General features: G+C 36.3%; 1 protein-coding gene across 1 annotated transcript; it reads right to left on the bottom strand.

Annotated features, from left to right (window-relative positions):
* Positions 1-39,674: 39,674 nt before the first annotated feature.
* Positions 39,675-54,727, bottom strand: LOC129282023 (uncharacterized). Its single transcript, XM_064112797.1, has 5 exons — positions 54,688-54,727; positions 53,171-53,265; positions 48,025-48,132; positions 43,609-43,643; positions 39,675-42,261 (listed from the first exon to the last, which is right to left on the bottom strand). The coding sequence occupies exons 1-5, from the start codon at positions 54,725-54,727 to the stop codon at positions 42,057-42,059; spliced, it is 483 nt and encodes a 160-aa protein (XP_063968867.1). The 3' UTR covers positions 39,675-42,056.
* Positions 54,728-72,089: the final 17,362 nt, after the last annotated feature.

The raw sequence follows: 72,089 nt of genomic DNA, 5'->3' as shown, positions 1-72,089 counted from the left end.
AGTTGCGCATGACTTTACAAACAACTTGAACATGTTCTTAGGTGCTAAGTCAACTACACAGGGATATAACACATAGCACAAGAACGGGTCACCAGTTGTGCGTAAAGTCATTTGTATCTTATACAGTTTTATAAAACACCCACCAGTAGTAGTCCATGGGTAAACCAAGGAATATGGCCAAAACTCCGGAGCAGTCACCAACCAGGGCTACATCCTAGAATGATAATACGAGCAATAAAAGACACTTAACAAACTTTCAAAGTACTTTTGACATGAAACAAAAATGCTTGACTCAGTTTTGACTGTCTTTTAAATTAAAAAAAATTCAAATTACCGTGTTTATTCTATTTTACACCAAAGCAAGCAAAATACCATTGTCCCGCATTGGGTTAAATCAGAATAGAATAATTAACACTGATAACCCTTGTGTGAAACCACTCATCTCGAAGCGGCTGCGTAATGCTCTCTGGATGAGCCACTTTCATGCTGTTTACACCTTTTCCTGACTCAAATCTTTCAAACACACAGGATCTAGGCTACAACCCACACATCCATCCCCCAAACTCCTACAAAAACCTTCTTTTCCTTCAAAATGTTGAAGTTTAGGAACAGAATGGATTAAATTAATATTGAAAGGGAAAAGGGATCTGTCAACAAGTATAATTTCAGAAGCATGTGCTCCTTTCACATTGGTTTATCCACTCTCTCTGTCCACACCCACGTCGAAGGGCATCTATTCATGTATCATGGGTGAATGTTAAACTACGTTGAAATAGAGAATGCTCAAAGTTATTTCCAAAGAAATCCTTTTTGTTACAGATATCATTTTAGAAAGTCATTTCATCTATTAACATAAGACTAGAAAGGAATAACCACTTTCAAACAGCCTTCTGAAAAAATGAAGAGCTAAACCAGATGGCATGGGCCCTAGCATTCTTATTTATTGTAAACACTTTGAAATTTGATAATTCACATTTGCAGACTTTTTTTTAATGGGGCTGTTTGGTCAGGTAGCTTAAATATATAAAAGAAGATTTGGGGTTCAATTCCAAGCTGAGTAATAATATTTTTTGACAAAATTACTGCTTGTAAAATAAAGTAATAATGACATAGTGTATCAATGAGACTTCTGTACAAACGGCTAAACATAAATCTTATAATAAGTATTCAAAATTTGAAGAATTTTGCAATTAATAATTGAGATTAAAATATTTCTTCAAGTGAATAATTCCTTGAAACTCCTTGATCAATGTCCTCTAAAGGACTGTCCAGTTTCTCAATGGGATCTTTACTTGGAAGTCAAGGGCATAATCTTCAAATTTTTGGCATCCATTTCAAAACAAATTCATAGGTAATCCCATCATAAGTTCATTAAAGACTCCCAACTATGCCAGGAATCTATATTTGGGATGGCAAGAGCCTCTTGCCGTGGGTCGGCGGCATTAAGTTAACAGGAAAAAATAACTTCCTGGCTAGAGCGAGTGTAAATATAGTTCAAATTCTGCAGAAGACCGGAGCTTGGATGGGGCTGGTTGGCTCGTCGTAAACATCAGCTGATTAGGAAAATGATGCAGATGAAAATCCAATTAAACTGTGGGTTTATCTGTTTATCTAATTGCCTGATCTATTGTGGATGTTTGTCTGTATTTCTGTCTAGAATGAATAGACAGAAATAAACAAAACAAGACAACATTTTCTAAATATGTATTGTAACATGGAACCTTTATGGGATGAAATTAGATGACAACTACTTTGTAATTTGGTGACTTGGTATTGACAAAATAATGATAGGATTAACTCAACCATGACTTCCTATTATCATAAGTACCAAAGTAGTAGTAGCAGTAGTAGTAGTAATAGTAATAGTAGTAATAGTAGTAGTAGTAGTAGTAGTAGTAGTAGTAGTAGTAGTAGTAGTAGCAGTAGTAGTAGTAGTAGTAGTAGTAGTAGTAATAGTAGTAGTAGTAGTAGTAGTAGTAGTAGTAGTATCATTGTTTTTATCATTACAATTATAATTATTACTATTTGAAATGAACTTCTCCTCATTTTCAAAGCTTATGGTTGCCCTATTAACCTCATCATACAAGAAAAGCATGGACTTGGTCATGACTCATGTATTTTTCTCAGCTGAGATCGGAAGAGCTCTCCTCCCCTAAGCAAGCAAAATCCCACACCTTAAAAGAATGTACTAATTATACCCCATTGTCAGGATAAAATGACTTAATTCCGTTAATAGTGGTAATAATAGAAAGTTATCGGTGCACATTACCTGTCAAAAATGACGCCTTAGCTGAAAAAAATAAGAGTTCTAACTCCTAAAAAACTTGTATGTTTCATAAAATTGTATCTCTAATATCCTTGTAACATACATTTAATTTGATTATCATTTCATAGAAAATCATATAAAAACTTGTTGTTTTGGAAAGGTATTAACAAAATTTCTAACAGTTTCAGACTTGTAAAAAAAAAACTGTTTGTACATTTTACATTATTTTGCAGATTACATTAGATACAGCTTTTACAAAATAACGACTTGTTATTCTGGAAAATGTAAAATTATTTATTTTGTTTGATTAAAGGAGTGCAAAACCTGGAGGAAAAGAAGTTTGGGTGCATTAACTTGTCATCAATAATCAAGTTACAAACCACTGTGAAAGGCTACCTTGGAATGGGGCATTGTGACTGGAGGATGGCAAATTTGTCAAGGAATCCAAGTATTTGTAATTGATAAAATATTTCATGCCACCATACCCTGGGCCCCATCTCAGGAAACTTAAAAACAAACTTATGATGACTACAATCGGGTACCAAATTCATTGGATTTATCTGCCAAATTTGTAATAGAAATTAATATTTGCTATTCTCGACAAGTTTTAAGACATTGGTCCCATGCCAGCTTTGAAGAAGATGGAACTTACCAGTGTTCTCAACTAATGAGTGAGTTTCACAGGTAACTGTTATAAGCCACTGAAATCCTCTCATCTGATTGGATGAGAACAAATGGTAGTAAAAAATCACCGATAAGAACTATTATGGAGAGTTCTTTTCAACCAAGGTCAAGAAGAAAAACGAAGTTCACGTTTGTCAGTTTTGGAGCGCCCCACCAAGGACGGTAAATTGGCGACAGATGCTCCAAAATTTGTGAGAAGGAAGAGGATATTATGAATCAGGGCATCATCCCGAGGCCAGCCATCACCCTGGGGGATCGTTGGTGGGGATGATATGTCAGGGAAGAAGGGCTTGTCTGAGGAGATGGGTGTTCTATCGGGAGATGTAGGTGAATGTCAGGGGTTCTGGCAAAGGTGTATGTCCCATGCATATTATATTTGTAAAAGAGTCAAACAGCCCCAAAGGGGGTTGAAGAAAGAGGACCAGGGGGGTGTTTCACAAAGATTTAAGTATGACTTCGGGTCCCACTTAAATGTCTAGCTGCGTGCGGTATAAAAGGCATGACCACATTGGTCAGATCATGCCAAGAGGATGCGCACTACTGTGTGTTAATCAATAAGATTGCGCGTTGCATATCATCTACTCGTCGGCATTTAAGTGCGACTCAAAGTCATGCTCAAATCTTTGTGAAACACCCCCAGGAAACTTTGGTTGTTGTATACTGTAACAAGCGCATCTTAAAAGTCATTAATCCTAGGACACTGACAGCAAACATTCAAGCCTACATTTCAACAAAGTTGCTAAAGACATAGGATACAATGGATCTAAAGCTGCTAATCAATAAAAAATGTTTTCTTAACTACTGTCATTATTCAATGTTGCATTATAAAGCTATTTTTTTAAGAATCCCCCTTCCCCTCCCTGGTGCCAAGTAGATCTTACTGGTTTTGAATAAACAAAATATTTCTTAAAGTTTAACAATTTTTAAAAGGCTACAATAGGAATTGTAGTAGAAGAAATACAATTTGAGGTTTGGATTTGATCACTTAATTCCCAACAATAAAGAGTATAATTAATTCATAGTTGCTGAGTTTAAACTACAATTTCTAAGCAAGCTTTTGCTTAAGTTTTTGTAAAGAAACAAATAATCTAAATTTAAAAAATGTCATATTGGTCTTAAATATGGATCATATGCATTACAGTTTATAGACTAATTTATATCACATGCACCTCAAACAGGAAATATATACAAGACTGACTACTTTTCATTCATTCAAAGTGTGTATTTTTACACTTGGTGATCCCCTTGAAATTACACACAGGTGGCCCGTGTAAATTCAATCCATATTTTCAATTATATCTCCAAGATCAGAAATAAAACAGTGTTGCAAAATAACCATTTTAATATTGAACCCTGGGATGTATGCTTCTTCTGACGTCTGAACTTGGTTGATGTACTCTAAAATAATCAATGGGTTTCAAATTTTGATCCAAACAATGAAAAAGCATATATCTCATTTGTTTGAAAAACTTCAAAAAAAAAAAAATATTCCCTTATCAATTTTTTCAGCATGCTTTGTAAAATGTGTAAAAAAAATCATAAAATTTACTAAAGAAAGCTGGGCTCTGTTTCCTAAAATTGTTATCTAAATCAGGTTAAGAGCTATAAGCTACTGAAATCCTCCAATGTCATTTACCAATGCCAACAAACTATCTTTCCCAAAATATGAAAATATGCTCACATAACTTGCAAAAGAGCACCTATTGATTGCTTGGGCTATCAATACAAAATATATTAGATAGTTCCAAATGGACAAAAGTAGGAAATATAACCCAAGTACAGTTAACAAGTATATTTTCACTAAATAAGAACACTTCTTATTAAAATAATAAATTTTATGAAACCGGGACCCTGTAGTCAAGGAGCAACTCCTTGCTGCAGTCAATCAAAAGTCAACAGGTTAAAATAATTCATTAAATCCTGTGGTTGACCTGTCAATCGCTGGCGGCAGTAAAACTGACCAATCAAGAATCATGGTCAGTCATTTTGTCATACTGCCCTCTCTTGGGGTGAGATAAATATCTCTGAAACAAAAGTTTTGACGGTAGGTTGACATAAAATTATGGAAGAGGGATGGCCTGCCAAATCTTGTCGATTTCATTGATATGAGGAGGTACATTGAGTGCCCAGTCGTGTCAAACAGTATCCTCATTTGAATGATTCTCTAGCAAATTTTGAAGGAAAAAATCATGATACCAAATAATGTTTTTAAGCCAATACTGCTGACAAATTTTGGTGAAAAACAATAAAAAAATAGGATTGAAAGACATAGAAATATATACAAAATCTTACCTCTATAACTCCTTTTATCAATGATTTCTGTATTCCTTTGCTATTTTGTGTGCTCACCTCTTCATTAATATGCCTTGAGAATCTCTAATGAGATGGATAAGGCAGCCTAATAAATTGCAATTATCATTATTATCATATATAAATTCAAAAACCGGATTTCACTGAAGTCAATTTGTTTGAAAATATTAGCGATTCTATCACAGGCAAAGTGAGTACTCTTTCCATCATATTCGTGTGGGGAAACAGCCAAGATCTTACAAGGGGCTTAATTAGCCCCCCACCCCTAGCCTTTTGGGGTTTCAAAATATCCCGATCTTTTAAGGGTTCAGAAACAAGTGTGTCAAAAACTGTAATAATTATGTGGTGAGTGGGACATGACAAGTTCCAGTCCACAAAAAGAGAAAAATATAAAACACTGACTATCTGTGAAATGATCAATTTGGGACAAACATAAAAAGATAAAAAGAACAAGTGAGATCAGAATTTTAAAACAGATTTGTAATACATGCCTCAGGGTTTTACATAAAAGGCTTAAAGCAGCCTATGATTCTTATTAAGGCTTATCCCATTTTCATCATGGCCACTGGCACTTTCTAGGATATTCTTCCATCAAATCATAAAAGAGTGAAACTAATGGATAGATTTATTCTTAAGCTTCTGTCAGAGGCAATCAAATACAATTTACAGGCACATTTCCTTGGCGTTACCTTATTCAATGAAAATCTTTCAATGAAAAGTTAAATATGGAGCATATTCAAGTAATATACAAAATATGATGTAACCGACTTGATGATCATAGATTTCAAATTGGTTTCAATGAATTTTCTAAACTTGTTTAGTGACTAAATAAATAAAAATACCCCCCAAAAAAAAAAATATGAATAAAAAATGATAAGACATTATAAACTAAAAATACCAAAAGAATTCAAATTGAGCAATTGTGTTATAAATACAAACTAATAAATAATAAGAAATAATCCATTTTACCATTCAATCCTATTTTTTACAACATGAGGTTTTAACGATTCTTGATATAAGACATGAACTCTCTATGTCAAGATATAGGGTTAAATCTTGCCAAAAAATATTACTTTCAATATGTACACTGGTATACCTAGCTAAAACGTCAAAGCATGATGGCCCCATAAGGCGTTTGGGGGAAGGGCTCCGATCAGGTCACGTATTCAAGTCCCAGTAGTGAAAAGGGCTGGGTGAGACTGTTCACATGGAAAGCTAATTCAGTGAGATTGTTTGACAAAACATGTATATTTCTGATTTATGATAGTAATCTCGCCTTACGAGTGTGAACAAGCCATGTCAACTTTACAGTGGAATTCTCATCATATTTAAAAAAAAAACTACAATGAGGAGAGACCTGCACCTCAGTTTTGACGAGATCTTTGAAAACAGTAAGTAAAAAAAGATGAATTTTATCCTGATATCAATTTGGTTTTAATAAAAGCAGTAAAATCAAAGAAATATTGAAGAATTGGGGCGTATAAAAGAAAACAACATTTTTGGCAGCAACCCCCCACCCACCGTGTTGCGTAATTCAAATATAAAAAAAATGTTTATTTTTCACCAGTGCAACAATATAATAATCATCAAGCACACTATTTCATACATGCTTCTGAAAAAGAAATATCAAGTCATCATAAATCTTTTTAAACAATTATCAAATTAATGTAACATAATAATGGGGGAAAAGTTTAGAGTGTTGATTAAAAAACACTCAGGACAATTGTTTGATAGATTTTTAACACACCTACTCGAAAAAGTTCCTTTCATTTATCTGCTTTTATTAAAACCAACTTGACCCTAAATCAGAAACCTTCTTTTAATAAAGAAGAATCATTGAGTACAAATACTGATAAAAAGAACTTTAACAAAAGAGATGAGAAGTCAGATAAGTATACCATAATTCAAATTGCGTGAGAATGACACGTGTGAACAGACATAGAATCTAAGATCGGTATCTAACTACCAAAGGTACATGTAATCAAACCCTGATGCTCATGCTTTTGTTGCGGTTCTTGAAGGTTTCTGCGGAGGAGGAAACGTTGGCAACAGTTTCCAGCGTAGGAAGAGGAATCGCGATAAACCATAGCAACCAGGTGTGTGGTGATACTGTTTCTCATCAGATTTCTGCATTGTTCATTGCCATTCTTCTACTCTTATCTTGGCTCAAAATCTGTCCTTTTCTTTCACGTCGTCGGTGGAAGCACTGGGGGGTTGTAGAACGGCTATGACATAAGCAGCTCAAATAAAGTATGAAAAAGACAATAGCTTCAGTTTGTAATTTGTCCTTTTCAAGGAATGGCTTAATCCTAACGGTTATTAAATAAACTTTATTTTAATTATATCATTCTTTGATTTTTCACTCTGATGTTCACTAATCTCTGAAACGTTTACCATTCACTAAGTTTAAAGAATACTAACATTGTTCAGACAATCTGAAACACATCTGACATAGCAGCAGCCAATGTTGAGTATGCATGTAGGTAAGATTCTAAAGTCCTCAACTATTAAAATCTAGCCAGGCATCTAACCCATCAAGCAACATTCTCAGTGAGTAGTCTTGTAATACAGGCCCACTTGAATGATAGCACGCCAATTCACTACTCAATACTTCATACTGCAGTAATTATACTACTGTGTAGCAAAGCAAGTATTCAAGCTTGAATTATATGAATAAAGTAATATAGGCTAACGTATTCCCTGTGTTTTCATAGTTTATTCAAAATGTTTATTCCAAGACTATCCAGTTATGATACAGTCAATAAGAAACTGACAACACTGTATTGGTCAGTTAGCTCCCATTTAAAATATCTATATTCAACCAAAGTATCTTCCTATCTACCTTAGATGATGCTACTGTTTGTTTGTTTTTATTTTTAGAATATTCATTGATACTTGAATCCTCAAGGGACAGTAAATATCAGGCTCTCATGTTCATGGTGTCACAACTATCCACCATTGTAAATCCGTACCCAAAAACTCTGCCTTCAGAATTTGAAATACTTGACGTACATCCCATACAGGAATGTTTGATATGCAGGATCTGTGAGTCGGGTAATGCTGTTTGGAAGCTTCCATTGCCATTTGGAATCTACTCTGACCAAAACAGATTAAAGAGAGTGGGTTTTTACACACTGAAAATACATCAGAGACCTTTGAAAGAATCCGGGTTAAGGATAGAGAGAATGCAGAATGGCAGTATGTCCAATTTATAAAAGTCATTTGCTGTCACAATATGGTATTTGAGTGCAAGATTATATCTTTTCAGCAGGGGGGGGGGGAGGGGGCATGTTATGCTAAATTTGCCCCCTTTTTCTCTGTTTCTTCCTTCATCTTCTTTGTAAGTGCTATTATTTCATTGTCTTACTTTTTGTTCCTAAACTCCCCCTGTCCTGTTTATATATCTATCAATACAGGCATAAAAGTAGTCGTGAATAAACAAAACAATATCTTCAAGAAACTTTGTGAATGAAATGTACCTTCCGGAAGGAACATTCTATTGTAGCCAATGCATATCTATATTCACATCAATGCTGCTCCTCATGATCATGACATCACCATTATCACTGTTACCATCACAACAATAAACACTGTCATTTTCCTCCTCACTGCATTCCTCTATATTGTAATCTTATTCTTTAATATCCCCATTCTCTCTTGTTCTTCTCTAAATGTTTCTCCTTTTTATCCATTTGCCGGTGTCTGCACCACAATCTTTCATCATTAATTCCTCATTAATAAGCCTTATCTGTGACCACATTATCTTCCTCTCTTATAATATCTTTCATATCTTAATATCATAGGTAGTTAGGGGCTTGTTTTTTATGACTAGTTCAATATATGTCTCGGGCAAAATATTCTCCAACCATATATTTCCTTTTTCAGTTGACACAAAGTGGACAAAGAGGGGGCTATTCCATTCAGGAAATAAAACAGATCAAGATAATGATCTCATTCCCCACTTACAACACCAGATTAGTTCCTTCATATCTAGTTTTGACTTATTCTCCATTATTACACATGAACATACTTAACACTACACCTGACACTGAAGTCTCAATGAGCATCATATCTAATGGTGCTAAAACAGCAAATTGCTTCACCGTGTACCCCATTATATTAAGAAGGCTCCTTTTTTAAATGCACTTTTTTAATAACCTTATGTGTAATTTCCATATCAATTTCAATCTACATGTATGCTGATTGTATCATATTTGATTAATTCTTGATTCTATACTTCTTGCAATATAAGCACAACTTTATTTTATATCATTTTTATGAGCTGCTGAATTAAAAAAGATCAATTAATGACTTAATTATTGCCCATGTTTTATGACTTTGTTTAACACAGTAGCTGCATATGTTATTATGTTACAAAAAAACATATTTAAATTTGCTACTAAATGAGATATTTAGAATTCAAAGAATGAATTAAATTGCACATTGCAAGAAGTAAAGAATCATGAATTAATTGTACAATCAATAGGGATTGAAATTGATACGGAAATGACACACAATATTATCAAATAAATTCAACAATCTGTCTTTCAAATCTAAGATAATCAAAAGTCATTATCATACAATCTATCTGCACCTAAATCTGGATATTGATGAATATAGCATTAAGCTGTTCAATCAAAAGAAAAACTACTTAAAGAAAAGAGTAGGCCTATCTCTTAAATCAATGCCCTATAAAGATAGCTTATATCTGTAGGCAAAGCAGAAGCAAAGATATTCTAAATGATAATCTCTGTCTTTCAAACACTCCCAAGTGATAGCAGATGAGATTGGGGGAAAAGGTTAGGCTATCACAGGAAACACTGCCAAATCGTTGACGAAAATCGGCAAAGGACACAAGGGATTCAATGTCAAAAATTATGATACGGATCATCGCTACCAAGGCAGAAGCTACAACTGACAGTTTAATCAGGACCAAATGATTCTGCACTTTTTTAAGGTTTTGCTGAGTCTCCCATAGAGATGAACAGCCAGTCATAAGATCAAGATTAAACATTTATGGTAGTGGAACGTATTACTGAACACTTAATGAATTCAATGATATCAAACGCAATATTCTCATAAAATTCATCAAACTTCCACCATAAATACACAAATACCTACAAAATATTAAGATTAAGATATACTAAGATTGAAAATTTTGCTGAAATCAATTTTCTTTTTTACGATACAAGCTTCCAATCACACCCCTCGTTGCATGTGAAATATTTTGGTCACTTGAAAATGGTATTGTATTACCGAACGTGTGTTTTCTGAGGGAAAAGATGAAAAAATAATAAAATCACTGATTTTTGCAATATTTACTTTTTTAGAGAATAAAAAGACTTTGAAAATATGTTTTTGACCATTTTTCATTTTCCCTTTGGATGTTGCAAAGTTTTGAGCATATGCATTTATATCTGACGCATATGAGGCCGGTCGGTAATACAATCACTCACTATACTAAACTAAATTTTTGGTAGCTACATGTATGTACTTTAGTATTACCGTACACATTTCTAAGGAATGAATTAAAAAATAATTAATCAATATAAAATGCAAATGACTGTGAACCTCCTTTAACGGGTAAATCCGATATTCTTTGTCATATGTTATCAAAAGATATTTTTGAAACATCACGGAAGGATAATAGACATCCTAGAAAATATATCCTACAAATTTGCAATATATCTGACACATTTCTAATCCATACAACCTCCAGATTCCTGTAAAATGTTAATGTATCTAAAGAATTCCAATATATCCCCATGCCTAATCCAGTTCAAAAGTACATAATCCCTCCTCACTGCCAACGCATCATTGTCAACTAGGGATTAAAGCTCCCTCGCTTGTCAGCAAGTTGCCAGGTGACGGGGACCGTTAATTGAAGAACATATAATGGGCCGAGGAGAGTCTTTAATAAGTGATAGTAATGCTAGAGTTGCAGGAGCAAAGCGTGCAAGGCTGGATTACGCGCTTGGATTCCTCGTCGATCTCCGACGAGCTATAAATACTTACAAAATCTTATCCCCGATGCAAGCCAGGAAATTGCTACTAATTTTTCTACAACTTGCAATTTGTTTAATGTGAATTCTAATTAGCTACTTGATGGTTAAGCATACTGTACACTATCAAATTTGATTGAATAAAGTTGTTGTGGGGACTGCTTCAAGCATGAATGTGGTAAAATTCAAGTCATTGCTGTATCCTGTTGGAATAAAAGTACAATCTATAAAGGGATATCATTCAATTAGCAAATTTTCTCCAAAATGCACTTTACTGAATGATAGTTTTAATGAGCTGATTGTTGGGTATATTATTCTAAACAGTATCATCACTGACTACGCATGTGTACTATAGAGTAGGGACGGTATCAGGAATCATTATCATTACATATCAAAATGCTGTTCCACTCCTTAGAACAATATGTAATATAATTGCTCTTTAATTTTTTTTTCTATTCTTAAGTATAGCGTGATAAAGACTATGAGATCATCCATGATGAGATCTTGAAATAGTAGTAATACCATAGGTAACAGCAACAATTTATGAGAATGTTTTTAGGGGAGGATAGAACAACATACTGTACAAGGTGTGATAATTTCTACTGGAGATAAATTGTGAAAAAAAAATATCCTATGCAAATGTATTTTCTTAATGTTATCTGAAGGCTTGATTTAAACACTATCTTCTGATTTACTTTCAGATGAGTTTCATAATGGATGATTAATGAACTCAAATAAAATAATGTGTTGCAATTTGAAAGGCACATACTGATTCATCCAGCCCTCAAGCACATCATATATTCCTTGATGAGTTCATACTCTATTACCCTTTTTACACAGGATTTTCTTAGCCCCGGACTATCGCTAACCCCGTACTATCCTTAACCCCGTACTATTTTTTTTTCCTTTTTACACATGCCAAATTGTTATTGCTAACCCCGGATAAGGAATGCTTGCTTTTCACACACGAAACTCGCTAACCCCGGACTAGTGGTTTTTGTCGATCATTCGTAGTACAAGTACTTCACTCGTACCTTTTTACACACGCTACAATTTCCTTAACCCCATACTATATAGGTGGGGCGAAATTGCCATTTAGCCCCACCTATAGTACGGGGTTAAGCTTAGCCCACTTTCGTTTTACACTAGCGATCTTAACCCCGTACTATCGCTCTTAGCACCGCAATTGCTGGGATAACCCTGCTTTTTTGCAGGGCCAAATAATCCCGTACTAAAGGTGGGGTTAGCCCACTTTGCAAAAATGCTGTGTAAAAAGAAAGTGGGCTAAGCTTAACCCCGTACTATAGGTGGGGCTAAATGGCGATTTAGCCCCACCTATAGTACGGGGTTAAGGAAATTTTAGCGTGTGTAAAAAGGGTATATGAGCACTGCTTCACATCCTCTTTGTAATTTTAATTGTTTCCAGCAGTACCCACAAATTTCTGCCTTTCCCAGCATTGTGTGGTCTCAGAAACAGTTCCAAGATCAGAAAAAAATAAGAATAAGAAACCTTGAAAAGGATGTGTTAATTTTTAAAACCTCTTGCGATCCTCCTACGACCCTCCTACTCCATCATTTTAATTCTATAATCAATATTCTTGACTCATTATTAACAAGCTGGGTGCCTGGACAGAGATGAGTAAGCCATAGAGCCGAAGGAAAGTTTCCCCTTGAACCAAAAAAAGAAGGGTATGTTCTCATAAAAAGGAAAATTAAATCTTACTCATACATCACATGCATCATCTTATATCAAGTGGAGAGCCAATGGCACGTGGACGCCCTGTGAGGTCTTCGACTTCATCAGCTATCCTGGACCTGTGACTAAGATCGGCTGGTGCACTTGATCCTTCAAATGAGTCAAGCTTACACTACCAGGACACCATGGTGTCTTCAGTAAGACCCCTTGATCATAAATAAAGTGACGCCTAATAATGATATCAGAAATGAACATGATCCTCCCTTGGGTTAAAAACTTGAAGAGTCATGGATATACATATTTATACTTCGTGATTTTTCATCTTCAAAAAGATATAAGGGCATACTGTTTTAGTTACATTTGGTATTCAGGCTCTACTTACTCTGAAGATATCATTATCAAAGAATTAGGCCACTTTAGTCTGAACAATGGTTGGATCGAGCGTTGTCATGTCTTCACCTAGATGTTTTGACCCCTTGTTTTGTTTTCCCTGGAAAATTCCCAAATTTTCAAACCTAGGGAAACCCAGAGGAACCTTCCTTTAAATAGGAATTTCATTAAATTGTTGTCTTTGAGATTTTTAATAATTTTTCTCTCCCTAATGTATCTATCTATTTGTCTGTCTGTCTGTCTGTCTATTTATCTATCTATCTATCTCTCTATCGATCGATCAATCAATCAATCAATCAATCTCAATCAATCAATCAATCTATCTATCTATCTATCTACCCACCAATCTATCATTTTCATATCAAACTCTCCTTTTTATTTCATTTCTTTATTCCCTATCTAGTTTTCTATCATTCTTTTTACATATTTATCAATATGTTGATTTCTTTGCTTGCTTCTTGGTGGTAAGAACCAGACAGAAGCACAAGATTGCAAATACTGCGAAATGAAAGTCATATTGTATCAATTCAATAAACAACTGCACAAGAAACCAATGAATTAAAGCTAAAGATGGAAATATATACTGCTGAATAATCAGGGTTCAAAATAACAATACAAAAAGGAGATATGAAGACTAGACTTCAGAGGGAATATATCAGGAAAGGTAGATAAAATGACAAATACACAAAATTAAAAAGTGGTTAATGGGAAAAAATAGGAAAATAAGAGACTCCCTTGAAAGTCATTTTCACAATTAAGAACAGAACCAAGAAGGGGCCTCTGAGATCAAAGTAAAACACTTATAATCATTCCATAATCGACCTTCCCCTTTCACAAAAAGAGACAATTAACTCCTCATGGATTATCTTTCATTTTCAATTTCTTATGCACAAAAGGAAGGGAGTCCAGGTTGGGTAGGGCTAATTTGGAGGGAAGCCAAAATTTTGGGTTTATTTCTCTGATCTTCAAGAAAGTTTAACTTGTGTTCTTGTTGAGCAAGAGTAATCATGGAATGTGGTAATATGAAAGCATTGGACAGTGCCCCATTGCAGAAAGGGTTGCAGAAGATATCATCTGTAAAGTTGTGCAGGTTTATTCGATCAATGCCAACTCGTCTACTATCACTTGGTCTACCATCAGTTCGTCCACTCACCACATGGTCTACTTTTATTTAGTCTAATGCCATTATGTCTAATAACCAGTTGGTCCAATAGCCATTTAGTCATTTGGTCTAATTTGACTGTTAAATTGTGCAAAATGAATGAAAATGAAATTGATATTAGACCAACTGGTTATGAGACGATATGGTGATTAGACAAAGTGATGATTGGACCAATGGTTCTTAGACGAAATGTTGATAGACGGAATGGCATAATACTAAATGAAAGAAGACTATGTGGTGAGTGGAAAAGTTGGCAGTAGACAAAATGGCAATTTACCGTTGTGGATAATCCATGTTGCGTTCATTTACAAGTTTTTCTTTATGCAACCGGGCCTGGATTGCCTTATGATTAAATCTTATAATATCAAATACTTATAACTCTTTACTTGTGTCCTTTAAAAGATAAATTCCAGTTTTGGGAACGATCTCAAAATGACTTTTTACAGAATTTAATATAATGATCACCAAAGTGTCTATTTGTATGAATAAAAAATATGTGCCAAAGGATTCTGGAAGAACTTGTGTAATTGCTGAGAAATAAGCAAAATAAGCGCGGATTCGGTCACTTCCGTCGGGTCTTTATTCCAGCAATAATAATACACTGTCCCATGTGTGCCTATCTGTGTTGGCGATCTTCAGTGTGATCGTTTTTTAGCTGGATATTATGATTTCACAAAGTTCAGTTTATGTAACTGTACCAGATCTAGATCCACGATGATATATCAATACTTTACCTTGGTTTTACAGACTTTCTCACGAAATCAGTGTTTTACTGCAACTATACGTTCATTTAGCTTTAAGCATTGCATTGGGCTATTTTCAAGAAAGATACCATAACCATTCTCTACACACAAAAAAAACTGTTAGTATCACAAGGGAATTCACATCACCTAATGCAATTATGGACACAGACAATGTACAATCCTCGGAAGACATCTTGACAATAACATGATCAACAGGAAATGTATCTGCATTTACAAACAGGTCTGCTTGGGATGGGGGTAGAAGGGATAAACCAGACATTGCCTTATCCCCTGTATATATTTATTGAATATTTTTTTCCTTTGTTTGATGGTGTGAGAATAGTGATTTTTTCTTTCTTGGAGGCGGCAAACAAAAGAAAATGTTAAATTTGATAACATAAGTGGATTGAAACATTTAGAAAACTGTCTCCATTCAACTAATAACTTGGAGCATATTTTAATTTTTGTTTGTTTTCATAAAGGCTCCTTCATCTCAAGCTGGCATGCAAACAGATTATTGAAATGTCAGAGTAAGAATCCACCTGTTTACTTGTAGCTTGTGATACAAACATGGCTAATAAATAGATTTTGCTTTGTACATTATGGCTTTTGTTTTTTCTTTGCTATCATGAGGTGTACATGTATTTTTTCAGAAGAAATACAACTATGACCCACCTCAATAATTTGTAATAACTGCTCTGAAAGATTGTGTGTTCAAAAAATCAGTAAGTAAAGCTTATTGTTATGTTTATTCAAAGCAATCCCTACCAAGAAACCTTTTTTGCCTTCTGGGCTCCATCGCAATTCACTTTGTAAATGCATGTTTTAAACATTTTTTTAGGTATAGTTAGCAATTTTCAATAACTAATTTGAAGAATGGTTGGGCCAAATGGTTTGCATTGAATTAAACTGAAAGTGAAAGCCATTAAATGAACCAGATTTTCAGGGTATATAAGCGAGCATACATGAATCTAGATTCTTAAAAAAGTACTCGTAAACTTACTTCAGCAAAATCCGGAAATCGTGCCAAAACATTGCATCATCATACCTATAGATTGGACTGCTTTGATCTGGGACAACTCATTTCCTTGTTATTCCATTCTTCTTGAGATTGAACAAAGATTGTTCATTCTATGTCAACAAGGAGAGACAGGATGGGGCACTTGGGGTTCTGTACATCTCCATCTTACATGATTTCATTCATTTTCATAACTACTGATTTACGTCAGAATATGTAGTTCTAATCAGGTAATCAGTAATGTGGTTTACGAATGCAACTCCTTTACATCACAGAGTAGGCTCGTACTAGTGCAACAGCCACACGAACAAAAACTTCAAAACCGAGCGATGGTATGTTATTGGAAATGATGTAATCGATTTGGTCGGTTTGAGGTTGCCTTCGTAAGTGTGACAGTGGTATTATATGGAACAGACTTTTCCCAGTCATATCGCGAAGCAGATTCATCATTGAGGCACCTGGGGTATAATATAAAATGACGTAGTTGATGTTTACAATTGGTTGTAATTTTTTTCTTGCTATATAGTCTTAGAGTTAGAGTTAATTATTTGTACAATTTTACCTAACAAGACCTAGAAGCAGAAGCAGAATATGATAGCATGATAGAATCAAAAGACTCTCTTAGAATACCTGTTACATTGTAATTTCATTCAGTAATAGGCCTACTTGAAGGTGATATCTTGAACAGTGATCAGATAACCAGTGATTCTTTTCATGAAATAATTTTCTTTTGCCAAAAAAAATGTCATCAAGCTAATACGATATAGGAACACAGACTTTCACCTCTCAGTCAGGTAGATTGATTTGTTTGGTTTTGATTTTAACAACCAGGGGTGCAACTTAAAAAATATATATTCTTACTTTCTGAATTTTGCTCTCATTATTTTCTAGACTTATTGATGGTGTATATGGCCCCCAGACCAAGATTCATACCTAACCCAATAGATTATATAATTCCCCAGTTTTTCTATCAATACACCAAATCAACCTAGGGCACAAAAGGGGCCAGATATTGACCTATTTTGAAGCAGGAAGGGGGCACTTGTCTGGAATCATTATTGTTCTAATTCTTGAAATCATATTTCTGCATTTATGATCTTTGTTTCAAAATCATTTTATTGACTAGCTTAGAAATATGGACAGACACGGTGTCTTGTGTTAGAATCTTGTGTTCTAACACTGCTTCTGTCAACATTTCTTTTGCATTACCTTTTTAAAGGAAAAATATAATTGAGAGGAAAAGAATTTTAAAAAGTTTTAGTCATCTATCATATTTCAAAGTTGGAGCCAACTCATTTCAAAGTCATCTATGAAAGTATAATAGAACTTCCAAATACACTTGAGCAAGCTAAACTTAATAAATTAGAATTATGTAATAAGGACCAAAGCATATTTCATCTCATTAACATTTGAATAAAAAGACAAGTTCAGCTGTTTGAAACTTCTAGATACCCACCACAGTCACTGATATTTAACATTCATATAACAATGTTTAATTTAATCTCTTTTATATGCTGCACTCAGCTTTAAAATTGCACATTTATATTTTGATTCTACAAAAAATTGTGCAAAATTAAAGTTCTTTTTACTTGTTTAGCATATCAAGTGTTATTTTATATAGTGAGTTTTATATTGTATTTCATAAACATGAATAACCCAACTGAGATTATTTTTCATGTGCAATTGCCAATTAAGCATCACGTTTGTAGTAATAAATCAATAAAAACTATTTCAAATTCAAACTGAATTAAATTAATAAAAATAGCAACTAAAATCTCAGAAAAACTTCCCCCCCCCCAAAAAAAAAGATAATCATTGGTATTTATCATTTTAAGGACACCATAAACCACATTGATGAAACTATGATACAGTACAAATGAAAACCTTGAAACTGATCAAAAGATTGACTGCGTGTCTTCTTGACAGGACACTTGGATCAGTCTCGGAAATCGTTAGGACACTCTACAATGTTTTCCAGATGAATGAGTAATAACATTAAACATTTGTTCTCATAAGATTACTTTTGTCCTGACAGCATAATTTAAGCTTCAGAGACAGGAAAGAAGGAAGTGGATGCTACGAATAATGTCCATCTGGCTACGCATCTTCCATACAGCTAACAAAATGAACATTGTCCAAAGCAAAATGATGACACTAGCCCACTAGTATCACAGCATACAGATCCAGATTCAGATTGTCTTTGAATGAAAGTACAGTTGAGAAAACAAGAGGGATTAAATATTCCATTTGCATCAAATCTACATAACACTAAATCCCTTTTTCTTTGCATCTCTCATGCAACAATAACTGCATAACGTTTTTAGTGATTACATATCTCGCAACCAGGGGTGGCGTCGGGAATTTTGATAGGTAGGGGGGGGGGACATGATGACCTAAAAATTGCCATCATCATTTTTCGAGCCCTGTCCTCCTCTGGCGCTGCCCCCGGTTTTTGCTGTCTGCCTTTGAGTAGGAACTGCATGCTTCTGCTGTTACCATTCATAATTGAAAATGACTGCCTAATCACCAGGTGACCCACATTCAAAGTCAAGTCAATGTACTTGGTGCCATTTTTTAGTCAAAATATTAACCTTCATTACCGTCCCTGTACCCGAGTCTATCAGATCATGCCCTCCTCCCCCCCCCCCTTTGCTCATTCTTTCTTATCCCTCACCACCTCCCTCTCCCTTCTTCCCCCATCTTCCAAGAAGCTCTTTGTTCTGTCATATTGGCAGTGATCTACATCATAAAGAAACCTGTTGAAGGACTGACACCTCAAAGAAAATCTTGATCTTGAAGAAGACATCAATACCCCCCATCTCTCTATCTCCCACTCCCCATGCTTTCCCTTTCTCATCTTCCAAGAAGTTCTTTGTTCTATCACATTGGCAGTGATCTACATCGACTCGCAATCTGTTGAAGGTAGATATCTTGTTCTTGAGGAAGACATCATGAAGGACGAGGCTTGTGGTCATGCTGGAGGTTGAACTAGCAGTGGATGAGGTGTTTGTGGTTTGCAAGGTGTACTGATAGTGACAATGAGTAGGTGGTAGCATCCTGAATGGCCGCATTCTAACATTCTGGGTACACTTACTTGTTATTCATATTCTTCTTTCCTCCATATTTTAAAGAACTCCTGCTTACAATACTTTGAGGATAAGATGATCATCAGCTCATTGCATGATTGAACGAACTTGCATCCACATCAAACTCCATTTTATGTCAGATGAAGATGGTGCTTGTTTTCATGGAATTAGCAATCTATACCTGCGTCCTTTCTGACATTATGGTATACCTGCTTGTTCCACCATGTTATTAAAGCACCCCTGATGACTTATACGCTGAAGATGAGATGGTCGCTGACTCAAAGCGTGATTGAACTTGAATCTCTAACAAACTCCATCTCTTTATCAGATGATGGCGCTTGTTTTCATGGAATCAAGTGGTGGTAACTTCCTTTCTGTACACATTCTGTTTTTTCTGGAACTATTGCTTGTTCCTCCATGCTCTCAAAGTGTTCCTGCTTATATCATAATACTAAATATACCATGATCACTGACCCGATGCTCCATTGGTCTTGCATCCCCAACAAACTCCATCTTTTGTCATCAGATGACGATGCTTGTTTTCATCGAATGAAGCAGGTACAGGTCACATCCATAAAAACTGAACGTGCCACCAAGATGGCTGAACATCAAGAATTGTACTTTCTGACAAGTCTTACCTTGTTTGGGGTGGCCTGGATGACAGCAAGTCCTCCTGTTTTGGGTCCTGTCCCAGATATTAGTCATGACCTTGATAGATTAGCCTAAATGACCATGCGTACAGTCAATGATGATGACTGCATTCATACGCAATCACTTACTCATTCATTCAACCAACCATGTAAACAAAAACAAGCTGAAACATTAACACATCAACACTCATATCCAATTAATTCACAAATATAATTTACTAACCAGTTAGAGATAATGCATTACATATGGCTACTTATATTTAAATAAAACACAACAGACCAAGGACCAAGAATTAAGTTTTTTTAAACTGGAACTCAGAATTCTGGACCTATCATTAATTAAACATCAAATCATTCAATCACTAGAAATAGCATTCAATCAACCGACCATCCAATCAATCCATACATTCATCCATCAATCAAACAGATACTACATACTAAGAAATGATTTTACAAGCAAATGGACAGAGAAACAAAGAACAACCAAACATGTAAACACACAAACAAACAGTTTTGACAGACACTGATTCACTTTTGGGGTAAAATGCTGAAATGTTATGGGTTCACTTACTCTGTTTTTGTTTGTCTGTTTGATGCCAAGATGGGGCAGGCTCCTCTGTGACTGTAACAACATAAAAACAAAAAGGGCAATTTAATGTTGAATTTGTCAACTCACATACTTCGCACATCAATGTATAGGCCTACTAGACAGATTTGATAGAAATAATCATTCTTTAGAGATAAATGCTGTTGAACTGTACAAATAGACCAGTGTGAAATTAGAGTCTGATCGGTGCAATATTTTTTTTAAGCCATGGAAAATACTAAGAAATATGACATGAAACAGGGACAGATCAAGGATTTTCCAAAGGGGGGGGGGCACACTTTCAAAGTTGTAATTAGTTTTATAAAGCATTCACAAACAACACATCATAGAGTTCCAGCATAATTTAAAAAGTAACCGGAATACTTTTTAGAACAGATTTTCAAATAAATATCGCCTTTAATTTTATTCATTGGTAGACTTCATTTAGATTTAAGATTGGCAATTCAAATAGAAGTCAACAAAAAATTATACATTTCAAAATGAACAAAAAAAGAAATGAGAAATTACTCAAGTCATATATGTTTCAAAAGTGAGCTGATTCAGGTGTAAAAATAATGTTTGATTACACACACCAAAATGTAGATTCTCTTCATCCACAACAAATATAGCTTCCCATTCGGCAACGAGTGCACTCACATAGATATTCTTGGAAACTCAGCAAGCCAGCCAAGAAAAATGACAACAATGATCTTCACATTGGCAGATAAAAACAATGCCATGTGACACGAACTCTGCTTTATTATCTAGCTCCACATTACCACTTGTTGTTGAAATAATATTATTCTCCCTTTCCCCCTCCATTTTCACTATTTCCTGGCCCCATTTGTAACAGGGAGGTTGGATCAATGCCCATGTGAATCAGAAATGTTTGTTGTCCCCTCTGTTGTTTCGTTCAGGATATGAAGCTATATTTCTTGATATAAAACCATCCAAAATGAATGATTAATGAATTCATAATACTTAATAGAGTCTAAAACAAAATCAACATTAAGTTAATAAGCAGGTATTATTTCTGGTATCAAATCATACGTGATTTGGTCTTTTTAAAAGTGATATAACAGAGTCTTGCTATACAATTAATCCTATGCTAAATGCTACATTAATATCTCTATTTTCTTAGTGTAATTACAATAATACATCATTTACATGTAGATTCCCAGTGAGTCGCATGCAGTAAATAACACATCACTGCTTTTGTCAGATAAGTCATAAAGGAAAGGATGCATACTACTGCATAATACCATGTGCACATATCGAAGTTATGCTTAAGTCCAATTTGGACTTAAAGGTATTGTTTAACTTTGTGAGCAGCCGATTTAAAAAATTCTCAAACCAAGATGAAACATGTGTACAAGTGCATGTATTAGAACTAATAAGCCCTGAAAACAACCATTATTGAGAATGAAAAGCTAAAACTACAAGGCAAACCCCGATTTTGTAAATGGGTGTCTTATAGACGCCTAAATAGTACACATAAGTGTATGGGATCAAATTAAGATGGTGTTTTCGGTCACTTTATATTTCAATTTTTGAAGCACTAAATAATTATTTTCGAATGCAATTTTTTTCTGGGCTTCATTTTTGTAATCACAGACACAGGTGACAAGTGTGACCTTCTAGCTCAGATTTTTTTAAAGTCAAAACAATGTTAACCAATCACTTTAAGCATAACTTCAAGTTACACTTTAATCTTGTGAAACACCACCGAGAATACTACAGTACAGGTCACAGAGACCAGGGCCCTGTCTTACGAAGAGTTGCGATTGATCCAATCAACCACAACTATGGAAAGCCAACAACTTCAACATCTTAACTGCATGTTTGTTAAGAATATTTCTGGATATGATGCATATTCGATTCATGCATTTATTTTCTTGAAAATATAGTGTGCTTTTCTTTGTTTACAAAGGACATTGTGCACATTTCCTGGAGAAAAAATTATGACACTGATGGATTTCCATAGAGTTACGATTGATTGGATCAATCGTGACTCTTTGTAAGACGGGGCCCTGGTGTTCATATCTACACCTGGTTGGACAGCGTGCATGACCCGAATGTTGCCTACAATGTACTTACCTGGAGTGGTTTCTTCTGAAGGGGCTGCTTGATGTGCTGAGATTTGGATCGCTTTGGTTTCATGCGACCAACAAACATAAACAATGCATGAGACGCCATATTTCCTAGTGTTTTACTTCTAGGATGAAGTAATATACCAAAATGTGGTAATGTGTATTATATATTTAATATAGCTCAATCGATGAAAGGGTAGCTTTGAGTATTATGTTGTCGCTACGGCAGAGAAAATATGATACTGCTCATATTCTTTAAAATAAAGCATTTGAAGATTTCCACAAAAAGCAAATAATGATTCCTCCAATAGTTGATGTAAAGTATCAGAGACAAGAAAGGTCATGAACATTGGGTGGTGATGTTAATATAAATCCTTTAGAAGTCAACCAGAAACGATTAGAATCCCGATATTTGCTGATAAGACCAGTTCGAACAGAAAGAGATAAGAGATGATTTGACCAAAATATTGGTAAAATATAATGGCTGCCAAAATATCAGCAGGATAAATTTCCTTAGCTTTGCAGGATATAGAGATGTGTCTTGAACAACAGGTTGTCAAAAAAGTTTGCTGGTGAAGATTTCCTCTTGCAAAAAAGGTAATTCCTTTAACAAATCCTCTGCAGAAGTCAAACCACATGTAGAAATTGTTTCAACGCTAAAACTGACAAAGGTTGTAATTTTGTCTCCAAAGCAAGAAGGCAAACATCCCAAATAAAGGAGACTTCTGTTCTTGTTCTAAGAACCTGATATAAAGTGTAGTGGTATCTATAATTGCCTTTCTATCTAAACTTTTGATTAAGAGCCAGTAGCGAACAAGGATCTGCCAAGAAATCCACATGCAGTATCCAGAGTGTTGAAATCATTAATTGAACAGTTGGTCAACAACATTTGGCGAGACGGGAATTACAAGGGTTCTGTAAGAAATCCAATCTAATGCCATTAGTTCAATGAGGAAATTCACTGATGAAGCAAAAAAACAAGATTTCAATCTAAAAATATGAAATGATTGAGAAACCGTCAGAAGACTGGAACTGCATCTGTTGCCTTGAATTAAAACTTTATTCCTAAAGGTTTGAGTTCTCCTTGGAGCAGATGGCAACAAAGAAGGCCAGGTTCTAAGCATAAACAGCAGAGGAGCGAAAGCAAAATGTGTCATTAAGAAGCCCTTGAAGGAATGAATCGTCCCCTCCTTGCTTGTTCGATCACTGCGAATCATCGCCAATTCACGGGGACCCTCGCTACTCAGGTCGTCATGACAACAGCAGAAGCTGACGAATTGAGCTCCCTTGTCTGCTCCGTGCTCTGAGAGGATATCCAAACCCAAGCACAAGGGTGCAGGAGAGATAGAGAGGGGTGTAGGCCAGGAGAAAGGATAGTGCTAACATAAGACAGGGTTTCCTGAAGAGGGGGCAGAGCCGATAGCGAGGGGAAAAAGCTATAGGGACTAGGTTAAAATCACATTTACCATAGGCTTGGAAAGTGATATTTTGCAGCCTTGATACAAGATTGGTTATCTTCAAATATTGCAAGCCTTAAGTTAATGTAAGAAATAAAGTATGACATAAAATTAAGGTAGGACCTTGTCAGGACTACATCTAATATATGTGTTTTGCTTATCTCCTTCTCTTTTTCTTTCTCCTTCATTTTTTCTTTCTCTCTCCCTCTTACCCTTCTTTTCAAACCATTGAATGACAAAATACATGTAATAAAACTATACCTTTAATTTCTTCTTTCCCCTTTTTTCTTTCTTTTTCCTATTTTTTCTTTCATTGTTTCTTCTTTTCTTTATGTGTCTCTCTGTCTATAACACTTTTTATTCCCCCTCCCCCCCCCCCCTTTCTCTGTATCTCTCTCTCTGAGTCTCTCTCTCTATCTCTCTTTTTGCTCTGAAGAGTATACTACGGAAAATCAACACAAGATCAAATTTAAAAGCGAGTCCCTCTTAGAGAAGGAGGGAGGGAGAGTAGGGGTTTTATCAGGCCGTCGTCCTCAGCGAGTGCAGGGGAACGTTCTGAGTAGCGCATGATGAGATCATTTCCGATTGCAAGACAAGGGGGTTAGAATTAAAGGAAAACATGGATATCCAGAGTGATCGGTCTGCAATTTCCAGGGGAAATGGAAATATTGGATCACTTTTCTAGACAGGGAGATTATCCATAGGATTTAACAAATCACCTGAGTGAACCGGCAATGATGATTAGTTCTTTAACCTGTCGAATTCTGAGGTCTCTTTCTGGAATGGGCTTTAAGTGACTTTGGTAACTATATGCAAACCATTGCTGTAAGGCACTAAATGATCATCCCACCGCTGCCACCTAATATACAGTGCAAAGATAAATTAATGAAATATTCCCTTCAAAGACACCATACTCAGGGTTGTCACTGATCCCCTTTTCAGTGGTGGGAATTTTATTTCCCAACACATTGCCATACGGTTCAGCAGGACAAAAATTACTTGGTCTTCAGGGAATTTAAACCCTGAAAAATATAATTTTCATGTATCGTTTTCTTTGTCAGTGTGGAAAATTAGTGCTGGGAGGGCAATCTGTTACATGCCAACGTTTTGAAAGTGATTTTCAACATTTTTAGCAAGTTAATCAAAGTTCAGAAGAGAAAACATCTTTTGTCTCCTCAATTAGTGGTAAGTGACTGACACATTGCTAATTACTTGCCGAAAAGATAAAAATCTTAGTCACATGTTGAAGTGACAGGAATAGGGCATATTCTTGCAAGTTTGAAAATTAATTGCTTTCTGCTGCTAAATATAGATTGAGACAGTCTGAGGAACTAGCTTGTTATCTTCAATTCTTTCCTAATCGCCACGTCTGATAACTTCCCATCCTTGGTATTATTTACCATCTATTCAGGTGACCCAATTGCAAATTGATGAATTATGAAAATAGGGGATAAAAAGATTTAAAATGTAGTTTCAGGTGAAATCGATATTCGAGGTATAATTTGCAACAGAAGTGGTTTGCAAGTACTTGCTTTCCTAAAGAATGCAATTAGGTAGAATTCATAACGTAAGCATAAAACCATATTGCATTGAGAAATCAGTGAATTGCAAAAAATCTTATGGAGCTAGGGTACGTTTCATTATTACTTGAATGACTGTTTTCTTCATTTTCTCTGTTTTCCTTTTAGATGTTTCAATGAAATAAGATGAAGTCTTATTCTTCCAATATGATATAAAATGTATCAATTGAACTGATTTATAATTTTAAAGCAAGAATTGTTTTACTTTGGAATCAGATTTATTCATCAACTTTACCTCTTTTATGACTTTTCTGAAATTAATATCTTTATAGAACTGTCTGAAGTGCCTCATACATTTAGTACAGTTTAAAGCTTTTTGAATAAATTTCTCAAGCCCTTGCCAGATCTCTAAATTACCTTTCCAAGGCTTGTACATGCCACAAGAATGCTGGCCTCAAATTACATCAATCCCTAAAATATCATGAATTCCAAAAATATAATCATCATCAAAACTTATCCTAAACTCCTGGAAACATCCTTTTAAACACCATTCCCACCTTCATGTGAGAAAAAATGTAAGTACATATTTATGCTTTTCACACTGCATTTCCTTAACCCCATACTATCCTTCACCCCGGACTATCCTTAACCCCATACTATCTTTTTTTTTATTCACACTGTCTTTCTTAACCCCGTACTATTGCTTAGCCGGTGTTAACGCCTTAACCCCGGGCAATCACACAGCTCATAAATATTGATGATTTTACCATACAGAGCGCGATTAACGTGCAATTTCGACTTCTGTGATTGGCTAATGCTTAGCCCCGCTTTTGCTTAGCCCTGTTTCGTTTCACACTGCATCTCTTAGCACCGCAATTGTGGTGCTAGCACCACAATATGCCGGCTAACCCTGCTTTTTCGCAAGGCCAGATAGTACCGTACTATTTACCGTGCTAGCCCACTTTGCTAAAACGTAGTGTGAAAACGAAGTGGGCTAAGCTTAACCCCGGGAAATTGGTTGGGCTAAGACCCCCCCTTAGCCCCACCAATTTAGGACAAAAAGTGCAGTGTGAAAAGCATATTACTTATCACATCACCCAGCCTCCTAAAACCACTTTCCCCTCATTATCGCAGAAAAGTTGTTTGAGTAACACTCCTCAATATTTCTCTCACGTAAATCAAGCCTTGAGGTTGCCAATTTCAATACAAATTTACATTTTTATATGCGTCGCTCCTAAACGCCGAGTCATGGCTAGACACTTTTTTTTTCTCCAAGTGGTTTTAAAAGATGGCAGGCAAAATATGAAACTATTTACAACTTGAAAAATATGAATTCTAAATGAAGCAAAGACTGATATAATGTGGAACGTTGTAGCCCAGTGGACTAGTCTTCCGACTTTAAGACAGAACATTGTGAATTTGAATCCTAGCCAAGGCATAATTTTCTTCAGCAAGAGATTGAGCCATATTCTGCTGCACTGAACCCAGGTGAGGTAAATGGGTATCCGGTAGGAATTCATTCGCTGCAATGCTTGTGCACTGTAAAACAATTATAGGGCTAAAACTAAGGTAATTATTTCCAGAATCATGTAGGAAGCGTTAGATGAAACATGAAATACGCTATACAAGTAATGAATATTATCACTATCATTATTACTGTTCACAAAATATGTTTGTGTGTATTTCTATTACTCCGTGAACACTTCTATTCTGTTTGAAGTTCCCCTCCACAAATCCACCCACACTGTAGCTCTTCCTCTTTAATACTCTAAAATAATTCATTATTGCATGAATTAATTAATTAATTCATTTATTCATTTATTTATTTGTCACCCCCCTCCATTTCTCTGTGTCTCTATGTCTCTCCGAATCAACTGTCTATCACCCTCTCTCACACAAAAACACACACACGCATCCACAGTCCCACTCCCCCCACCCCCACCCCCCTCTCTCTCTCTCTCTCTCTCTCCCTTTTTCTTCTGTGAACATTTTCATCATACCATCAGATATCAACATCCATCCATCTATCTTCATAACCTCTTTCGGAACTAGGTGAAGGGGGAACAAGAGCCTCGGGTGGACTGTTTGTTTATATTTGCCAATTTGACGTCTGAAGGATCGACACGTTCCCCCCAACGAGCCTGACCGGTTTTCAGGAAGTACCGTTTCATCAGATAGCAATCCAGGGTAGCCTTTCATAAAACAGTTAGTCAGTGATTTTCACTGACTAAATTGTGCTTAGCCAATCAGATGCATTGATTTCAGTAGCTTATAACAGTTGTCAGTGAAAAATCACTGACTATTTGTATTATGATATGCTCCCCAGAATCCCTCTTCACCTCAACCCCCTTCTCCACTGAGATTTATTTTACAATATGCTTATAAGCAATTTCCAAGACTGATGATAAAAATAAAACAAATATTTCCATGCAGAATTCTTTTATAAACATATATAAATATGATATAGAACTATACTTTCCTTTTTTAAATATTGCATGATGAAACCAAGACTTTGAACCTTTGAAAAGCCATATGAAATATTTCATCGGGGTGACAAATAATTGTATTCACTTTAAAAATACACACACCTCTCACACACACACACCTCTCCAAAGTATGATTTTTCAAATAGAAACTCAACAACAATGGGCTTCTTTAATAGGGTTTTTCAAATAATTTTTTTTTTTTAAATGGTGTATTTGGCTATTGTTTATAATGGAGAAAGTTAAAAAGATGATATGGACTGTTTATTTAACTTTTGATAGGCGACAATTATTAATAATTGAATGTCTGGCAATAAGTTTACCCCCATTAATAATTATCTTCAACATCTAATTATCAAACACAAAAGGTATATGAAAACATTTATATAATTCAATCTGTATCACTTTGTGATGAACTTTGAGCTTTATCTCAAGATGCATCTCTAACTATCATTAGTACTGAACATGAATCTATCTTGAAAAGGTTAACATTTATGTTTTCTTAATATGCTGTTGTCACACCCCTATACACATATGGTGATTTGTCACACGTTCTTGACGATCAATCGGGCCTGACAAACAACCAACCACAGAATGTGATTCGGGGTAACGGAATTGGCGTTCACCTTCACATGCTATTGAAAAATGTAAAAGATTTGGAATTGAATCGGACATTCTACCGCTGGAATGTTAGTACTGGTAAAGTTCATGTTTAGGTCCACATTACTATGTTGATCAGAACAAGATGAGGGAAAGAACAGTCATGTGCACCTGAAAAGAGACTTATTTGAACATTTGAGCGGGGGTGACCCCCCTCCCCCAACTTTATAACTCTTATTACCTCTGTGATACCTCTTGTACAGTATATACCACATGCTTCATTGCTAGCTTGGCTGAAAATCTCCAAGTCATAAATATTGGACAATGCATACTGTAAGATAGTGTAAAATGTATGTAAAATGACGCAAATAACCCAAAATGCATGTGTTGTTTGTATTTTGTAATTATATATATATACATCTGAGAATATTTCAATTTTTTACAGCAGATTTTACAATAAGGAACTCTATTCACATTTAATGAACCATATCAAATCATCATTACTATTAATACTATGTTCATTTTTTTATAAGACAAGTTATAAACAGGTTGTCAAACTTAAAATTTTCATAGATGAAAATGAGGACTAGCTGTACTTAAGAGCTAATTCTATTATACCCCTTTCATAAATCCAATTATGCGGCTAATATCAGCATAATTTGGTCGTAAAATCGGAGGAGGACCAGAGTTATCCGCATTATTTTGATGCTGCAATTATCCGCATAATAGCGGCATCGGGACCAGATTTTGACTTTATGAATGCATTTCCAAAGTAATGCGGATAATTGCCATGGTGCGGTCACAAGGTCACCCTTTTCCAACACAACTGCATCGGAGGGGGTGTGTGTGGTTGCCATGACGATCATCCGCCTTTTTTAGGACGGGCGCTCGTAAAAATAGTGCGGATTATTTTCGGAGTTTGTGAACGCAAGTTTTATTGAATTATACGCATTACTCTTAGGCGGCTAATTGGAGGATGGGTTTGTGAAAGGGGTATTATTTAACTCATAACAAAATTTCATTTTTTATCTCCAATATTTTCTTAAGGGAACTCTATTCTTAGAATGATTCATTATTCAAGACAATACACTCTGTATATTGACATTACACCATTTGTGGCCAAAAGAGAAGGCCAACGTCAAACCCAGAAAAAATGTTGGCACAAAATGAGAACTTTCCCCCATCCTCTCTCATCGCCACCTGACTCAGACGCGGAACATGAGCCGCAGACATATCGGTACGATGCGATACCTTTCAACCCAACGACAGACTGAATTCTAGAATGTTATCAGACGGAAAAGACTCATTGGAATCCTTCAAAAAGCAGCTACGGATATTTCCGATGCCATGTTCACAGTGACTCACTCGGCTGACCACAAGATAACAACAGAAAAGGCAAAATTATGGCATCTTTGATGTTTTTTTTACAAGTTTATTGCTCCAGGAATCATTGTTTGTTGTGCATTGTGCATCCTTCAAAAGGAAGCATTCCATAATTTCAGGATGTTTAGTCAACAGATATTTCAAAAATGTATCGTCTGTTTTACAAGTTCTCTATGGTGATGCTTGACTGCATGAACTAATGTGATAAGAGATGATGAGAATGAAAATGATACATTTCTAAGCATGATGAAAGGTTTCTCCTACTTTGGTCCAAGTTCAGAGTGATATTGTACAAGATTTTAGTGCACCTGAGGATAATGAAATGTATAAGAAAATGAGAAATTTCTAAAACTAGTCTTTCCCTATAGTAAATGACAATTTGCTTTATTTTCTTCTTTGTATATATGTTTATTTATTTTATAAGAGCTTTATAGATTTTTATGAATTCAAATTCCATTCTATAGAAGACCCTGCCAAGATTGCAGTAATTATCCAATGTACATCTGAAATCTACCTATTGTCAAGCCCTAAATTTCCTTTTTATGCTTGGCATTAGTTTTAGAAATATCTTCCATTTTTGAAAAATCTTTATATCAAACAAAATCTAAAACACCTTTCAAAACCCACTAAAGCCTTGCTGCAATTTTACACAACTCACAAGCATGATAAGTAAGATAACACACAGTTTAATGGTCAATGACCATTGGGTAGGAAATCTTTGTGGAATTGCATCTATATATTATACCATTGTGTCTAGCTCTTTTCCACTTGTTGAAAGTTTCCAATCAAATCAAGTTTTCAAATCCTAAATAAAAAATGCACCCAGTTCTGTGATTCATTTAGATTTTGTACTGGATCTATTTAGCTCAATAACTCATGGAAAAATGCATAAGAGCAAAACCAATCTGATGTAAGCCTGGTCTATAAAATAAGGTAATGGGGTTATATATCAATAAACCTAATAACATATCATTGGCTATTTATGTTTCACTTTATGTACGTACAGTCAGTAATACAAAATGATAAAAGTACATAATTAAAGTCTAATTTTAGGCTCAAGCTAGCACAGCAAAAAACCCGTCTCAGCTGGCCTAAAATTGCACTTTAAGCTCTCCTGACGTCTGCATCTGAAATCTTATATCATCATTAGTGAATTTAACCTTGTCTCTCTCCTTACATTTCTTTTACCGCAAATTTCATCATGTTGAGTCCCTAGCAACCGTCCTGTGATTCAGTGTTGTCGACTCCAAAATAGTTCTGCTCCCTGAATTTTCTTCAATTTGGGCGCACATTTGATGACATACTTGGCCAAACTTTTGTTTGACTTCTCCGTCTGATTCTAAGCTGACTCAGTTTGTCTTCGGTCTGCTTTATTCCCTCAGAAACCTTGAGCAGAATTCTTTTGATTTTCTTCATTCTTTTCTCTTTTCTTTCCCAATCCTCAATGTCAGGTGCATTTAAGGCCACAGTGGAGCCCAAACTTTATATCAAATCCAAACATAACACGCAAAAAAAAATCATTTTTTTCAGTTTCGGGGGCTACTTATCACAACTTACTGTCTAAATCTGCTACATTAATAATAATAATAATAGGCATTTATATAGCGTCATCTATCTTGAAATATTCCGAGGCGCGTCGTTATTATTATTACCCCGGCTTTGGCTCGAACTGCCTTTCAGCGCTCATGCATTCAAGGAATTAATCCTGCCGGGTACCCATTCACCTCACCTGGGTTGAGTGCAGCACAATGTGGATAAATTTCTTGCTGAAGGAAATTACCCCATGGCTGGGATTCGAACCCACGACCCTCTGTTTCAAAGTCAGAAGACTTATCCACTGGGCCACAACGCCCCACATTGGATAAGCTTTAACATTGAGATGAATGGGGATTTTTTTTCAGGGCTCATTTTTTTTAGTTTCCAGGGCTCCTATGAGCATTTCGGGGGCTAAATCACCCCCAGCCCCCATGAATTCCCCCCAGAAACATAAGAATTTTATAAGATTCTATCTAAATAAAATCTAATATTTTTTTCATTCAGTTCCCTAGTCTTTTTTACAAACAAAGTGGGATTTTTTTCTCTTCAGTTTTTCAAGTAAGAAAATAAACTAAATAAACTTTACAGAGAGTAGTGTGGTAGGCCTAAATGAAAATATGATCCAAACCTACATAAACTCTGCCAAATACTGAAGAAAAAATGAACATCTGTGAACGGTCTTGTGATACATCACAAGGTGATAGAGGAAAAAGTTTTGTTTTATTTTCATCAACACCCATAAAGTCACAAGCTTGGATCTTCAATGGCTGATATACACTTTCCGTTCCCATTATCGCACAGCCTTGCTATTTTTGTATTTCATGTTCCTTTGTATGCCATGATACTATCAGAACGTCCTTCCCCCCAATCATTTCTATTGTGCAATAATTTCAACCCCTTATTTCCTTTCTACAGTGAATGAAACCTTTCTCCTGCCGATCCCTTATTGATATTGTATAACTGTTAATTAGTTTAGGTCCGTTAGCCTATTACATTTATCTGTATTCTTTGTTTAATCAATAGTTTTGAATAGCTTAAATTTGTTTCTTATCTTAATTCTTGTCAATTATTTTATTGTATAAAATGACTCCCCAGAAGGGATATTAGTGCATTGTCCATACTATTGAAGCATAAATTTTCCCTTTGATAACTATAAAAAAAAATATTGTAACAAGTTTACAGTAGCTGATTTCAGCTTTTGAACAATAACAAGAAGGCTGTGAACAAGAGACAATTCTGTCCTAGAAATGTATTCTCATTCATTTTTTTAATTCTCTTTTTCGCTAAAATATTACTATAAATAATAAATAATAATAAACAGTTTATCATTTAATCCTGACTGACAATGCAATTCTTAAACAAAAGAAAAACATTCATCTTGAAGTTCAATCCTGAATGCTTGAGCGCCTAGGCAGCCCAGCTAAAGCCGGGGTAATAATAGCAGGGCCCGCTGGGAGAACAGTTTTCAGAACTGAAGTGGCTACCCTGGGTAAATATACCGTTATTGTTATTATTATTATATATTCAATCTCAATCACTGTTAGCAAATTATAATGTCACACTGGCCAAGCAGACATACATGTAGGCTTCATAAAACACAAATTTTGAAAACTTGCACCAATAATAATAATAATAATAAACTGGTGCTTATATATCAAATACAAATTAAAACTGCTCTATGAGCTCTAAAAATACAGCTCTCCAATTTTACACGATGGCAAAAATAGATATGAACTAAGATTATTTTTATATGATTCCACTGATGTACTAGACCGTAGATGAGCTGGCAAACTGTTCCACAATTTGGGACCATAAGAATCAAAGCTAGCTTTCCCCTTTTTTACAAATCTTGTCATTTATTAATTGGACCAAACTATAAAGAAGTCAAAGCAAAGTCCAATTGCATTAAAAACTGAATCATGCAGAAAAAAAATGCTGAAATCACATGGCAAAATAAGACTCAAGGGCAAGCACTGAAATTGTGTACCCTCTAACATCTGACAACCAAAGCTTATTTTTTGCTCATCGGATTAATTTTTCTTTATTCTTAAATTTGCAACCCCCCCCCCCCCTGTAGGTGGTGCCCAAGGTGTGCTACTAAACCAATAACACAACAAGAAGTTTGCAAGAATCATTACTGTGACCTAACATTAATACCTTGGTCACATTTGATCTACGGCGGCCGTACGGCGAGTCGAAAACAGCCGTTTTATTAATTTTAATTTAAACCACCTATAATGTAGTTGGTACAAAAATATTAAAACGGCTGTTTTCTACTCGCCGTACGGCCGCCGTAGAGCAAATGTGACCAAGGTATTACTTGCAATTGCAATTCCCCATAAGAATAGCATTTTAAGAGAATGATTCATTGGCATGAATGGCCTTTTATCTTCCTCTTCTTAAGCCTCTTGTACATTCCTGGTATTTTTTCATGTCAGTGGAAATAATCCCAGTTCATTTGATTGATTTATTTGCACATGCCATCGACTAGATTAGTAGAATCAACCCCTTTTCCTCACCTAATTGGAAACATATATATGAAGTCGTCAAACATGTCAACTAATTTTTTCTCGACTTCATACGCTCAGTTCAAGTTTACTTCAGTTTCAGTTCATCACTTATTGTCCAAACTATTGAAAGAAAGAGTGAGATTTCAAAGGATTTCTACATTATTATCTTTACCCTCATTACATAGATTAATCTCCCCAATACTTTTCTAATCAGTTGATACAAAGGGCCATAAAGAATTGAGGGGGTGCAACATAGTGTGTGTGGCATAATTTTTTTAACCTTCTGAGTGAGTTAAGCAAACGAGCAAAGATTCTGACCATTTTAAAATGAAAATCTGATTTTATGTTAATTTTGACATAATATTCAGAATATAATATATCTCACCCTTTTTTTTCCTTTGCTTATCCCCCTTTTTTTCATGTTTGGTCACGGAATCCCCACATCCCCACCTGTACGCAGTGAATGAATCTTACAACTACATATGAATATATATTTTCAGTAAAATCTTTGACATTTAGTTCAAGCTTTTAAGCAATATAATTATTCTCAAAAGAACTATCCACTTCCCTTTCATTATTCATAGTTTGGGGGGCCCCTTAAAAAACAAATATCATGGTATGTTAGTCAATGTTACCAGTCCCCTAAGAGGTTTTTTAATGCACCGATGCATCCAGCTTTCCTGCCATTGTAAATGATGAATCGTGATTTATAATTCCGTCCTGTCAGGATCAGGAAGGGAACATTGGGAACATTCATATATTAGTATCAAGGCAATGAAAGAACTGAGTATACATGGAGGACATGACTATTCACTCCCCATAGCGACCATTACGCTACAGTCAGACCAGCGAAAATGACTCCGAACCGACAAAATCTATTATGTTATTACCAATTACAGTACCATCGGTCAGTTGCAGTCGGTTTAATTGGTACAACTGAAACATTACTTTGACAAGGAAAAATTTTCAAATTATTAAAGATGCAAAGTCAAGGGTTCAATCCTGATATAGCACTTGCATCCTTGAGCACGGCATTTTATCATAGTACATCAAATACATGAGTTCTTTGAGATTGGCAAGAGATGCAAAAATAGGGGTTTGATCCCTTCCAACACTGTACACCGCATGCTCCCGGAGTAAGACATTAATCTGCATTGTTTTTAATGAACGAATCAATTAATGAATAAACAGCAGGAATAGAAATTGTTGTTTTTAACCGTCAATCGTTCTAATTCGACTCTGTCCAGTCCTATTTTGTCTTCAAATGGTGTGTCTAATTATTTGTCTAGTAATCACTTTAGCCAGTTACTATTTTATCTAAATTTCCAGTTAGGTTATGTCCATTTCTTCTAATATCTACCTTGATTAAGACAACTGTGGCTGCAACAGACTCATTACAGCTTTTGTACCTGTATATGTTTGCTCCAAAATGGAAGCTCTTTTAAAAAAAAGTGACAATTAGCTCAGATTTGCATCTCATTCAACATAGTGTCCATATAAAAATATAAAAATATATTACAATGAAAGGAAAATCCTGGGAGAATTGAGTCCTTTGCTAAATTAATCATACATTTTATAAATGAAAGTCAAAAAGGGGCCTAAGCTTTCGATCCTAGCAGAATCTTCGTCGGAGGCAAAATGACAAACATATAAAGTGGAACCACCATATAAATGAATTAGATTAAAAGGATGCATCTACACCTCTGGATCCAATACCTAACTGTATCCCCAAATGGATCCAAAACCCCAGTGCCCCATCTCTCAATGCTGTATCTTTGATAAATTAATTCTTCTGTCTAAAATGAGTGTCTGATCTTTGAAAAGAAATATAACTGAAAGAAATTTCAGCTCTCTAGAGAAAAAAGAAATATTGGATCAACCCCATTTTCCATACTTTCCATCATTTTCTTCATATTTTCCTTTGGATATTTCTTTATTGGAAACATTTGAGGGGTTGGCTGCTAAAATCTCCCTGTGGCTATGAGAGGAAAAGTGCGACTCCAAGACTCCTAGAGTTTGACGTTGAAATGTAACCATTTGGGGCCACATTCAAGCAAACCTTTTTGTGCACAAATGATGTTTTAAAGGTATTCTTCCATTTTGAAAAGGAATATATCCAAAAAAATGATATTGGACACTGAGAAATATGTTCATTGAGAGATTACAACTTTAATAGTTCTCATGAAGTGGCATTCCATCATGGCAAATTCCAATATTTGGTGCCTCTTTCATAGAAATACTTAACAATTAAACTAATGATTGCCAGAAAAAAATAGCAAAGTGACTTTTGGCCAATCAAATTGCAGGATTCAAATAGCCCGTAACAGCAGCTTGTAAACTAATCTTGATAAATGACAAGCTTTTGATATAACAAGCTTCATGGAATAGGGCCCAGATCTACAATTTATGATTAAGTATTATTAAAGTATGTGGAAAGATAGAAAAATTTTCTGCAAACATACTTCCATTCCTAATAATCATAAGTAATTAAACTGAGGTGTTAATGTTGAAAATATCTTATCTGTGACTTCTAGCATTGTGGCAATTTTAATAATTTGTTTACAGTACAGTACATCACAAGTTTCTGAATACCATGATTTTGCGACTTTTTCTTTTGATGCATGATCTCATTATCAAAGAGAATATCACATTCAAGCAATTTATTCTTTTTCGGGGGCTAATTTTCACAACCTACTGCCTAAATCTGCAATATCGGATAAGCTTTAACACTGCAGTGAATATAGATTTTCGGGGGCTCTATTTTTATTTCCAGGGCTCTTAAGATCATTTCAGGTGCGAACTGACCCGAGCCCCTTTTTTACATTACCTTTACAATACCTTTAAAATCTTACTAATCAAAACAAGGGAGAGCACAATCAATATCATCACTTTCATAACTCTTCTTCTAATCCGTCGAGGCAACGATCTCTGAGAAGGCTAAAGCTTAGTTCACATCTGGTTTCCTCCTCCTATTAAAACTCTGATCGCGGCAGACAAAGGGCAAGAAGGGTCTCGATTATTATCCAATTTGCGGGCCAGCCAAGGAGATATCATTGCCAACATTAAAACACGGGGATGATTCACCTAGGATAACACTCACACATGCGGACAATTAGGCGAAGAAAAAAAAGGCACTGGAAGAAAGATAAAATGGCAAAGAGAAAGACAAAAAAGTTTGGAGAGACAAGAAAATTGCTGATCATGATTTGTCGGATTGGGAGAAGAAGTTGATTCTCAACAAAGTGACCCTTTCCTCAAAAAACTTGCACATGGGGGAGAGTTTAATGAAACAAATGGTCGGTCAATTTTACTGACTACTTTGTTCTGATCGAATCAGATGTAAGGCTTTCAGTAGCTTATAACAGTTGTCAGTGAAAATCACTGAATACTTTTCATGAAACACTCCCCTTGGCTTTGAAGAATACTCAAGAAATTGGGTGCTCTGTCTGAATGTCCCTATGTCACACTTTTCCTTGAGCAGTTGCATTGGTTTGGGGGGAACATTTCATTTAACAATTAGTCAGTGATTTTCACTGTCTGAATGTTATAAGCTACTGAAATTGTTGAATCTGATTGGCTAACAGCAATTTTGTTAGAGAAAAATCAATGACAATATGCATCATGAAACATTCTCCTGGGCACTGACCTCACCTGTAGTCAATTAATGCACCAATAGTTTGATGCCATTCTGTTTTGTCAACTCCTCTGAACTTTTAACTAACAGGTGCAACTAAAACATGTGAATGGTGATAAAACTGATCAAACATTGATATTCATATCAGATGTTCTTAAGGTTAGAGTTTCGTTTTCCCTAAAGATTTGTTTAGGATTTCTTAATTTTGTTTCCCTTTTTTGACTGTGCAAATCTGACTACCAATGAGTTACTTGTCAAACCATTACTATTTTTATGTTATTGTGTGGTATCTAAGTCATCACTCCCAACTGCCCTTTTGTATAATTTTACATTATTCATCTTGGTTGCTATTGATCTGACCACTCATCAAGCTGTTAATACAAGCCATTATATATTTTCTACAACCTCTTTCAGATTGTATACAACCATACACTAATCTCTCTTTTAATAATCATTATTTATATAGCACTTAGTACTTTTTTTCTAAATGCTTCATACTGGCTTTTGCACGGCAACACCGATCAGGTAATCGAGCATTCAAAAATTTCCTTCCATTTATCAATTTACTACACCAGGGTGGAGAGTGGCAAATGTAAATAAATGATTTGCCAAAGGACAAGAGCGTTACTGGGATTTGAATCAGACCTTATAGTTCAAAGTCCAGACACTTATCCACTGAGCCACAGTACCTCACTTCAAAATAATTTTCATCCATCAAAAACATAATCAAGCTAATTGATAGCAAAGTGGAATTTCAGCAAAATCTTATCAAATTCAAATTCAAACTTTAAAAATCACATTTCACCAATCCTCTAAAAACCTTATCAATCTTTTACACCTTTCTACAAAAAATGATGTCAATTTTCATTTTCTTATTATAAAAGTAACTTCAACAGACTGCAGGTTTGGAGCCTCCTACCTCTCCTCAAGAAAACTCCAAGATGACTCAGTGATATCATTTATTAGGTGAGGCCCATTTCTTGTGTCTTCAGTGATTGATCATGTTGTCTGCTGTAGGTGGGTTCTCTCTCTGTGACAAGGCTAATTACATGGAATGAATGCATAGGGGGTGTGGTTCCTCATGTACTGATGTGCAGGTGTAAATAGATCTACAGGTGACTTATAAGTAGATTGTCTACATCTTTCAAACTGTCTGTCTGTCTGTGTTACTGGCTGTGTTCTCGTCTGTCTGTCACAAGTAAGTATGTCTATCCATATGTATGTATGCTAGTCTTTTTTATTTTTTTGTTCCTAAGCTGCGGTGAAGTTCTCTCTCTCTCTCTCTCTCTCTAATCATATGTAGGGAATGTATCAAGGGTTCCTCATGCATGTTCTAACGCACAGTTGCAAACAGATCTGCAGGTAGCTCAGATGAAAAATGAAGGTTTATGTCTGTACCTTTCCATCAGTCTGTCTGTATAATGTCTGTCTATTCATATATCAGTCCGGATGTTTGTCTATCTGTCAACTAGTTTGGATATCTTTCTGTCTTTTCAGTTGTCTTTCTTTTCTCCTAAGACAAATGTGTTTGGGTTGTATTTATTTGATTTGACAGGGCTAATTACATGGAGTGAATACTAAAAGGGTGCATGTGGTACCTTCATTTTTAATGCTGGTGTAAACAGGTCTACAGCTAGCTCAAAGATTGGTTACACTCTGTCAGTCTGTCCGTCTAGCTGCCTGTGTAACTGTGCACCTGTTCACCTTTCCATCTATCTATACCTGATGATTTTTCTTAATGTCTGTATATCTATATCTGTCTGTCTGTCTGTCTTCTAGTCTTGGTTGTCTTTCCAGTTGATTGTCTCATGGTCTATATATCTGTCCTTTGAGTGGCAATTTCTTTTCTTCTTTTTTCCCCTCTTTTTATCTTGGTATGAAGTCTGCAGACCACAGTACCCTGAAACTGGACTGCAGCAACAGTGATAATAATTATTCTTGGGCAACTAATCAAGTCCCCATAAAATAAAAAAGGACCAACCATAACTGCCTCATCAGACTAATCTGAAACAGTAATGTTTCCAATCTATGTTCAAGTGCAAAAAAGATGTTTTCAGATGTGCATCATTGATTGCATAAGAGATAATTTCTATACTAGTATTATGTCAATCAAGGTGCAGGTTGAGGGAAATTCCCTCATATGACCGGAGCTAATTAGAGGTGTGTGGCCTAAATCAAAACACTGTGGGCATTTATTCTTCTTCAACTATTCAACATTAGATGGCACTGTACAACTTTTTTCTTACTTACAAGTTTAAGGTAGTCCCCTCAAAACCACACACTATATATGACATTGGCATATCTGTCATATGCTGAACGTTGTTTGGTTCACAGTAGCCGCCACAAGATGGCACTATACAGGAAAAGTTTTCGGCAATGTTGAGTGGGTAGGGGTGCTTGGCAACCAATCTTATCCATGCAAATGTATCCCAGAAGTTTGTGAATCCTACTCCTATTTGCTAGACTAAATTTGAAATGTTGCTGATAGAGAGAAAAAAGTCTTGTGGAAAAAATAAGAGTGTATCGTTTCTAAAACTTCAATCATATTTAAACCAAAGTGTGGAAGGATTATAAGACCAAATACATTTAATGATATCTTAAGAATCTATTAATCTAAGAGAAAAGAAGGTTGGGTAATTAACAGATGTTTCATTAGTAAATGGTAATGTAAATAATCCCAGAGAATCTCCCCTCCCCCAGTAACAATAACTGTACAAATCACAGACCACAAAACTGAACATTCAACTTCAAAGAGAAAATCTTCAACAAACTTTCATTTTCATAGATGTCTTGATGACTTTGCAATTATATGTATCGGCATCAAAGTTAAATGTCCCAAATAAAAAGGTACAATGTGCATACACCCTTTCTTCTACTGAACCAAAGAGGGCAGCATAACCCCATCGACTTCGGACTACATGCAGTTTCTCGCCGCAGGGGTCTAGGGTATGGTCTGGTCCATTTAGGAAGGAAATAATTGGAGCTTGATATGCCGAGGTTCCTTTTACCTTGCTGCTCAATTTAAGAGAGACATCAACATTTTTTTTTTCATCCCGACAGAATACAGAGAGGCAGAAGTAAAAATCAACTCGAAAGGTTAATCTGTGGTTAGAATTAAATTCTATTTTGTCTCCAGACCTTCCAAGGCTTGGGGCCGCCAATCACTGTTATCGTTGATAGATGAACTTCTCCACTTTTTAAAAGATAAAATCACGCGAAGCCAAAGAAGTAATAATTCTGTTTATTTTTACATTTACGAGTAACTCCTTGCATTTGCTATGTTCTATTTCCATGCTTTAATGGTGAAGAAAAGTATTTTACTTTTTATCCCTATACGCAGTTAGGAATGATTTGAGTGCCAACTAAGCAGATGAAATGAACCTATTCAATGTAGTAATTTTTTGGGGGGCTACCCATGGTTAAACCAGGGTCCCGTGACACAAATTTTTGTGTGTGTTTTTTTAATCATTATTATTTGACATTGTATATTGGATATTGCATGATGATCATTTTCAATGTAATGAATATGACTATTGTTACAAGTATAATGTGTACCTGGAAATGAAATAAAATAAAAACAAAAATGAAATAATCGTACGCTTGATTTTAATGATTGATTGTACACTGTAGTCAATGGAATCAATCGTAGAAAAATGTTCTACGATCATTGCTAAGTTTTGTTACGAGCCCCAGAACTGCAGACCACTCTTAATCAAACCCGAATTCAGAATACAGGTTTCAGACTCTCCCTATATTTTTTCATCTCTCTATCTCTCTCTCCCTCTTTCACATTCAATTTTAATTTCATCTATTCTTCACTTTACTTCTTCTTATCCCAAGTGAACTGTCATTCCATGCCCCTACAGAAACTTCTCCAACAGTATGTAAATATTTATGTTGCATTACCGCAGAATAACTTTTATTCAAGATGAGAACATTTAATGCAATAAGATGGTTTAAGGAGCCAATTCTGAATGCAATAAATGTATTTTTTACACGGAATACAGCCATCAAGCATTATTCTTGCACTATAAGCTTCAATCCTAACATTGAACGTCATATGCATGATTCTGCATTGAGCTGCAACTCATGCGGTATGCTACGAGTTAACAACATGCAAATTAACAACAGTTTATATGCATGTTGTTAAATCGTAACATACTCCTAACAGTTAATATGCATTAAAAGTGAAACAGATAACAATTTCAATTCCTTGTTATGTAAGTTTATACTTATTCCTACAGGGGCCATTAAACCCTAGGGTAACAATACTTCAGAAAGGAAATGAGAAGCATTGAGCACTCTAAAATACCAGCATTTCCATTTTTATTATCACAATTACCATTAAGCACCACCATAGAACCTACCTTAGCTCCCCTGTGATATCTCTTGTACATTCCCAACGCTGCATCTCGGAATTCTCTCTCAAGCACATCATGCTGTAGTTGAAGGCGTCTGTGAAGTACAAAATAATCAGGAAAAATCTACTTTATTCTGTCTATAATATCAAATGTCTGAAAGATAATTGAAAAGAAAACTGCAAATAAAATTAGTTTTCAAAGCCATAATATCCTATTTCATGAAGTTAGTTGAAAAGGAAGTCTAATGACAATAATAATAATACTAATAGTACAGTTCTTAATAGATGCATAACACCTAAATGTCTTTATGCATGAGGAAGGCAAGAAATATGGTTAGAATTGTAGAATTAAAATTCAAACATCAAATATATGGTATAAATATCAAAGAATATTCAAACATAGATTAAACCTAACATTCTGAAAGAGGTATGGTACTCTGAATTGCTCAAGCTGGGTAATATTTCGTAAAGTCGGTGGTAGAGAATTCTATTGTGCTGGTGCAGCTTTCTGGAAAGCCTGATTTACATATGATTTGGTCTTGACGGAAATTCAGAGAGAAGATTTTGTGAACCTGAACAGAGTTTACGCTTGGGTTTATGAATTTGGACAACTTCTTGAAGATAAGCAGGGGCAATACCATGTATACATTTGAATGTTCATATGAGATGTTTATATTCTTTGATCGAATGGGTAGCCAGTGAAGGTCAAATAAGATATCAAGCTAGTTTAAATTAAATGGATACTTAACAGCAGTAAAAAAATAAATTGTGTCGCTGCAATTTCCAGAATTTTTTGGGTCATTTATCGTGTTTTGTGTTTTACATTCAAAACCTATGCGCTATATAACTCTCAAAATGTGTCCAGACACAGTTTAAACAGAGGCAATTGATTTATCAAATTACTTTAACGTTTTCATTTCTCCTATTCAAGCATTTATCATCTTAGCCTCATATTCATATATATGAATGAACTCGTATCACATTCGTAGGTCTTATATCCTAGTTACAGTTAACTTTTGAATTTTTAAAAGCCACAATCTAATTACTGCAGTAATAAAATATATGTAAAGCACTTTGAGACATTGTTCTGATGTGATAATAATAATAATAATATAGGATTTGTATAGTGCACATATCCACCTTGCTAGGTGCTCAAGGCACTAGCTCCTATATTATCCCGGCTAAGCTACTCTACCGATTCCAGTGTGCACAGCTTTTTGAGGAATTACTTCCTGCCGGTACCCATTTACCTCAACTGGGTTGAGTGCAGCACAATGTGGGTGAATTTCTTGCTAAAGGAAAACACAACATGGCTTGGAATCGAACCCACGTCCTTCAGATTGAAAGACGAGAGTCTTAACCACTAGACCACAACGCCCCCACATGTGTGCTTAGATATAAGTAGAATATTATTATCATTACTACATAGCTTCTGTACTTACGCGAGATAAGCTTTCCGTCTTTCAAAGTCTCTTTGCTGTAGAACGAGAAAGATAGAAGCAAAGGTTAACTCAATATCATTGTACATGTAGCTTTCATTAAATCTCTTTCTCTGTATCTCCCTATTTCTTTCTCTCTCTCTCTCTCTCTCTCTCAATCCATTATTATACTGTATCTTATTCAAAGTATTATTTGTCTGTGAAATTAGATCAGATTTAAGGTGAAACACCCTGGAAATGGTAAACTACAATTCTGTGTGAATGTGTGTGTTGATGATAACATTTTATTTACAGTGATAATTAGAAAGTGTTAATTAGTTATGAGTAGAGTCGAGAGCCTAGATTTTGATACTTCAGGCATAGTCCTTTGTCAAGAAAATGTTAGGCTCTCGACTCTTATACTCATTCATGTAATTTCAACTTGTTCATAAATCGTCCTTCCTAAATCTATCCTTTCTTTTTCTGAGATGGCGAATCATTGATAATGGATTACATTTAATACATCGAGCAAAAATAAAATGGCTGCAGAATAAAGATGAAAAATCATATGAAAATTCAAATTTCACTATCACACAATACCGTATATGTTTATTTTCATTTTGGTGATCTGGGATCCGTAACACAATTATTAGCGATCAATCGCTAAATGAACTGACCAATAAAGATCAATGTTACAGGCGCATTTGGTTTAAAATACTGACCTGGGACCAATCAGTGTGGTTCTTTCATATTTGCAATCCATCGCAAACCTTTGTGTTACGGAGCCCTGATCCACGTCATGTCAAACAGCTATCTATATCCTCGACAGAATAAGCAGATGATGCAATTTTAATTACACCATGTATTATCAATGTGTTATTAGCTAATTACATAACTAATTAACACTTTCTAATTAAGATCACTGTCAATAAAATGTTATCATCAGCACACACATTCACACAGGAATTGTAGTTAACAATTTCCAGGGTGTTTCACTTTAAATCTGATCTAATTTCGATCTGGTTCAAGACATTCTAGGGACATAACATTTGTAGCTTTTTGGCTTTTCCAATGTTTCTCTAATATGTTTTATAATTTCACATACATTAAACTGTTTACTATGTCATTAATTCAATTCTTGAGCTTTTACTGTTTGGATGTATTTATTTTGTATTGTGTTTTATCATGAGAAATAAAATCTATTGACCAAATCAAATCAAACTTCTGTATCTTGAGTTTGCCATTGAGTTCAGTATCTTTTTGTTTCATCCTTGAGCTGTGTTTAGAGTGAATGCACTGTTAGTCGTGCACACCCATAGACTTATGCTGCTATTACACGATTTTGGGTTCCAGCATTACCACGATTCCATCGTGCCAGTTCGTGACAATGCGGGGCACGAAATGCGTCAATGGCTCGTGCCAGAGTCAAGACTAGTTCACAACATATTCCCGGAAAGTTTACGTCATTCAATTCATCATCATTCATTGGAGCATAAAATCAAACTTCATGAACTCAGTGCTGTTCGTTATAGCCAAACTGCGCATGTACGCCTTTTAGGCAAGCAATTCAGATACTTGCATTAAGTATGCGTAACCTATTCATGAGCTACTCGTGAACTAGTCGTCAACTTGTTGTGAATAGTTGTGAGCTAGTAGTAAAATGCGTGCCACTTGTGCCATGGCATGACTTGGCCCTACAGGGTTTACGAATACATGAAGTTCATGCCAATATTCCCCAAAATTTCTCGTGCCCGGATTTTAGAAAGTTTTTAATTTTGGCACGACACTTCAAGCATTGTTCCGCACTGGCCTGCACACCTCACAACATGGGACGATGTGGCATGATTCAATGCGTGAACTAGTCATAGTCATGATGAACATGAACATTTTCCATGAGAATTTAATAAAACCTTCTGCCTTAAAACATAAGCAAATCACATCACTATCAATTGATTAATTTCTAACAGGGTAGCCCTGTCAATAATAAGAGTTGGTCTTTGTAAAATATGGCAAGGCCAGCATTTATAATGTGAACATGGCATGCTCTTGAGAGCACATGATCTATGAAGATGGATCGGTTATCTATGCAAACCCTAGGGTAAATGGTTACTCAGTAACCAAATGTTTGGTAGGATGGATGACATAAAGTTGTCAAAACAGAGAGGAAGGTGCTTGTCATCTTCCAGCTGAAAATGGGACATGTTCTTGTCTTTCATATCTCATGATATCTGATGAACTAAATTGATTTTAAATCCTCAAAATAGACAAATATTGCATTCTTATTTGTCACATCACTATAGTATATTATCACTCAGTAACCACGGGAACCAAATGTTTGGTAGGATGCATGGCATAAAGTTGTCAAAATAGAGAGAAAGGCGCTACTCATCTTCAAGGTGCAAAAAAAATTAATGTTTGAATTTGATACTGATTTTATACTCTTCATTATGTGGATCTTTAATAAATCAAGATCAGCTGTGGTCATCAACTAATCAATAGGATTCTAATTTAAATCCTAAAGATCTTTGTAAATCCCAAAGAATTAAAATCTAAATCTTTTAACTTAAGATCTATTTCTTTTTTTTTCAGTTTAAATCTAATTCTGTAAATGATTAAATATAACTCTATTAAGGTTTAAATGTAAATCCTGTGTTCGGCTGGTGCTCTTCACTATCCACATCAGGGCCCCGTCTTTCAAAGAGTTACAATTGATCCAATCAATTGTAACTCTATGGAAATCCATCAGTGTCATAATTTTTTCTACAGGAAATGTGCAAATTGTCCTTTGTAAACAAAGGAGAACACACCAAACTGTCAAGAAATCAATGAATTTATGGATATGCATTCATATCTAGAAAAAAATTGAGCAAACATCCAGTTTATATGTTGACTCTGCTGGCTTTCCATAGTTACGATTGATCGGATCAATCGCAAGTCTTTGTAAGACAGGCCCCTGATCTGGGACCTGTTGCATAAAATGTACCATTATGGCAACTTTGCCATCCAATGGTAACTACCATGGTAATGATGATCAATAGCAAATCAAAATCAAGGATTTCATGCAAGTTACCATAATGGTAACATTTATGCAACGGGGCCCTGTACTTAATTGGAATAAATCAAAAAGAATATATCCTATGACATAAGGTGGTGTCAAAATTTCATAATAAGAAAGTATTCATATGAACTTCTTGGATCTTTAAATTGTGTACTTTAATAAACCTGAAAAACCTAGAGGTAATGATGGAAGACTTTTAAGAGTATTATTTTCCAGCCTCCTTCCTTTGACTTGATAACATAGTTCCCAAGGATAAGACACTGTGACTCAACAGAATGAAGCAGGGGAAAAAAAATCTTTTCTTTAGGCACCTATATTTTTTCACATAAATGTGTATAATACAGATCCCATGAACTTAAATATCGTCCTCACACTTTATGGAGTTTCAAACCATGTTTCAAATTAAAAATGAAATTATAGGATCAAAATGAAATTGAGTATTTTGGGATTCCATTTTTTTAAGCTTTATTACACAATTTTCTTACAAATTCCTTTTTTTTCCTGTTTTATATAACTAGTGTTTCATGATATAACATCCCCAAAATGAACACATTAAACTTAATATTTTTCAATAAATCATAGATAATTTTCCCTTTCGGTACACTGGTTGTTTTATTGCTAATTTCATTGCATTCTATTGATTTGATTCAATCCATTTATATTTGGGGGATTTATTCAAGTAGCATATTAAACTTTCTTTCACAAGATTATTTTTCTACTGTAAATTTCCATGCAACATGTCACAAATCAATCAAATAAGATGCTCAATTAAGCAATCTACCTGTGCTCGCTGGCTTAATCAACGACAAATTAACTAACCAAAGCACCAACCATTAAGTAGGGTCTATCTTAATGAGTTATCAGCAATGACTTGACTTACCCCCACTAGGCTGAGGTAAAGTGTGTATCCCAACATGACACGTAGGCCTATGTCCTTTGGCAAGACATAAATCTATACATACACCACTCTCCACCCAGGTGTATTCAGGTACAAACAGGAAGGAATTCTTTAAAATGATGGATAAGAATATTCCAGTATGTTGATGGGGATAAATTTGTCAATGTTTAAAAAGCCCCTTTCCAAACTGAGAATATCACAGCTTATCAATTATTTGTATGGTGAATACCTGCACTTTATTAATAACCAAATTTCCATCAAAGGAGAATAAAATCATACAAACAAGAGAAAAATCAGATAAACAAATTAATGAAAGTCTGAGGAAAATTGAAGTAATAATAAGAAAGTTATGACTTAACTTTCTTAATGCTTGTCCAATTCAGGTCAAACTTTCATTGATCTTATTGTTTTAATTTTTCTGCATTCAGATAAACTTGCTCTGTGGGTTTCATTTTGCTTTAATTCTAATTACTGGAGAACCAACCTTCCGTGCATCTTGATATTCTTGGACGACGTCAGGTTGTTTAGATCTCAGCTCTTTAGACAGGACCTGTAATCTTCTCTTCTCGGCATCTAACAGACGACTTGTCACCTGTGGATATAAGAAATAAGAATGAAAGAAATTATCAATCTTCATTTTAATTTCTACACTCTAAATTCCAAAGATATGAAATAAATCCAGATCAGCTGTGAATTGTGCCTAGCCTATTAAAAGATTTAGATTTAAACCTTGTGGATTCAAATATGAAGCTAAAATATTTGAATTTGAATCTGTCGAGACTTAAAGATTGAAAATAATTCAAATATTCCGCTGGTCACTATTCACAGCTGATATGGATTTATTTCAAATCCTTGAAATCTAAAGTGTATAATATAATTCTAACTTTCTAGGTTGTAACCCTTTAGTTATTGAAATATCTAATTTTCCATGCTTCATACAAGGTGACCAAAATGTAACTGTTCATGTCACATAGCATGATTAGGCCTACCATGGACCTGAAATTGGTTCTCTGGTGGCAGCGCTAGTAAGGCTTTCTCTTTCTAGTTGCCTCCTCATTCCTTTATAAATTATGTAGGCCTACACTCTTTTTTTATTCAAATGTTTCCCAAATTTTATCAGTGCATTATTTACAATTTTCCCATGTAATGTATGTTAACTTTGTACAGTATGTGCCTTGTTTTTTTTTTATGATGAATGGAATAAATGCTATCAAAAAATAAAAATTCAGCACCCCCAGTACCCCCTGGATATCTTGTCAATAGTTTTCTGACACAGGTATTGACAGTTGATTCATCTCAGTCTTTGTAAGTATATCAATTACCCCACAGTACACTACAATAGCAGCAGGAATTGATCAATTCACACCAGATAATTTCAATCTCTCGTCAAGTCGATTGTCTTGTATAAATCAACCGGTGCGAAAGCTTCCTGACCCTCATCTTAGTGGTCAATAGCCCTACTGCACCCTGTTCGCACAGGGTAAAGAAAACTTCGTTCTTGAATATCCAGCAATATAGAGATCTTGATTAACGACAGGAGTTGGTCAATTCACCACCAACTTTGAGGAAGAACAATGATTTTAAATCCAGTTGTTTCTCCTCTAAGAGTGGTGTCATTTTATACCTTAACGCATAAAAGATTTTATTTATTAAATCATATTGTGAGATTTCTGTGTAATATAAAGGGTGTTTCTAAAAAAAGGTAATCGAAGTTCAAAAGTCTGCTAGATCAATAATGGATGGTTTATTCTTGTGATATACTCATCAACTTTAATTTGACACCTTGCTTGTGTCAACATCCTCACCAGTCATAGAGTTATGATCCTTCGAATCTGAAGGGTATAAAACCAACTTTTTCCAAGTTTTGGTTCATGACAACTAAGAAGAAAATTTGATTTTTTAGAGTTTGACATAAGTACATGCAGAAACCTTCTTCTGCCTCGAAAGAGAAAACTGTTTTCAGACAATATGAGGTTGTCATCACGATATATATTTCTAAAATACAATTTTTTATGAGCTGCCCTGAATTTTTTTAAAGAATTGAGATATGTGGTTTAAACACCCTAGTAATTCCATATTATTTGCATCAAAACTTTTCAAAAATATTTAGTGGCAAAGAAGTAAAAAATAACCACATCACTTTCTCTGGAAGCAATTAAAAAATATAAATTGGTTTAATTATTTTAAAGTTTACAAAGTCAGTAGCCCATATTTTGAAGTCCGGTTTAACTTAGGCCATGGTCTAACTCTGGTCTAACTCTGTACTATAATTATGGAAAGCCAAAAACACAAAAATTTTGTCAACATTGCATTTTATTTCATTTTTATTTTATTTGTCTTCTTTACCCAGGGTAGCCTGTTCAGTGGTTTAGACACTGTTGTCAACCAGGGCCCTGCACAATACATATATACATAAACAATAAAAAGAACACATTATATACAACACATTATGAAGTCGACATTGTTACACTGCAATACGATTAGAGATAAATTATTTGAGTACTTGAAAAAGGAAGCAGTATTGGAAATTGACAGGAAAACAAAGAAAAATGCATAGGTATGTATTTTCATAATAGGTTCCTACGTATTTATAATTATAAACTTATCAATTTAGTGAAATGTATGTTTCTTATGTTCACTGTGCTCTTTCATCATGCTATAATGGTGGAGAAAAATTACTCAGTTATCATTCCTAGACAATTTTGAATGATTTGGATGGCAGATGATCTGATAAATCGAACCTGTATCGTTAGTATCAATTGGCTTTCCCTAGTTAAACCACAACTTTAGACCAGGGTTAGAATTAAACCCGAGTTCAGAATACGGGCCAGTGTGAATAGGTGCCATATCAGAATTTCCCACAAACCACAGTCTAATTATACTGATCATAGATTGAGCACAACTGCAGCCTGATATTCATAAATGATAGAAATCTAACCCTGAATATCACATGAGCAACATCAGGCACACACATATATATATATATATAGTCCTATCGATACAAAAACCATTCCAATTACTGTAATAGGAAGGTGCTTATTAGTGTGTTGCATTATTATTTTGTCTTTATAAAGTGATCCTAGTACTGTCACTTCATTCAAACTAATGGCTGAGTTGAATGCATTTACAATCATATCACTGCCAATTTAAGTGAAAAAATCACTTCTTTCACATTATTGGGGAGAATCACATTTTCTTTCAATGACTAGATAATACAAGCAACATCCTGTTACCATCCCATTACTCTATCTATCAAAAACAAATGAAGCTAATATACAGTGTGGTAGCAGCCATTTTTTTTTGTTGTTCATAAAAGCTACTATGATAGTAACTTTATAATCCAATGAAAACCAGCATGGAAAAATGCTTAACAGCCAAAAAAATCAAGGATTCCATGGTTGTTATTAACTAGTTGTGATCATTGAATTACAAACTTTTCAACAATGTACCCGGAAGTTTAATTTTTTATACATTTTACAAGGTTTTTTCAACTATAAATTTTAGAATGCCAGAAAATCCAGACCAATAACAGGAAAAGTTGAGTGCCCCTCCCCCTCCACCCAGGGAAAGGTTTAAATGGTTGAATATAACATTATGTGTATGGCTGCTATAAAGGATTTTATCTCGGGAACAACAATATCCTCTGAACTTGGGAAAGAGTTCATATACCAATCATAACTACAGCCCCTTGATAAAACCAAAGTTTGGTACATGTACATTAACAATAATGATTATAATAACAATAATAATAATAACAATAATAATATTAATAATTACATTTAAGTAGCCCTTGATACTAATAATGTCTTTAATTCCTAGAACTAGCCCAATAAAAAAAAACAAATATACAGTATCTATCAAAGTTTCCCTGATGGCAAAACTAAATTACTTATTACCAGTACTCATGCTTTAGCTCTTAAGATATAAGTCACTCAATAGAATCATCATAAAATAAACTTCACAGAGCTACAATGTCTCGGGCATCTTTGAAGAGAAATAAACAATTAAACACTTTTTGTGGTAGGCCTACATTTTTTTGTGACACACTGTACAAGCTTCAATCAGATAAGTCATGTTGATCATTGTTGAGGAAGTCCCATGTAAGTGATGACAGAACAGATACCATCTTTACTTTATTGATAATCATAACAGAATGCTTCTATTTCTGCTCCACAATATACAAACCTGTCTCAGATTACAGACAAGGTTTTTACTTGAAGCTTTTGCGACATGTAGCACAAAAAAAGAAGTCTATGATAATATTGACAGTGTCATTTTCAACCATCTTCTTTTCATACAGAGTGAAAGGAGTTTGCATGGGGGTAGAGGGTGGGGGTGATTTCCGTGAGTGAGGTGAATCCGGCCAACCCCAGTCAACAGGACAAAATTATATTTCAAATTTATCACCTGACTGACCGATATTATATGTAAATAATTATGTTTAGGAAAAGGGTAAATATTTTGCGGCAGTAACTACAGGAAAAGTTGCATTAAGTCAATTATTGTTTCAAAAGTTGAATATTTAACTAGGTTGAAGCAGTGTTTTGGACCAGATTATACACAAATGTGTTATAACTCTTCTACATTGAATTTCTCCTATTTGAACAGATTCGAGTTATGCAAAGTTACCTTTATTTGATCCCGATATCTTCATTTTGTTCCAATATGCCAATAACTGTAAGAGTTGTCTAAAAGTCTCTAGATACATCAAAACATCTTGCTAAGGATAGTAAAAGGCCCATTACAAAGTACTAAGAAACCTCAGAACATTAAACATTCTTGTCGTTTTCCTGTTCTCTCAAGGTTTTTTCCTACAGATCTTTATATCTTCCTCTTTGTGATGACATACGTCTGTTTGAGAAAAGATATCTGTGAAGATGGTGACTGCATAACATTAGTTTCTCTTCTATATTCTTCCTGAAAAAGCACTCCCTCCCTTTTCCTCCTCCCTTCCCTCCCCCTTCCTTCCTCCCCCTCTCCATCCCCTTATCTGTGAAGATGGTGACTGCATAACATTAGTTTATCTTCTATATTCTTCCTGAAAAAGCACTCCCTCCCTCCCTTTTCCTCCTCCCTTCCCTCCCCCTTCCTTCCCCCCCCCCTCTCCCTCCCCTTTTACCACCCATCCTTCCCCCGCCCTTCCACCCCTCATCCTCTTTCTTACCTCTAGTTGGACACCAAAGATATCTGGTTTTGCCATCCTGTATTTTATTATCTGGTTCTGATTGATATCAGCCTCTATATCTCCCCCATCCCTCTCTCTCCTGCTTGCCCCCTCCCTCCCCCACCTCTTTCCCTCCATCTCCCCTTCCTCCCCCTCGTCCTATCTCTTACCTCTAGTTGGACACCAAAGATGTCTGGTTCTGCCATCATGTCTTTCATTCTCTGGTTCTGATTGATATCAGCGTCGATATCTCCCCCTCCTCCCCCCATCCCTCTTTTCCTCCACCCTCCATCTCCCCTTCCTCGTCCTCTATCTTACCTCTAGTTGGACACCAAAGATGTCTGGTACTGCCATTCTGTCTTTCATTCTCTGGTTCTGATTGATATCAGTGTCGATATCTCCCCCTCCTCCCCCCATCCCTCTCTCCCTCCACCCTCCATCTCCCCTTCCTCGTCCTCTATCTTACCTCTAGTTGGACACCAAAGATGTCTGGTTCTGCCATTCTGTCTTTCATTCTCTGGTTCTGATTGATATCAGTCTTGATAGCCTCATCTCTCTCATCTGTCAGGGTAGAATAAAAGAGAAAATGAACCAAAAATTACAATTATCTGTGTTGCCATAGCGACTTTCATTGTCCCCGCTATTTCCATCTCTCTCCACTCTCCTGTCAGTGTGTCTGAAAACACAATTTATCACTCTCTTACATATATTTATAAAAAAAACAAGCATGAAGGAAAATGAGCACCTTTATTTCTTCCTCACATTGTCTGAAAGGAAGAATACAGTAAAATTCACAATGCCAATTATAATATGTTGTTCTCACATTGATTTTAATGGGATAGCCAATGTATTATGGATACAGCAAACATTTTCTAAGAGAAAACTTGTCCTTGATTCTACAAATAACGCACCTTATCAAGTATCTCCATGCACTTAATCAACATAAGCATACAAACCAAATATAATTACATGTAAACTTTCACTGCATCATATTTTGCTGATGATTTATTCAGTAAGGTCAATTTTATGAAATACTTAATGGCTTCCAGATGTAGAATTTACTACAACTTACAATTTTGTAGTAGGTCATTTCAGTTTTGTGGCCTGATTAAATAACCATTTCTGGGTGTTTTTTTTTTCTTTTTAAAATATTGATAGCAATTAGAAGCAATAATATACAAGTCCAGTATATGGTCAGGTTTAGAAGTTATGTATTCTCCCATATCATAAACAGGTGTTTGGATACATACATGTACGTATATGGTTGATTGTGTACTGAAATCCATATTTTGGCATGATCTTGCTTTCTTTCATTCTCTCTACTTCACCCCATAAATGTCAAGTTTTTCTTCATATTATTATCATAATTCACATAAAAAACACAATAAGCATTGAAACTATGATGAAAGGTAACAAATGGAATTTTCACAACTAAGGGTAATAATCACCATAGAATGTATTTCTTGACAGAAGATATTTTACGTTCTTTAATAATTTTTAAGAATAACATTTAAACTGGCCACGAAGCAAGCATCAGATAAGCTGTAAGTCACCAATAACCTGGAAGAAACTATGACAAGTGTTGCCCATCTGGGCCCCGTCTTACAAAGAGTTGCGATTGATCCGATCAACCTAAACTATATGGAAATCCATCAATATCAAAATTTATTCTTCAGGAAAATGGCACAATGTCCTTTGTAAACAAAGAGAAGCACACTGAATTCATAACTCTATGAATGTATGAATATACATCATACCTAGAAAATATTTTGAATAAAAGTGTATTGTAGACGTTGACATTGCTGGCTTTCCATAGTTGTGGTCGATTGGATCAATCGCAACTCTTTGTAAGACGGGGGCCCAGATCTCCATAACAAATTCAAAATAGTATGCAGAATAGGGATTAAACAGCTAAATGTTTTAATCTGGTAAGCCTTTATACAGCTCATAAGCATTTCAAGGAATTAATTCCTACCGCCTCACCATGATCAAGTGTGGCATATGTAGATTTATGTCTTGCCATGCTTAAAAAATTACAATGCTGACAGATATGAGAGATTTTAGCAAGCAAAAAAATCATTTCATGAGGCTACTTTTAACATCCATTCCCTAAATATGCAATAATGGATAAGCTTTAACATTACGGTGAATGGGGAATTTGGGCTATTATTTTCCATGGCTCTTTTGAGCATTTCGAGCGTGAAATCACCCCGATACCCATGAATGTTTCCCTAATTTTCAGTTTTGCTGACCATGATAATCCAAACACAACAATTGATTTATGATTGTAGTTATGGTGACCTTTGTCCTTCGACCTTTGACATGAAATGACTTCATATCTTGGGTAGATAGTAGACATCATAATGTCTGTTCTGAACAAAGAGGGCATTAAAATTATCTATCTGTTAAAGTAATGGATTTCTGGCACCCGTCTGGCCAACAGCAAGTGTTTCCTTAACGGTTGATACCCTTTAAGAAAAGCACCTGTTGTAGATTTTCTACTTTTCTTCATGTTATTTAAAACTTCCACTTCATGCCCTGGCATCTGAAATATGGGAGAAAATATGTGGAATTTTCAGGCCAAACATTATGGCATAGCCAAATTCGTGCATTTTTGTTTCACTCACAGCAACATTGAATGGATTTCTGATAATTTTAATGATTCCAAAATCTTAAAGCATGCACTAATTATTAAGTTCATAATAGGCCCTAATCAATAGTTTCTTATAATAATACGACATTTTCTCCCACAAATCAATTTCATAACCACAACTTATGTTTATTTCTAAGTTCATTTTTGACAACTATCAAAATCTACTTAGATTTATCACAATATAGTTATAATGTAAGGCAGAAACGGGGAGAAGAGACTACAAAATAGAATCTAAATTTGGAAAATAACTCTGCACAATAACACCCACACTATCACAGGTTCCAGAAATTAGTAAATAATTCATGAAATAACATAAACATATGTATCTAAAAATATGTATCACTACCCACGCACAAGCTTGTTAATTCGAGCAAGTCATTTTATAAATTATCTGGGCTCCAATAGTGGATGCTAATAATGAATAGCACCAATTTTCCCTATGGCAATACAAAAAGTTTCCCTTTTTTTTCAAAGCCTGGGTATATGAACTAAGGAATCAAATTGGGCTCTGAAATCAATGTCTGGGAAGAAATAACATGATTATGAAAGTGATTCTACAGAGTTATTTAATAAAGTGAGTGACTGTAATGATGAGGATTATCCATAAACACCATCTATTTTCTTTCTCACTCCTTTCTCTCTCCTCTTCTCTTCTCTAATCTCCTTTCTTTTCTGTTCTTTTCATCCATTCCTTCCCTTTATCTTCTCTACCTTCCCCATTTTCTCCTCTCTTTCCTCTATTCACTTCATCTACATGAAAAGTTTAATAAAGGTGTATTTTAAGAACATTTTGCAAAAAAAGTAAGTGTACACTGGAGCTAATGCTTTATAATTAAAATGCATATTGCTCTGTACCAACAAAATGGAGTCATATTCTATGGAAAGCAACTAGATATAGCCTTGATGCGAAAGTATCAACAATGAAATCATCATATTGCTTGCCTGGTTTTCAATGGCATATGGTAATATATACCATCATATGTTACATACTTGTGAATAAGTATAAAAACAAAATATATACCATAAATTATACATCAGGCTCCCATTCCATGCATAGCAATATAATAATAATTTAAAAGTCAATTCTGATACTGGTACCCAGTTTCCTTCATTTTATGTTAATTTTATTATTTTCTTCAAAGGATTCACTTACATACATGCATCAGCCGGGGTTTCCCCCACATATTTTATGAATTTCTGCATCATCATATCCAGACAAATGTGATACCGATGCCATAGTCATAATATGACATATTTTGGTATTGCTTGAAATCACAGACAAAACGTGATTTTTAGAAGAAAAAAAATACTGGATCTTTATTCTGGATTGGTTTGGGAAAAAATTCTATATTTTCATTTCAGAAAAATAAGAGTAAATGCAATATTATGAAACAGTGTTAAGAGTTTTAGGTTTGAAAATGAATTAATTTAATATTATAAGACTTAAAGATAACTGATGTTTATCTCACACTAAGTTGTGTGAGTTATGTGAAATGAAGATCACACCCTTTAAAACACTTGGCAAATTTTGTACTCTAAATTCAAGTTCAGGTGAAATCATTTTAAAATCAAACAGTTTATTTTAAATATAGGATCCAACTTTCTACAAAAGGATGCTAAATTCCATGGATTAAAAGTTAATCTAACCAGCAGTGGATAGGGTTTATTTCCAATTGGTCTTGTGCCAATTTGTCCAATTACCAACTTGTCTACTGTCATTTGGTCTACAATCATTTCATCCACTATCCACATGGTCTAATATCCATTTCGTCCATCCACCATTTTGTCTAATAACCAGTTGGTCCAATAGCCATTCAATCCACACACCCCTTGGTCTAATTGGAATAAGAGTTAATTGGGCGACATGGATGAAAATAAAATAGATATTAGACCAACTGGTAATGAGACGAAATGGTAATAGATGAACTGGTGATTAGATGAAGTGATGATTGGACCAAATGGAAATTGGACCAAATGGTTGTCAGACGAAATATTGATGGACGGAATGGCATTATGAAGGTAGACCATGTGATGACTAGACGAGTTGGCACATTTAGACGAGTTGGCATATTTAGACGAGTTGGCATATTTCGACAAATTGGCAATTTACCGTAGATAGTGACCAGCAGAACACTGGATTTAGATTTGAACCTTAAATATTTAACTCTCGAGAAAACTAAATAGAAAATGAAAATCATTTGATATTTACATATTTTAGGATTCAAATGAAAGATTCTCCTTTTATTTCAAATCCATGTATGAATAGAAAATATAAGATGTACATTTCCCAATTCATATTGGTTGCAGATTTTTTTAACACACTGAAACTCAATATCACAATAAACATGTACGCCAGATTCACAAAAGCCAGTTATAGATGTCCTGGTACAAGCAGGAACTCCCACTTCCCTGTTAGGAGTATATTCACATACCCTACATACATCAAAGACAACAAAAGAACAAAGATTTAACTATGTATAGCTACATTTTCCCCTATATCAAATATGAAAGATTACTAATCTGATCCCTGGAATCGCTCAAAGGAATAATAATGATCCACCTTACACCGTGTAACTATTGACATTTCATGCGTGCGGATCGATACGCTGCCAACATGGCGAGCGTGCGATACACGATCCTTACATGTATGTTTTCTGGCTCCCCAGGCAGAGTTTCTTGTTTGTACAGTCTGTTTCGTCTCACATGATTTTAGATTAGTCAGAGAGCAAGGGAAGATGACGATGATGTAAAAAAGAACAGATGGGAGACTTTAAAGAGAAATTCCACCTGTGTTTGTATGTGATTGGGTTTGTATACGGAAGCTTAAAAGTGCAACGAGATGACAAAACAATGAAACAATTTACTACAAGAAGACAGGAAATGTGTCAGGATGATGAGATACTGGGCCTCTTCAAGACAAGAAGACAAAAAAATACAAGAACGCAAGATATTGGAATATGTTAGTTCAATTCCTTGAGACAAGAAGACAATAATGTCAAGCCAGAGCTTGTAGAGTTGGTTCCATCAGGACAAGAAGACAAGATGCTAGATGTTGTCAAGACTCTGTCAGGATGAAAGACAATATGTGGTTTCAGACCGCCTCAAAGATCGTCAGTTTTTGGTATTTTCTGTTCGGGAAATTTACCCCGTTCAGAAAATACCAGGTAATATTGGCAATGTGAAAGCAAATTACGCGTAATCTCCCTGAAAGAAAATACCCACTAAATAGTAGGTACTTGTCAAAATTACGAGAACTTTCGCGGGGATTTTTCCAAGGTCGCAGGTATTTTGGCAATGTGAAAGCAATTTATGGGAACTTTTAGCCCAGCATGTAGTTAGGCGCGGGCGCCGTGGGTGGCTGCTGAGCTAGTGATTTTGAATCTCGCGCCTTGCCTGCTTATCAGACCATAATGCGCATGCTTGTATCTTTAGGAACTTATTCCGAAGGGTATGTTTCGGGGCGGTGTGAATGCAGGAATAATTAATGGGTATTTTTTAGCCTAAAAAAGTTCTCGTAATTTAACGGGGATTCTTATGATCGAGGCGGTTTGAAACCACCTTACATGTATATGACAAAGGATAATCTCATCTTTGTCTCGTTGTCCCTATCATGTTGACTTGACGAGATCCAGGGTCTTGTATTCTCCTCTCCTTGACTCATTGTCTTATTTTCTCAAACTGAATTATCTTCTTATAAATCTCAGTATAATTTCAATTTCTAAGTATCATTTAGATATGATTTACCTATGAGGACCGGACTTCAGCATCACTAGTCAAAAGTTGCAGAGCAATACACAGAATTAATGAGTAAGATTAAGCAACTAGAGGACTAACAGCTTGAAGTTCTCTCTGTGAGGCCTGGTAATTTACTGCCTCATCAGTGAAAGTACACCACTTTGGATTTGAATCCTTGTCATAGAACTACATGACAACTTGGGCCCGTAACACAAAGCTTAGCAATCAACGTAGTAGAATATCTTTATGACTGATTGCATTAATGTATGCAATCAATTGTGAAAATCAAGCACACGATCAATCGCTAACCATTTTGTTATGGAAACCTGCTCTGCCAAACTAGCTACTGCACTTCCTTAGGTAAAGGTACCTTCGTTTTCCATGATATACATTGGCGATTTTAAAGTTCAGTGTTGGTGTTTGGAGCACAATTTAGATTGACATAGCTCAAACACCTTATCTGAGTCTACAGTGTGGTGTAAATCAGTAAAATCCATCTACTGAAGGTCCATGCAAAGTGAGGCGGTCTCAAGACCAGCCTTATTTTCATTTTGGTGCTGTGCTGGATGTAAAAATCTTCCACAACACCAACACCGAAAGGTCAACACCGAACTTGAAATCACTTGATGTAGAGGCTGAACGCTCCCACTGTTGTATATGATTTCACACCCCATTACCCTGAGCGGTTAAGTAATTACTACCCAGCGCACGGGGACCGTTCATGTGCCAATTAACGATGACACCCTAATTGATCCTCCTTATGGGGGCTATCTTTCTATGGATATCATTAAAAGGTCTGTCTGACATTTCAGAGTTCCTTCCATGGTGATCACACGACAGGCCTCTCATCATTGATAAAAGTAAGCTGCTACAGTGATGGTTTATAAGAAAATGGTAATCGTCTAACATGTGATGGAAAATCCAGTGAATAAGAACGTGGCTAGATGGTGGTGAGCAATCCATTCAAAGACAAATATATATAGATGCAAAAAAACACATTTATAGTATGTGATAAAACAAATCAAAGTCAATGTTGATCTACCACTTTGCAAACAACCTATCATGATAATGATATTAATTTGAACTTTAATTCATCAATCATATTTTTTAAAGCAGCCTATCTATCCTCACATTCTCAGAAACCTTAAATTACTTGTTTTATTATCTAAAGATTCAAACAGTCTGAGAAACAATGATGATAGTTTTAAAGGTGTCAGTTAAAAGAATATACCAACAGTTTCGTCCAACAAGTTGTCAGATCTGACATCTTCACTTGATTTTGATTGGCTGAGAAGCACTGTTACTATGGTGACTGTCGGATAAAATGGGAATTGTTGGAAAAAACGTCAGGCAAGTCCTCTTATGAAACGCCCAACTGATACATATTACAGGTACTGTATCTATGCATAATTATGTATAAAATTGATCCCCCTTTTCTTTTTAATACCAAATAAAATATTACCAAACTCAAAGCAGAGGAGAGTAAAATAACTTTTGAAAGTCAAGGTTCTTTGCACTATATTCATAATTAATTTCAGGTGCTCCATTTGACCCAATTTGTGTCAAAATGTGGTCTGAAGGTCTTACAATTCTGTCATGAAATCCTAACCTCCACCACAGCCACATGCAATTTTTGTTAATGAAAGTCAGCATGATTTTAACAGGAATAAATTGGAAGCACATTTTTTGGTCAGGGTATCCCATTTTGATAACAGAAGGGGTTCTTAAGTTATGGTTAGCAAAGAACAAGCTTTCAAGTTCTGAATTATGAATCTCTTCTGCTCCCTTTGTGATAGCGCTATCTGTCTTTACAACTTTTTAATATACAGAGTTTTAAACCTTTGAAATAGCTAAATTAGAATTCTGCATCTCCAAAATTAGATTTTCTTCTATCAAAATTCATATTTTCTAAAGCAAATCATGTTTTACTTCTTTAATGTCCATTTTGCTGTCACCTGCAGCTGTCAAAACTCCTGGGAGGTTTACTTTAGGACTCAGCTTTTTTTTAGCAAGATATACAAAGTAAGTACTCCATCTCGAACTCGACCATTGAAAAGTGTGCAAGTTAGTGCATGTGTGTATTACATGTCCTACAAAAGTGGCTTCTTCTTTCTTTTTTTCTTTTCTTCTTTACTGCCCAGAATTAATACTTTTTGGATGACCTTTCTTACTTTGTATTCCTGTCTAATTTTTGTAACAAACACTAATTTTTCATAACAGTTGACTGGCAATTCTTGATGTACATGCTTAAAATCTAGACTGCCTAAATAAATTGGGATGACGAGTAAAATTGAACAATCTTAATTTCATTTCCCAACGACTCCATAAATCTTTTTTCATTTACAAAACCAATTAAGTCATATATTTTGTTTTCTTCCTGTTCTTGTTCATTGATGATAATTCAACAAATTTTATCATTATTAATTTTTGTAACTGAAGAATATCTTGATATGCCTTCTGAGGATGGAATTTTGTTAATCTCTAATAATAGGTAAATCACCTGATTTTTATCCCTCTGTTGTTACGCTCTTGCCTTTACTATACTATGGGGATGAGAAGATACAAAGTGACTGCATGTTTTTACTACATCTTTATCACTTTTTATCTGTTGATAAGCTGTACTTTTTCTAATGTTAGCTAATAATTTGTACGCTGCTTTTTTATTTTATTTTTTTTTTCAAATTACTTGTATTGTTTATATGTGATTTTTTACACAAAATCATGAAAACCCAATAAAAACTATAAAAAGAAAAAAAAATCCCAATTATTTGTGAAAGGAAATATTTGGCAAACTGGGTACCATGTATGCACTGAATGTCCTGCATGCTACCAATCATGATTCATTCACCAAATAACATGCCGGTAATGAACCTCTTGATTGTCACTATCTCTACTTCACATCAACATGAGAAGAAGAAAAGTCCATTAGCACCTTTGGTTGTGGATGTTTGAGATCTGTTCATTGTACTCAAGACCTATCATCAGGTCATGATAGATAAGGAAATATAGGGGATGGGAGTGGGGAAGATTAATATAAATCTGGAAAGAGTTTACAAAGAATAATACCTCAGTCACATTTGCTCTATGGCGGTCATAGGTGAGTCGAAAACAGCTTATTTAACATATTTTTGTACCAGCTACATTTAGGTGCCTTTAATTTTTTTTAAAGAAACGGCTGTTTTGGACTCGCCGTACGGCCGCCGTAGAGGAAATGTGACTGAGGTATTAGTAATGCATTATCCTCATGGCTGTTCCCTTTGCTAAGTGTAGGAATGTTAATTGTGCATTAATTTAGGTTTGTTATTGTTTGACATCTGTCATGTCTGTTCAGATTCAAACAAAACATTGAACCAGAAATGTATGTTTATTTTATTCTTCCTTTTCTCCATTTTTGTCATGCTGATGTGTTGCTGATTATTTTAACTTACCATAATCTATAATTAAAACAATACGATTTGTAAAAAGAGGTCATCACCAAACCTGGTTTCCTCTATCATGAACAAGTTTCAACAATTGCTGATCTGCCTGTTACAAGCTTTATAAGCTAGCCACCAGCTAGTTCCTAACTACACTACTCAAAAAAAGTTAAGGACCACTTTTTAAAACGTACATAAAGATTTTATACAAGGTGTTTTATTTCTGGAAATACCTCAGTACAACTGTCCTAAATGTCCTTAAACAAGCTGTAATCAATTTCACGCATGGGTGGTTTCAGTTGTTGCACAATGTCTCTCGCATCACTGCACATCCTGAAAAGTGGGCCCCGAGGGGTATCAGCTACCGACATGAAGTGGTAAAAACGAATGTCTGAGTGTCTTTCAGGCAGTTCAGTAACGAGTGTGACCACCTCCTGCAGCAATAACGGCTTCACAGCGCTGTCTCATGGAGCTGATGAGGCGATTGATGTCTCTGACGTCCAGTGCATCCCATGCAGCCTCCAGAGCCACACCCAGCTGCTGCAGTCCAAGTGGATGGGCTTCGAGCTGCTCGAGACTCCTCCCCATCATGTCCCAGACGTGCTCTATCGGGTTTAAGTCCGGGGACCTCGCTGGCCACTCCATACGCTCAATCCCCTGGCCCTCAAGGAACTCGGTCACCACCCTAGCTCGGTGGGCACGGGCATTGTCATCCATGAAAATGATGTTTTGTCCCACATTTTCTGCAAATGGCACCACTATAGGTTCAAGGACCTCATCCCTGTACCTCACTCCTGTCATTGCTCCCCCTGGGACCACGTAGAGACGAGTACGGTTGGCGTAGGTGATGCCTCCCCACACCATGACGCTGCCTCCCCCATAACGGTCATGTTCTGCAATACAGGGGTCTGCAAATCTCTCTCCTGGTCGCCTCCAGACTCTCGAACGTCCATCATTGTGGTCAAGGGAAAATCTGCTCTCATCTGTGAACAGAACTCTACGCCATTGCTGTCTGGTCCATCTGACATGCTCCCGGGCCCAGTTGAGACGAATTCTTCTGTGAGCAGGGGTGAGTGGGACACACTGAGCTGGCCGTCTGGCATGCATATTGGCTCTGTGAAGTCGGTTACGGATTGTTTGAGTGGAAACAATCACTCCAGTTGCTGCAGCGAAGTCATTGTTGAGGCGGCGTGCACTGTGAAAGCGGTTGCGGAGGCTGAGATTCGTCAAGTAGCGATCATCTCTAGGGGTTGTCGAAACTGGTCGGCCACTGCGGGGTCTCTCGGAGTATAGCCCTGTCTCTCGGTGTCTTTGATTTGCTCTGCTAATGACACTGTGTGACACGCCCATCATTCTGGCTACTCTTCGCTGACTGAGGCCAGCTTCCAGCATCCCTAGGGCTCTGGCTACATCTGTTTCACTTAGGTGGTGTCTTGGCATTGCTGTTGTAGGCAAGTTGTTGATTGTACAGACTAAAGACGGAAAATGCTTTGGAAGACACTTGTCTTATGGCCCACTGCAATGATGCCAGAGACATCATGAAAGAACTGCATGTGTGAAATTGATGTCATTGTGTTTGAAGGCATTCTGGACAGCTGTATCTTGGCATTGCTATTGTCAGCAAGTTGTTGATTGTAGAGACTAAAGACAGAAAATGCTTTGGAAGCCACTTTTGTACGGGCACATTGCAATGATGCAAGAGACATGAAAGAACGGGGACATCCCGATAGACCGCGGGTCCGATAGACCGCGGGTCCGTTAGACCGCGGGTCCGATAGACCGCGGGTCCGATAGACCGCGGGTCCGATAGACCGCGGGTCCGATAGACCGCGGGTCCGATAGACCGCGGGTCCGATAGTCCGCAGTGTGTGTAAAATTATGATCAGATATATCAAATGTCATCGAGAGGTCCAAAGGTCAAATGATACGAGGCCATGGGGTTCTAACAGGTTCGGATCCATGGGGGCCGAGGGGGAACTACCTCACCCCCCCCCCCCCCAGCTCATAAAAGAGGGGAAAAGGGAGAGAATAGAAAAGAGAGTAAGAAGGAGAAAGGAAGAGAAGAAAAAAAGAGAAGAAAAGGGGGAAAGGAAAGACAAAGAAAAAAAGGGAGAAGAAAAGGGGAAAGAAGAGGAAAAAAAAAGAGGGAAAAGGAAGAGAAGAAAAGAAAGGAGAAAGGAAAAGGAGGAAAAAGGAAGGAAGAGAAGAATATTCAAATAGAGAGGAATATGGGAAGAAAGATAAGAAAAAAGAGAGAGAGAGAGGAAGAGGGGAAAAGAAGAGAAGAAAGAGAGAGAGGGAGGAAGGGGAGGGAGAGAAGAAAAAAAGACTAAAAGAGAAAAAAGGGGGAAAGGAAATAAAAAGAAAAAGGGCGAAGTAAAGGGGGAAAGAGAAAAAAGTGGAAGAGGGAAAAAAAAGAAAAGAAAAGAAAAGAAAAGAGTAAGGAAAAGGGGGAAAAGAAGAAGAAAAAGAGGAAGGAAGAGAATAATATTTAAAGAGAGAGGAAGATGGGAAGAAAGATAAGAAAAGAGAGAGAGAGAGAGGAAAAGAGAAGAAGAAAAAAAGAGAGAGTAAGGGGGGAAGAAAGGAGAAAAGAGAAAGGAAAAGGGGAAAAGAAAAGACAGAAAAAGAGAAGAAAAGGAGGAAAGAAAAGATGGGGAAAAGAGAAGAAAAGGGGAAAAGACGAGGGGGAAAGAAAGAGAGAAAGGAAGGAAGGGGAATGAGGATAAGAGAAAGAAAAAAGAAAGAAAAGGAGATGGGAAACGGAAGAGGGAGATGTTGACCTGGACGTCGATTTGATGGCGCCAAAATGACGTTCGAACTATGGGGCGCTGAATTGATGTTCGATCTAGCGGGGCACCAAATTGATGTTCGAACTAGGGGAGCGCTAATTTGAATTTTGACCATAATGCGACAAATACATGTTTCAGAGAGGGGGAGGGAGGGCAAAGTTATATTTTACATGGGGGCGCCAAGTTTATGTTCAACCGAAGGCGCCATATTGACCTTGAACTTAGAGGGCTTCATGCAAATTCATTTTCGACCGGGGGCGCAACATTGCTCGTATTGCCTGTATATAGTAAAATATATGTCCTGCCCCAAAAACTTAAATTAATGCGGCTGAATTGAAATATCCCGTTTTTACGATAACAAAAAAACAACAATGTTTTCGAGTTTTAAGTCTGTTTAGCGAGATAGATACCCTGTTCATGGTCACAAAAAAAAGGTTATTATCAAATTCAGCTCGCGCTAGGCGCTCGCAATATTTGATTAATGAGGTATGCATCCTCTGCTTCAATCCCACATGTAAGTGTTACTGTTTTTCAAGTCAACATACATAGGCCGATCCAGGGGGCAAAGATTTTGCCCCCCCCCCCCCATGGTGGCGCAAAAAAAGGGGTAAGAAACAGAAAAAGGACAAGCAATTAGAATAGGAATTATACCTTAGTCCTTCTTAAGTCAGTATATAAAAAATTGAGCTCGCGCTTCGCGCTGGCATCAATAAATTGTTTAGTTATATACGCATCCCGACCTTACAGTTTTTTATGCGAACGAGAAGCACAAGCTGAAAATATTTGATATTCTAACCTGACAACTGAAAATGAATTTTTCATTTCATCATTATAAAAGTTTTCAGCTAGCGCTTCGCGGTCGCATTAATTTCTTAATAGATATGCATCGTGTTCATCATAACAACTACTAACATAGGCAGATCGAGACGGCCCGAGGGCAACCTCCCCCCATTGACAGAGCAAATAAATTGTGAAAAACGGGGAAAGAAAAAAACGGGGAAAGAAAGAAGAAAAAGAAGACGAAACATAAAAGGAGGAAGACGAGCGAATAAAATAAGGTCAGGAGAAGACTTGGAAAACAATTTATAAAAATATTTAAAGTCACTATATTAAAGTTTCGCTCGCGCATCGCGCTCGCATTGCCTGTTCGATGAAAATACATATCTTGCTCAATAGGTTGATATGTAGTTTAAAATATCAAGTTTTGATATCAATATACAAAACATAATTCAGCTCGGACATCGATCTTTAATTATTTTGTTTTATTTACCAATTTATGTTTTTAAGTGCTCTGGAAAATGTCCGTTTTATGGTTTGAATAAAAATTTGCAACATTTTGTGCGCTCGCACTATTTGCCAAGTAGGCCTACCTATTGTCTTTTTATATTTCATATAAGATTCTCTAAATATACCTTTTCAGGTGTCTCGATTGTAAAAAAAAATAATAAAGGCCTATGAGCTAGCACTGTGCGCTTGTATTTTGATTGGTGAGTTATGTATACCTATATATTAATTCTATAACAAACTACTTAAATCCCCCAATTAAAAAAATCCGGATCGCAATTTGCGCTCGCATTATTTGCTAAAAATGTATCAACCAATGAATCCTATTCATGATTACAAAAATACTTAAAATATCCAGTTTTCAGGCCTCATGCACTGTCAGCAAATTTCACACACTCATTAGGCTTAGCAGATTAATAAATATGAAATAAAATTGGTATGAATTCATAATAACTGAATTGTCCCTTTTTCAGAAATAAATATCAACAAGTTTTAGGAAAAGAAATAGAAGATAGTTCTCATTCTTATATGATGACAAAATGTCCTTAGGCCTAAAATGTCTCGATCCTAGGTCAAATAAATAATAAAATATCAGCTCGCGCTTCGCGCTCGCATTATTTGTATAGTGTTATCAAATTTCCCTTTATACACAGTGCTGTAAACAGTGCTTAAATTGACCCTTTTCATATCGGAATTTCAAATATTATTTTCAGCTCGGGCTCTGCACTCGCATTATTGATTTTTATGATAAAAAAATGAAATGTATTCAGCCTGATTGCTAGGATTATGTCTAACTCTAAAACACGCGCACGCATGTTTTTGAGATACAAAGCTTGATCTTATTCAAAACGTGCTAAAATTATCCAGTTTCGAATCAGAATATCAAAAATTTTCTGCTCGCGCTTTGCGCTCGCATTATTATTGTAGGAAGATACCAAAAATTACCCATCCTTTTTCATGATTGACAAACATGAATCGAATGTCCCATTGGGGGATTTGAAATTTCATCTTTTTAGGTTGGAATATCAAAAATGTTCAGCTCGCTCTTCGCGCTCGCATTATTTAATCGTTGAAATATGTATCGTCTTAATGGCTAACTGCAAAACATCCTTAACAGGTCCCTTTTCGACCAGGCCAAAATGAATATTTAACATTTCTGCTCGCGCTTCGCGCTCGTGGTAATTATCTAGTTACATACACGTCCTGTTCAGGTTCACAAACATTGCCCAAAATGTTCAATTTTCAGGACAAAAATACATGAAATTTCATTTTTAGATTAGATAGGGCTTAAGAGATTATTACACATTTATGTTGCTTATAAAGTAAAGCTAGGAAATGACTGTTAGGGCATGGCCGTTTTGCCCCCCCCCCAAAAAAAAAAAAAAAAAAAAAAAAGAGAGAATCAAGACTAAGAAAAAATAGAGAGAAAGGGAAAGGGATTAGGATGAAATATAATATTATTTTCCAAATATTATGTCAAAATCTATCACAACCTTGTATTTTTGTAATAAAAATGTTAGCATATTTGCTTGCTCGCTTCGCTCACTGGCAACTTCTTATTAATTTTATGCGATACACCATATCGAGCCCCCTCGAAATTGTTGGCTCATTACGGCACTGGGACAACCCCTTCAAAGAAACAAATAAAAAATAAACTTTGAGCGGCCGATCGGGGAAAATATGGGTGAAAAAATGGCCCCACACCCTTTTGGCGGAAGCTGGGTCCGCCCCTGACTTAGGCTTTCAGGATATAATACATGAAAAATCTATAAAAAAAAACAGATCGCGCTTCGCGTTCTTATTATTTATTTAGGCCTTGTGAGATACCTCGATTTGTTTTTAAGAATGAAATCTCAGATTTTCTTTGACGTCTACCCCCCCCCCCATTTCATTTATTTTTTTTAACTTGGTGCCCTCGCCACCCCCCCCCCCCTGTGCACCCATGCTGAATAAATACGCCACTGATGAGGAGAATTAGTCGATTGCGTCGAGATTATTCACAAGAGGTTATCATTAATATTATTGAAGGTTATTCTAACACAACAGTACAGAAACTACAGCTCCCATTCACACAATATTATAGTAGGGCCTACTCTGGTTAGAAGTTAAACCAAATTGAACCCCCCCCCCAAAAAAAAAAAAAAAAAAAAAAAAATCGCTCGTGCTTTTTCAAGAACACATGAAAAAGTGGTCTTTGGTGTTTTTTTTAAATGTGATTATAAGATAATTCAAAATCCATTTTAGGCACTTAAGTTAGCCTGGCCGGGAGGGAGTGGGCGCCATTTTTCGAAAAGTACACATATGGGCGCCAAAAATCAGGTCAAATTTGCCCCACCCCCCTCCCTCCCCACGAAATCCTGGATCCGCGCCTGGGTTCGATAACAATAACCCAATTAGGGCAATCACCGCCTGACAACTACTACAAGGAAAATATTATCCCCATATTTTTACCGCCGGGGACTAATACCCCCCCCCCCCGGAAATTTACCCTCCAGACAATTACCCCGGATAATTACCCCTAGTACGGAGCCTTGAAAATGCCATCAACGTGACGACATGGCATGGTACTTTATCTTGCCATGTCTTAATTAAACATTGGCGGCAGAAGGCAAAACAATCTAGGGGGGTCCACCTGAAATTTTGGGATGGACACAGGTAAAAAATTTGACAAGCAAATCAACCAAAATTTATAGGAAGGACCATCAAAATTTTTTGACAAGAAAAAAAAGGTTATCAACCAAAATTAGGGGGGACAAAAAGATTTTATGGGAGGGGTCCACCTAAATTTAGGGGGGGGACGTAGAAAACAAATTGACAAGCAAAAAAAAAGGTTCTCAACTAAAAATCTAGGGGGGACCGTACCCCACCTCAATTTTTTTGGGGAAAGGTCCCTCCCCCCCCCCCCCCCCGCTTCCGCCGCCTAAGTAATTAATACGCTTATTATTTCGACATAGCGATATATTCTATCTTGTCAAGTCGATATGTCCACATGGCGAGATATGAAGTGTACAAGTCCCGGCGAGAATCCCGATATATCGCTATGTTGACATGTAACATATTTAAGTCGACTGACTTGGCAGGATAACGTATCGCGCCATGCGGACATAATAAGCTTATTTAGTCGACATGGCAAGATAAAGTATCTCGCCATGTCGTCAAGTCGATGGCATTTTAGAGGCTCCGTATGGCGTCTAGAGGGTAAATTTCCGGGGGGGGGGGTAACAGTCCCTGACGATAAAAATATGGGGATAATATTTTCCTTGATGTACATGTCAGGGGGCGATTGTCCTTTGGGTCATCGTTATAGAACCCCATGGACTCGTATCATTGGCCTTTTGACCTCTTGATGGCATTGGATCTCCCTATATCCTGATCATAATTTTACACACACCGCGGACTATCGGACCCGCGGTCTATCGGACCCGCGGTCTATCGGACCCGCGGACTATCGGACCCGCGGTCTATCGGACCCGCGGTCTATCGGACCCGCGGTCTATCGGACCCGCGGTCTATCGGACCCGCGGACTATCGGACCCGCGGTCTATCGGGCTGTAACCGAAAGAACTGCATGTGTGAAATTGATTTCATTGTGTTTGATGGCATCCTGGACAGCTGGATAGCAATGCCAAGACACCACCTAAGTGAAACAGATGTAGCCAGAGCCCTAGGGATGCTGGAAGCTGGCCTCAGTCAGCGAAGAGTAGCCAGAATGATGGGCGTGTCACACAGTGTCATTAGTAGGGACAGTGATTTTCCGCGATCGCGGAAAACGGACGGAATTCACGGAAAGGGCCTTTTGAAACGGAAAATGGCATTTCAAACGGAAAATCACGGAAAACGTATTTTCCCTCAAAATACACAGAATAGCAACAGAAATTACTCCAAAATCACAACAAAATGAGAATATTAAATGGCCCAAAAAACCCGATCTCACTTCGCTACTATCATGACAATTCACACATCGTGACTGCACTCGAGATCAGCACACTCGATTGTACCCCGCACCGTACCCGTACCCGGCCGGCCGGGTTGGGCTTCACATGCACACATGTATCGTTCAACTACATGTACACAGTTGTGTGTTGCTGCCCTCTACGTTTGAAGATGTAACAGCACGATATCGTGGTCTTAAAATCCAAGATGGCGGATTGGGAAAAGACGTTGATTGATGATAACGATGTCCAAAAACCCCCAAAATTATCGATGAAATATCGTTTCACCGTGAAATAATGCTAATAATATGAAAGGTGAGGATGTATGCATGCAAAATGGGTGTGTTAAAATATTTTATTCACCCGCATAGATCCGATTAGAACGGATTTTATTGTGTTGTTGGTACAGTAGCAGATACAAATTTTGACCAGTGCGAGTGTGCATGTAAATGTGTAAACGGAATTGTCACTTTTCCGTGTGTACAAAGTCTATGGGGAAACGGAATTTCCGTTTTCTGACATGCTGAAACGGAATTTGAGATTTTCTGAAACGGAAAAGGCAATTTTTTGAAACGGAAAATCACTGTCCCTACATTAGCACAGCAAATCAAAGACACCGAGAGACAGGGCTATACTCCGAGAGACCCCGCAGTGGCCGACCAGTTTCGACAACCCCTAGAGATGATCGCTACTTGACGAATCTCAGCCTCCGCAACCGCTTTCACAGTGCACGCCGCCTCAACAATGACTTCGCTGCAGCAACTGGAGTGATTGTTTCCACTCAAACAATCCGTAACCGACTTCACAGAGCCAATATGCATGCCAGACGGCCAGCTCAGTGTGTCCCACTCACCCCTGCTCACAGAAGAATTTGTCTCAACTGGGCCCGGGAGCATGTCAGATGGACCAGACAGCAATGGCGTAGAGTTCTGTTCACAGATGAGAGCAGATTTTCCCTTGACCACAATGATGGACGTTCGAGAGTCTGGAGGCGACCAGGAGAGAGATTTGCAGACCCCTGTATTGCAGAACATGACCGTTATGGGGGAGGCAGCGTCATGGTGTGGGGAGGCATCACCTACGCCAACCGTACTCGTCTCTACGTGGTCCCAGGGGGAGCATTGACAGGAGTGAGGTACAGGGATGAGGTCCTTGAACCTATAGTGGTGCCATTTGCAGAAAATGTGGGACAAAACATCATTTTCATGGATGACAATGCCCGTGCCCACCGAGCTAGGGTGGTGACCGAGTTCCTTGAGGGCCAGGGGATTGAGCGTATGGAGTGGCCAGCGAGGTCCCCGGACTTAAACCCGATAGAGCACGTCTGGGACATGATGGGGAGGAGTCTCGAGCAGCTCGAAGCCCATCCACTTGGACTGCAGCAGCTGGGTGTGGCTCTGGAGGCTGCATGGGATGCACTGGACGTCAGAGACATCAATCGCCTCATCAGCTCCATGAGACAGCGCTGTGAAGCCGTTATTGCTGCAGGAGGTGGTCACACTCGTTACTGAACTGCCTGAAAGACACTCAGACATTCGTTTTTACCACTTCATGTCGGTAGCTGATACCCCTC

Source organism: Lytechinus pictus, chromosome 18, assembly GCF_037042905.1.
Source record: "Lytechinus pictus isolate F3 Inbred chromosome 18, Lp3.0, whole genome shotgun sequence".
In the NCBI taxonomy this organism is placed as follows: domain Eukaryota; kingdom Metazoa; phylum Echinodermata; class Echinoidea; order Temnopleuroida; family Toxopneustidae; genus Lytechinus; species Lytechinus pictus.
Note: the sequence above shows the minus strand (reverse complement) of the source record. Positions and strands in the feature narration are given on the sequence as shown.

Bases quoted from the DNA above. Each gene is read 5' to 3' on its own strand.
- LOC129282023 (XM_064112797.1), bottom strand. From the start codon at position 54,727: ATGGCAAGACATAAATCTACATATGCCACACTTGATCATG. The intron at 48,133-53,170 runs GTAAGATAGAGG...TTATATCCACAG, and splicing joins TCTTTGGTGTCCAACTAGAG to GTGACAAGTCGTCTGTTAGA. The intron at 43,644-48,024 runs GTTGGTTCTCCA...CTCGTTCTACAG, and splicing joins AATATCAAGATGCACGGAAG to CAAAGAGACTTTGAAAGACG.